The sequence below is a fragment of the Capra hircus genome, chromosome 10 (genome assembly GCF_001704415.2).
Source record: "Capra hircus breed San Clemente chromosome 10, ASM170441v1, whole genome shotgun sequence".
NCBI lineage: Eukaryota > Metazoa > Chordata > Mammalia > Artiodactyla > Bovidae > Capra > Capra hircus.
The window spans coordinates 5806207-5878295 of NC_030817.1; positions in this window are offsets into that span (position 1 = coordinate 5806207).

Here is a 72089-nt window from a genome sequence, read left to right on the forward strand (position 1 = left end):
TAACTTTTTGACTAATATAAATGCTACAGCTAAATATCACTCATAACATAATCACACATCCAACCATAGAGCAAGTTGTCCCTCAGACTGATATGAAGAGCAAATTATAGCAAATACAGTGAGAAACGCAACAATTTGGCATAGACTTTCCCTGAATAAGTTACAAGGTTTTATAGCCTGTCATCACCAGAGATTACTTTGGGAAAGTGCCCCACAGTTTTAAGATTGTGGTCTGTTTTTATTCTTTAAACCATATCTGTCTTTTTGCGATTCAGTTTCCAACCATCCATTGAATACAACTGATGTTTGCTTCAGTGACTGCATCGTGCATGATTATCATCTTGTTTCTATGAGTGAGGCATGTTTAAGAGGAATATTTAAGATGATACAAATAAGAGTCTTGTAAGAAAGGTGCTGTCATTGCCCCCACTTTAGAGATGGGAAAATTGAGGCTCAGGGCTTAAATGACTGGGAAATAGTCACATGCTTCCAAGGGGTTGGAGGTATTCAAGTCTCAATATCTCTGATTCTAGTGTTTCACTATTTTATCATACTGGCCAATCTCTTCCTGAGCATCAAGTTGTGGACAGATGCTTCAGTGGTTTTGAATTCCACTAGAAGAGCAGGTTTGCCCCATTTGTAGCTGTTAATGTGGTGAAAAAAAAAATACACAAATTAAGGCATCCTAATGTTGTCCAAAAGAAGAGTAGGGATGGAGATTGTGTGGGAGGAGGGCAGCGAGGGGCAAGCAAAAAAGAAAAGAGAGAAAAAGAATGAAAATGAAAATGTAAATTATGCATAAACTTTAATTTCTGACAAATGTATTTAGTAAATACACCTGAGATAGAAGAGAGAGACTTGTGTTTGCTTCTGCTTACTATAACAGAAAAGCTATTAAACAAACAACATGTTATTTTGAGCTTTGACCTTAAATCTCTTTTCTTGTCTTCCTTATGCATATTTTACACATACGGCTTCATTAGGCACTCAAGGAAGTGCTTTTTTAAAAAGCAAATATAAATGCATTTCTCCGCCATGGGAAATTGTTGCTTAGTGGTAACTCTATCTTGTTTGCCTTACAATATGCATTTTTGAAAATGCTGTGTAACTGAAGGTTCACATTAAGGCTGTTTTTCTCCTCTTAAAAATGTGCTTGGGTTCCTTCTACCTTCCCAAGATATTGTGGGGGGTCCACTTGTAGGTTTTGGTTGCCTGTGCTAGTCAGTTCTCTCGAGAGGAGCCAGACAGAGCAGCCTATGGATGGCATCCACACTAAAGTAAATGGTCCTGGGATTTCCCTGGAAGTCTAGTGATTAAGAGTTTGATTCCCTGTTGGTTCAGTGGTTAGAATCCACCTGTCAATGCTGGAGACATGGGCTCAGTCTCTAGGTTGGCAAGATTCCCTGGAGAAGGAAATGGCAACCAACTCTAGTATTCTTGCCTGGAGAATCCGACGAACAGAGGAGCCTAGTGGGCTACATCCATGGGATTGTAAAAGAGTCAGACGCTAGTATACTGTATTGGTGTTTTTCTTTCTGGCTTACTTCACACTGTATAATAGGCTCCAGTTTCATCCACCTCATTAGAACTGGTTCAAATGCATTCTTTTTAATGGCTGAGTAATACTCCATTGTGTATATGTACCACAGCTTTCTTATCCATTCATCTGCTGATGGACATCTAGGCTACTTCCATGTCCTGGCTATTATAAACAGTGCTGCGATGAACATTGGGATACATGTGAGGTTCGATGCATCATACTGGATGCTTGGGGCTGGTGCACTGGGATGACCCAGAGGGATGGTACGGGGAGGGAGGAGGGAGGAGGGTTCAGGATGGGGAACATGTGTATACCTGTGGTGGATTCATGTTGATGTATGGCAAAATCAATACAATATTGTAAAGTAATTAACCTCTAATTAAAATAAATAGATTTATATTAAAAAAAGAAAAAAGTGTATATATTAAAAAAAAAGAGTCCGATGCGATTGAGCAGCTAAATAACAACAACAGTAACTCCCAATGCAGGGAGCACAGGTTCAAACTCTGGTCGAGGAACTAAGATCTCGTATGACCTATGGCATGGTAAGAATAAATGATAAATGATATTTTAAAAATATAATACACAGTCCTTTTCAGTACAGCCTCTGGCTACGAGGCACGCCTGCTTCCCCTGAATCGTGGCTTATTCGGACCCAGAGATATGCTTGGTGCTTTCTTACCCTCCCTAAATGCTGCATCTCTCCCATGGTGCATCTGGGCACTAGCCACCTGCAGTGCTATTTACCAGACCGACCTGAGCCTCCTTCCGGAAAGCTGCTCCTTTGACACCTCTCGCCATCATGGTCATGGGACCATGACAAATGTGAGACTGCTCTAAAGGCTTCCAGTCGCCACATAAGAGGAGGCAGGGCATTACACTTGAGCTTCGCATAGCTTCCCAAACCTATCTGGGAGCTTCCACTGGCCCCTCTCCTCTTCTGTGCTAAAGGTGTTCTGCACAGAGGAGGCTAGGAGAACTCACCTCTCACCTCTTGCCATGTCGCGTCCTCTTTTGAACATGAGTCTCCTCACCCTATCGTCCACCACTAGAAGACTCCTCTAGTTCCTACGGTAAATTCCCCCATGCAGTGTCAGCCTTCTTTCCATTTTCCCTCACCTCTCTGTGGGGCAATCACATGAAAATCTTCAGGAAATGAAATATGATTACCAAAAAGATGTTGACATGCAATGTATCATAGTATCCATTATCTTTTGTTGTTTTTCTTTTTTTCTTTTTTCTTTTTTTAATCAGATTCCAGCTTTCCTTTACATCACGTTTTAGGTTCCCATAATTTCACAGTGAAGGAGGCTGAAGAATTTTCATATTAGGAGACATTCAAGAACAGATTGAGGGCACTGCATAAACACAGGCTTCCCCAAACAATCATGTCATGTTCTACCAACACAGACACAGAAGCCATGTAATGCTCTAACAAATTCCTCTAGTATTGTTTGCCTCTCATATTGCTTATCCCCATCTCAGTTTCACTTCAACAATCTTGCTGAGGCCCTTTCGAATGTAGAGATAAATTCAGTACAGCTGGTGGCTGGACTAGAGGGTCAACTGGCAAGAGATACCAAGCAACTAGTTCTAAGAAGCTGCCACATGAGGCAGTCACCACTCTCTTGGAGGCTTCCAGCACCCAGTTCTGAACCTTTCTTCCAATCTGCTTTGGATTCTGCTTCCTGACTTGAGCTGAAATTTCCCACATTTGGAGCCCGTAATTACCTTGTCTCCTTTTTTAGCTCTAGTGCTTGATTTTCTTCTTAGCGTGGACCTTTGTCTTTCTCTTGACTGTTCTTTGGATTCGGCCTCTAACTGAGACTGTTCTGTTTGTCTTGGATAAGCCTGCTACCAGATCAGATTCGTGACCAGCACTTCCTCCCGGTGCTCAGCTCTCTTGGTTCCTGCTCCAGCTGCTTGCCTCTACCCTGTTACCCAAAGAGAAAGTTCTCTACTCTTTTCCTTTTGCATTTTCCCCTTTCAGTAATTTCTTCATATTTCTCTTCTCTCTTTCTGTATCATAAATCTCTGTAGACAGATATCAAAGTTGTGTGAACAAAAGATCATGAATTTTCATTTGCCTTGAATTTGCCATGAATTTTCATTCAGGCTTCCATTCATTTTCTACTCTTCCTTAAATTTTATTTTTGATGGGTAAAGAATATTATGTTTATTATAGCTCATGGTGTTAACTTGGAAAGAATGTTCAATGGAGGGTGAATTACTTTTATACTGCCCTATGTTTACTGTAATGTGAAATTTCCAAATGTAAAGAGAGTGTAAAACAAAAAGTATTGCATCAGGAGAAAATCTCTTTGAGAAAATTATACAGCTTGTGCTGTGATCCCCCTTCTGTCTTATGCAGGATAATTTGCTCCCATGATCTGCTCAAAGAAACCAGGTTCATTTCAGGGCAGGCAGACTCACCAAAAACCAAGCAGAAAACTTGACTGTCTGAACTATGCTGTTTTAAAACTGGTGACATGTACAGTGGCAGGTTCATGATTCCACCAAGAATGTTTCTGCCTCAAAGCCCATACATTTTCTTTTCACTATTAACAAATTACTGTGGCATTATTTTATGAAACAATGCAAAGTTGTTTTATTAATCCATTATATTTTATATCAGAGTCAATAAAAATTTTGATAAACTGCTCTTTACAGAAAGTTAATACATTGCCACATGAGTCTTTAAATATGATTCATCTGGGAGTGAAAGAATTAATAGTTACATCAAAACAGACATTCCTTAATAAGAAAACTATATAACATATAATGAATTACATATTATAAAAACTACCATAACTAGAACAAAAATAGGTAATACTGAGTCTAGGAATAATATGATAGTTAATGCTTCAGAGCACTGTTATCACTCAATATTCTAACATATGAGGAAGATATTGCTTTTAGAAAGGCATGGAAAATCTCTTAGATCATTTCAGAACATGTGTCCCTACAAATAAGAAGGAACCACAAAAGTGTTATTAGCAGATCTGTCTCTTCAAAAGAATGAGTCTGCAGTTATTAACTGAGAATCCTGAAAAGCAGAATCTTTCATAAGTAAAGCCATTTTAAACAGTCAATGATTTTAAATGGACCAATAAGTATAATTTTTGAAGTCTCATAAACAAAACTTGATTTAATTACTTTAAAGAAACATAATTTTCTCTTGCAAAGAAAGTCAGCAAAGATAGACATTCCATATAAGAAAATAATACTAGATGCTCACAGAATATAAACAAATCTTGAATCCTTTCTATTATTATGTTTGCAGCTTAAATTGAACTTCATCTTCACACACAGTTCTTTTTTCACTTTTCTTTTTTTTTCTTTTTTCTTGTTTTCAATGGGCTTATGTAAAGTTTTTTTTTTTTTTTCCTGAATCCCAGTTATCTACCTCACTCGACTAAAGTCATGTATATAGAACTATAAACTATTATTCAACTGGACAGCTATTAGTCTCTTCATTGTAAGATAGTAAATATTCACTCCCCTGTGGGTATGATCAAATGTAAAAAGCAAAACAGAAGGCTAACTCTGGTACTACTTTGAAACATCACAGTGCTGAACGTAATTTTTCTTGGTCTTTACCCTGAGTTGCAACTAAATGCATTTCAGTAGACATTGAAAAGCAGATCCACTTTTCCATCAGAAACAGGTCCAGCAATACAGCAAAGAAACTGGAGCCTATTATACAGAGTGAAGTAAGCCAGAAAGAAAAACACAAATACAGTATACTAACACATATATATGGAATTTAGAAGGATGGTAACGATAACCCTGTATGCGAGACAGCAAAAGAGACACAGATGTATTGAACAGTCTTTTGGACTCGGTGGGAGAGGGCGAGGGTGGGATGATTTGGGAGAATGGCATTGAAACATGTATATCATATAAGAAATGAATTGCCAGTCTAGGTTCGAAGTATGATACTGGATGCTTGGGGCTGGTGCACTGGGATGACACAGAGGGATGGTACAGGGAGGGAGGTGGGAGGGGGCTTCTGGATTGGGAACACGTGTATACCCGTGGCAGATTCTTGTTGATGTATGGCAAAACCAATACAATATTGTAAAGTAATTAGCCTCCAATTAAAAATAAATAAATTTAAATTAAAAAAAAAGAAAAAAGAGCAAAACACATTGGAAAAGAAAGATATAGGTTTATGACTTACTTTAATATTTCAAAGTAATTTATAGTCTTCTTTTTTATTTACATATTTTCTTAATAATCCTGAGAATCATACTTAATTGTATCATTTTGCTTAGGGGATAATATAACACTATAGAGAAATATTAAATGTGTAAACTAGTCATGTACAGATATGAGAGCTGGACCGTAAAGAAGGCTGAGCACTGAAGAATTGATGCTTTCAAATTGTTGTGTTGGAGAAGACTCTTGAGGGTCCCTTGGACTGCAAGGAGATCAAACCAGCCAATCCTAAAGAAATCAACCTTGAATATTCACTGGAAGGACGGATGCTGAACCTGAAAGTCCGATGTTTGGCCACTTGATGTGAAGAACTGACTCGTTGGAAAAGACCCTGATGTTGGGAAAGATTGAAGGCAAAAATAGAAGAGGGCAGCAGAGGATGAGAGAGTTAGATTGCATCAGTGACTTCATGGACATGAATCTGAGCAAACTCCAGGAAATAATGAAGGACAATGAATTCTGGAACACTACAGTCCATGAGGCCACAAAGAGTAGGACACAACTTAGTGACTGAACAGCAACTATTGTTGCAAGTGATGGAGTCAGACAATAGGATCTGGATCTTAGTAATTCAAAGAAAGTATTTGTCCAATTATATTCACTTGTGGAACTTGCAGTGTACTAAATGGCCCATTAATAATTATATTTACATTTCAGCATGAGACAAATAAACATCACAAACATAATTCCTTTGGAATCTTTCTAGGCAGTGTATTATCAAACAGCCCCTGGTATTTCCCAACCACTAGTTCTTACCAGTTCTATGTATCCAAGCCACCTATTAGTCTAAGAGCCAAGAAATTTATTATAAGGCTCAAAGCTCAAAAATAATTATAGGAATTTTTGCATGTATAGGAATACAAAAATATCCACAATCAGAAAGGTAAAATCCATAATGTCAGGCATCCAATCTAAAATCACCAGACATGCACAGAAGCAAGACAGTAAAAGAAACTATCCAAAATTAAAAACAGAGAAATAATCAAATAAAAAATCAAAGCGAGTTTGTAAGACAACTTTAAGTTCAGTTCAGTTCAGTTCAGTTCAGTCACTCAGTCATTTCCTACTCTTTGCGACCCCATGAATTGCAGCACGCCAGGCCTCCCTGTCCATCACCAACTCCCGGAGTTCACTCAGACTCACGTCCATCAAGTCAGTGATGCCATCCAGCCATCTCATTCTCTGTCCTCCCCTTCTCCTCCTGCCCTCAATCCCTCCCAGCATCAGAGTCTTTTCCAATGAGTCAACTCTTCGCATGAGATGGCCAAAGTACTGGAGTTTCAGCTTTAGCATCATTCCTTCCAAAGAAATCCCACAGCTTATCTCCTTCAGAATGGACTGATTGGATCTCCTTGCAGTCCAAGGGATTCTCAAGAGTCTTCTCCAACACCACAGTTCAAAAGCATCAATTCTTCAGCGCTCCGCCTTCTTCACAGCCCAGCTCTCACATCCATACATGACCATAGCCTTGACTAGACGGACCTTAGTTGGCAAAGTAATGTCTCTGCTTTTAAGAATCCTAATAAACGTGGAATTAGAATTCTTGAAGGAGAGAACAAAAAAAATTTTTGAAAAAACAATGGTCAGTTTTTGCTAATTGAGGGACACTATAAACCCACAGAAGCAAGAAGTTCACTGAATCCAAAAGAAATCTATACCAAAGTACATCACAATTAAATTGCTCAAAGCCAATAATAATAAACAGAAAAGGTTAAAAGCATCCAGAAGAGGGGAAATAACACTCCTTTCAAAGAAAAAAAAAAAAAAAAAAGAAGAACTTACAGTGTTTTGTCATCATTTAAAAAAATGTGAGTGATAAAAAAGAGTAGATAACATCTTTTCAGTATAGAAAGAATATCCTGTCCACCTTGAATTTTATCTCCAGTGAAAATATCTTTCAAAAGAAAAGTCAACGTGAGACTTTTGAGACATACAAAAGCAGAAATAATTTATCACCACTAGATCTATACCACCAGACATGATGAACAAAGCCCTTTGAACGGAAGGAAAATAGCCAGTGAAACTGTGGTTTGACATATGACATATGGTTTTGCCACCTGACATGCTAAGTAAAGAAGATTTTCTACTGTTATTTAAATTTAACTAATATTGACCTTATAATTTAATATTAAGTCCAACAAATATAAGATAGATAATACATCATAACCAAGTAGGTTTTATCCCAAGAATGCCATCGTATTAACAAACTAAAAATGAAAATAATAAGGCGATCTCAATAAAAGTGGCTAAAACATTTGACAAATTGCAAAGCCTTCCAGATAAAATTCCAGCAATAGAATAAAACTTTCTCAGTCTCATGAATGGCATCTATAAAACAAAGAAACAAAAGCTCTGTAGATAACAATATACTTACTGGTGAAAACCTGAAACTTTTCTCTGTGATCAGGAACAAGGCAAAATCGTCCATTCTGAATATATCTCCAAAAATCATCCTAACTGCAACAAATGAAGTAAAACTATACTGATTTACAGATGACTTAACATTTTAAGTAGAAAATATACAATAGTAGGAATCTACTAAAAAACTACTGTAACAATTTGTCATTTGATAGATTTAAAGCAAGCACACAGAACCAACATACAAAAAGCAATAATAGCATCAAAGAATATAAAGAAATCAGTTTAGAATATCATTTTAACAGCATGAAACAGTATTAAATACTTAAGATAAATCTGAGAAAAATTATGAGCTGTCTGATTAAACTTATAGTATACTGTTAAGACAAATTAAAGAGACTGAATAACTGATGAGACACCCTGTATTCATGGAACAGAAGATTCAATGTATATGAAGCCGATTCTCTCATAATTTAAGTTTCAACACAGTCCCAACTGAAACCAGATATTTCTTTCATAGAAATTAAACTAAATTTTAAAATTTATATTGAAATAGAAAGAACCTCTATAACAGCTAAAAATAATGTGAAGAGTAACGTTGGAGGCAAAAATGATCTGACCTTGAGATTTATTCTAAAATTGTAGGAATTAAGACAGTGAGGTATCAGCATAAATACAGATGAAGAGATAATGGAGCAGAATAAATAGTCACACTTCCTAGGTTGGTCAGTCAAAAGTTAAAAGATTAACATTACCAAGTGTTGGTGAAAAATTTGTAGAAAGCTGAAGCTTTGGTACACTGATAACTGGAATGTAATCACTTTTGGACACTTGTGTTAAACTTGTTCTTCTATTTTGAGTAGATCATAATGAATGAATTACCCAGAGGTGATATACTATGAGAGATATATTTTTTAATTTGTTCAACCAGAAATTTATCTCCTAGAGGCAAAACAGAAGTTGCCTATATGGAGATCCCTCCAGTTGTTTCTTGGCCATAACAATCCCCAGAGCATGATCTAGATAACTATTATTCTTTTTGAGGGTACACTGTTCATTTTGTCAGTCATGACAATGCAGTTTTTATCTCTAGCTATGGGGCTCCAGCTATTTGTACACCAAAATTTAACATCATGTTTGCAGCAGGTTCACGGTTTCAGTTACTCCCAGCTAGGTGTTGGACAGAGAAGAGATGTCACCTCAGATCCATTTCAGGAGACACAGTATTTCTCTCAGGAGCAGCATTGGCTTGAAAAGTCCCCTAATAATCTTGTCTGGTGATACAGCAGGCAAAGAATCCACCTATAATGCAGAAGACCTGGGTTTGAACCCTGGGTCCAGAAGATCTCTTGGAGGAGAGAATGTCTACACACACTCAAATATTCTTGCCTGGAGAATCCCATAGACAGAGGAACCTGGCAGGCTGCAGAAGTCACAGAGTCGGCACAATGGAGTGACTAAGCACACACACACACACACACACACACACACACACACACACACACACACACACACACTCCTGTCTAATTTTCTTGAGAAGTACACTGCAGAATAAGATGCCTTCCCCTCACCTTCCTTCACTTGAGGTCACACCTGCATCATGTTCTGACTGCACTTCTCTCCTGTCCTGGCTTCATCCCAATTTCTGCTCACAAGTTGTTCCCCTAATGAATATCTGGTATGCTTAATCTTATTTGGCATCTGCTTCTCCTAGAATGTGGACGAATGCACTGACTAAAGGTTTATATACTTTGTGTTGAATACGAGCCCTCGGACACTGGTTAAATGTGTTTCAGAATTCATTATTCAACTTATGCATTCAGTAAACCAGTTCAGTCTGAAGCTGGAATCCAAGAAATGGGCTGCCACAATTTACATTTTGCCTCTTTTCCCTTTATTCTGTGGGCAATAGTGAAACATTGAGAGCTTTTTATGGTTTTGTTTTTTATTGCATTTTAGCAGAATAGCAATGTTATAGAAGGGATATACATGAAAAGAAAAGAACATAAGACCATGGTGCTTTTCTAGAGAGAACACACAGCTGCTGTCAGTATAGGGAGTAGGAGGTATTTATAGCTTTAAGAGATGTTGTAAAGATAGTCAACAGGACTTGGCAACTAGGTTTCTATGCAGAATGAGATTTTATGTCAATTTTTTTTGTGAAAGTATGTTAAACATAGAGTACATCCATCCATTTCTTATGTTCTTAAATTGAGTATATTGAACAAATTTTGCAATTTCCTTGGTTGGAAATGCAAACTATTTAAATGATAATTTAAGGAGCTCTCATCTTTTAAATTATTTTGCCAAAAAAGGTCCGTCTAGTCAAAGCTATGGTTTTTCCAGTAGTCATGCCTGAATGTGAGAGTTGGACTCTAAAGGAAACTGAACGCCAAAGAATTGATGCTTTTGAACTGTAGTGTTGGAGAAGACTCTTGAGAGTCTCTTGGACTGCAAGGAGATCCAATCAGTCTGTCCCAAAGGAAATCAACCCTGAATATTCAGGGTTGGAAGGACTGATGCTGAAGCTGAAGCTCCAGTACTCTGGCTACCTGTTGTGAAGAACTGGCTCATTTGAAAAGACCCTGATGCTGGGAAAGATTGAAGGCAGGAGAAGGGGACAACAGAGGATGAGATGGTTGAATGATATCATTAACTCAATGGACATGAGTTTGAGTAAACTCCGGGAGTTGGTGATGGACAGGGAGGCCTGGTGTGATGCAGTCCATGAGGTTGCAAAGAGTCAGACACAACTGAGCAACTGAACTGAATCTGATCTTTTAAAATTTTGTACCTTTGTATAATGTATTGAGGATTTTTTTTCTTTCTCTTATTTTCAGCTACTTCATATTCAAACTAGATAATTACAGACTACAAGCAAAATAAAGGACAAACAATAATAACAAGGAAAATGAAAATATGTCCATGCCAAAAAAAAAAAAGTGTTCATCAATGATCACAGCAGTATTGCCCATAATAAAAAGTGGAAGTGACTTCAATGTCCATCAACTATTAAAGAGACAAATGTGGTATTTCAATATAATTAAATACTTTTTAGAAATAAAAAAGGAACAAAGTAAGCATGAATGAATCTTAAAAATGTTCTGCTAACTCTTATCACATCTTTTATGATTTCATTTATGTGAAATGTCTAGAATAGACAAATATATAGACAGAAATTAGGGTAGTGATTGCAAAGAACTGGGGGGCAGGGAATGGTAGAATAGGATAGAAATGGGGAGAGAGTAACTGTTAATAGATGCAGTGTGGTTTTAGGAAATAATAATTTATTGTAGTGATGGTTACATCTATATGAATATACTAACACCATCAAATTGTATACTTTAAGTTGATGAATTATTTGATATTTAGATTCTATCTCCATAAACCTTAAAGAAAAATGTAGTCACTAGGATTGTGAAAACAAATCCCTCAAGATTAGAACTCTACAGTTAAAGAACTCTATGAATGTCCCCTTTACAGAGTATTGCATAAATCAATATATGTATATATAAAGCATGTTCATCAGCTTCACTTGTCCAATCTAATAGTGAGTAAAGATTTCACTTCATATCAGTACACCTCTCCTTGAAGTTGATCTCCCTGTTTTGAGATGAATCCATCCTATAGATTATTTTCTAATCAGTCATCCAGGAAGTTCAGCTCCCAATTCCTTTACTTTTAATGCTTATTATAAAACTCAGTCAAGGAGACAAACAAAACTCCTCACTTAACTTTTCTTAATGCCCTAAGTATTTTTAGTCTTCAATTGGAAAATACTCATTGCAACCATTCTTTCATGTTTATGGAGAACTAGATTGACTCATTATAAGACAACTTATTGTAGTAAATAATCTACCTAGCGACAAAATAATGTCTTTATCTGAGCTCAGTGTTGATCTAAGTAATAGAGGCAAAACCTAGGAGAATACGTTATTCTTCCAATCATCTGGTTATTCTGTGATCATTGAAACTTTTGTTTAAATACCAATTTTATTAAAAATCATAATATTCTTAATAAATAAATTAAATACATTTTATTCAGCGATCTTTAGGTGGTTTAAATTTTCATTGCACACGTTTAAATATAAGAACCAGGGAACTTTTCTGCATGGGGTTAAGTTTTAAAATAATTAATTTAGTTCACAGGGTTTGTTCTATAAAGTAATTTCACTAAAGACAGCATTGTAAAATCTCAACGTGAAGCTATAAAACATAATAAAGTTTAATTTGAAAAGTTAACAAAGTCCATGGAGACTCAACCAGATTTCATGACAATTTATTGCAGTTACTGTTAATAGTGCCAAGATGTTAGAAATATTGTTTCAAATAAACTTTCCTCAATTTTTGTTCTGCAATGTCTAGAAGCACAATAGGCTAGCTATCACAGAATGAAAGGTATAAATACTAAGGATGGTAGAAAGACCCAGAGGAAAATGTAAGACAAAGAGAAGGAGATTTATAGCATGCATATATTTTCCCTTCTTTTTTTAGCTTAATATATTGAGGCATCTTTGATATATAAAAACTATATACATTCATGCTATATATCTTGAAGTTTTGCTTTATGTATACATTGTGAAAAAGGCATCACAGTCAAGCTAAATATCTTACCCATTCCCGGGTGTCTCAGGAGTAAAGAATCTGCGTGCCAATGTTAGGAGACTCAGGAGACGCAAGTTTGATGCCTGAGTCGAGAAGATCCCTTGGAGGAGGAAGTGGCAACCCCGTCCAGTATTCTCTCCTGGGAAATCTCATGGACAGAAGAGCCTGGTGAGCTGCAATCCATGGGTCTCAAAGAGCTGGACACAACTGAGTGACTGAGCATACACACATACTTCTACATAGTCACCATTGTGTGTGTGTGTGTACTGAGGAGATTTAAGATATATTCTCTTAGCAAATTTCAAGTATACAATATACATTAACTATCATCACCATGTTGCACATTAGATCTCCAAAACTCATTTATCTTGTAGGACTGAAGCTTTGTAGCTCTTGACCACTATCTTCTCCTTTTCCTTCACCTACCCTCCACCCATGGCAACCACCATTCTATTCTTCGCTTCTACGGTTTGATTGGCCAAGATTCCACATATAAATGATATGCAGCATTTGCCTTTCTGTGTCTAGCTTATTTCTGTTAGCATAGTGTGCTCCAGATTCATCCATATTGTTAAAAATGGCAGGGTTTCCATCTTTTGTTGGAGAAGCCTCTTGAGAGTCCCTTGGACTGCAAGGAGATCCAACCAGTCCATTCTGAAGGAGATCAGCCCTGGGATTTCTTTGGAAGGAATGATGCTAAAGCTGAAACTCCAGTACTTTGGCCACCTCATGAGAAGAGTTGACTCATTGGAAAAGACTCTGATGCTGGGAGGGATTGGGGGCAGGAGGAGAAGCGGATGACAGAGGATGAGATGGCTGGATGGCATCACTGACTCGATGGACATGAGTCTGAATGAACTCCGGGAGTTGGTGATAGACAGGGAGGCCTGGCGTGCTGCGATTCCTGGGGTTGCAAAAAGTCCGACATGACTGAACAACTGAACTGAACTGAACTGAAAGGCTGAGTAATATCCTACTGCATAGATGTACCCTGTTTTCATCACTCACTCATCCACTGGCATTTGAGTTGTTTCTGTATCTTGGCCATTGTTGATAATGGTGCAACGAACACGTGGCTACAGATATCTCTTCAAGATTCAGATTTAATTTCCTTTGGTTATGTACCCAGAAGTGGAAATGCTGGGTCATATGAGAGTTCTGTTTTTAATTTTTTGCAGGACTGCCGTACTGTTTTCTGAAATGGCTCTACCAGTTTACATTCTCATCAACAGTGTACAAGAATTTCTTTATCTCCACGTCTTCACCAACACTTTTATCTTTTATCTTTTTTACAATAGCTATCCTAAAACGTGTAAGGTGATAACCTCATTGGATTTGGATGCTTTTGATAATCTTTGACATCAAAACAGCATTTGTCTTTCTGTGTCTAGCTTACTTAACACAGTGAGCTCCAGAGTCCTCCATATTGTCACAAATGGCAGGATTTCCTTCTTTTTAAAGGTTGCATAATATTCTAACCATTCGCTCAGTCATGTCTGACTCTTTGTGACCCCATGGACTGTAATTTTCCAGGCCAGAATACTGGAGTGGGTAGACTTCCCCTTCTCCAAGGGAACTTGCCAACTCAGGAATCGAACCCAGGTCTCTTGCATTGTAAATGATTCTTTACCAGCTGAGCCACAAAGGAAACCCATATTACAAATCAATAATAATCAAAACAGTATGATGCAGACATAAAAACAGACATATAGACCAAAGAGATAGAATAGAAAGCCCAGAAATAAATTCACATATTCACAGTTACTGCAAAACTGGATATAAACAGACAGAAGAATCAAGGTACCCTACCCTTATTTCACACCATATACAGAAATCAACACAAAATGAGCTACAGTCTTAAATATAAGACCTGAAACTGTAAAACTATAGTACACCATAGGGAAAAATCTTCTTGACATTAGTCTTCCAGTGATTTGGGGTCATAATACCAAAAACACAGACAGCAACAACAAAAACGGACAAATGGGATTACATCAAACCAAGTAGCTTCTGCACAGAAAAAGAAGCAATTGACAGTGTGCTGACAACTTATGAAATCAGAGAATATATTTGCAAACCATATATCTGATAGAGGGTCAATATCCAAAATATTGATATGTGAGGAAATTATGCAATTTAATAGAAAAAAGCAAAAACTAATGGAAAAATAGGCAAAGGACCTGAATAGACATTTCCCAAAAGAAGATATGTAAATAGTCAACAGATGAACTACAGAGAAGCAACAAATAGTGCTCAGCACCTACATGTATTTGACCAGTTCCTGGAATCTATCTTGCAGCTGTATTCACACAGGAAAGTAAAAACATATACACTGGATGTTCACAGCAATCACTGTTTGTAATGGTCAAAAGTTGGGATCATGCAGAATATTGACACAAGTCCAGATTCTGTTCATTTATGAATCTTGTATCAACAATTTCAATAATATATTGAGTCAAGGAACTGTTTTGGTGTGTGCCTACTTGAAAAGAGTCTCAAGAGATTGTTTACAAAGACACAGACAACACACCATGAGCTAACTCAGGCCCCTGCTGTGTCCTACACAAATTTGAGAGGCATTTGTCAAATGTCGAATGGATGCCAGGTGCTCTTACAGGAACCATCACTTAATCTTACTATGTCAATTACCTAAAAAGAGGTGTTTCTAAAACAGTCAAGTGGGTCTCAGGGAAGAACGAAAAAAAAAAAAAAAAAGGGGGGGCGGGTTTCAGTCCAGAAGACCAAATTTCCAGATAAACACAGGTTGCTCATGATGAATGCAGGAACAAGCCGGTGTAACTGACCATAAACCTGATTTCTTTCATTTCTCATTTGGTGCAGACCAACCATCAAACAGATCTCTCTCTACCTCCATAGTTTATACTTATCTGCTTATACTCTCCTTCTTTTAGCAATGTCCTCTATGCCCAGTTATACTTGTAACCATTCGATGAACCGGGCTTCTCCAATCCTTCCTTTCTAGTGAGGGTTTAGCAAGTGTTAAGGGCACTAATTTTGGCTATTGTTGTAATAAATAAATAATTTGTTGTTTAGTCACTAAGTCATGTACGAATCTTCTGAGACCCCATGGACGCAGGAGCCTGCTAGGTTTCTCTGTCCATAGAATTTCCCAGGCAAGAAATATAGAGGGGTATACATAAAATTGTTTGAATAAGCAAAAAATATATGGAAAAAACTTTAAAAGATATCACCTGTATTTTCCTGTGAATGATGAGGCTATTTCCGTATCAATAAATAGATATCTATATCCTCTCTCTTGATGAGTTTCATAATAGTCTATTGTATAGACGTAAGGATGCACGGAAATTGATTTAACTGTAGTGATATTATTAGATGCTAAAAAAGCAACGCTGTAATAAAAATCCTGATACACATGTCGGAGCACACACTTTGCTTTTACTGCTTTCTTACATCAAATGCTTAGATATGTATTATTGACTCACTGGTCCATAGTATTTCTGTAGCAAATGCCTACAGATAAAAATGCAACCCATTTTTACATGCCTCAGCCAGATACATTATTTTCCTTAAAAACAGGCTCAGAGATAGTGGGTAGCACAGCTATTTTTAAATCTTGGAAAATTATAGTGAAATATATTATTTTATCATTTGAATAGTTCCTGTTGTTTTTCTATTTTCTAAACTTTGATTTTTTTGTTTGTTTAAATTATGTACACATATCTATCCTTGGTGGGTTGCTAGAACTTTTTGAAAAATTCTCTGGTGATGGAGTGTATTTGTTCGTTGTCACATTTTAAATATTGTTTATGTTATTGGCCTATTCAGTTTAAAAATCATTTTTTATGTGTGATTTTTATCCGCCATTTTATAATAGTGAGCTTTTGTATTTCTGTTATCATAAATAAACTTGTCACTGATTTATCTTTCAAAAAATATACTCATCTCAATTTGTAAACTGTTCACTTTCTACTAGTACCTAATCCCCTTAGATTTGCATGAGTGGGTGTGTATAGGGGTCTGTGTGTCTTCTGTGTGTCAGAGACAGACAGAGGATAAATAAAGCATAGGTTATTTATCCTAATCTTCCCATTAATAATAAAAGCACTCAATTATATCAGTATTCTGCCTTATATACTTAGAATAAATACCACAAGCTCTTAGGTATATTATTGTCATTATTATAACAGCTTTGCTTCCCTCTTTGGCAAAACTTTTAAGTGTGCTTGTTTTTAATTTCCAGGTATTTGGGAAATTTTGTTGATTTCTTTGGATAAGGATAATTGGAATGTGGTTAATGTCAGTAATTTAAAATTATCTTCTCTTGTAGTCAAAGAGTGTATTCTCTAAAACATCTGCTTCAAGGACTCTGATATTTTCCTTAAGTCACATTGCTCAAATTTTGAAATATTCCATAAGCATTTGAAAGCAAACTATAGACTTTGTATAAAGAAAATAGAGTTCCATATACAAATATATTGACTTAACCCATGTAATGAATTGTAATGTATAATATCTGTCAAAGATAAATTAATATATTAGTGTCAGTTTATATAATTGACTTTTAGCCTTTATTATGAAGTTCATTTTATTCTTTCTAATTACTTTGCCTTGTGACCATATTAAAAACACTTATCCTTATGAATTACCAGAATACTGGAGTGGGTAGCCTTTCCAGTCTCAGGGGATCTTCCCAACCCAGGGATCAAACCCAGGTCTCCCGCATTGCAGGCAGATTCTTTACCATCAGAGCCACAAGAGAAGCCCAAGAATACTGGAGTGGGTATTCCTTCTCCAGCAGATCTTCCTGCCCAGGAACTGAACTGTGGTGTCCTGCATTGCAGGCAGATTCTTTACCAACTGTGATGTCAGGGAAGCCCATTATGAATTACATCCCTGAATAATTAAAAAATGCTTACTTGTGTTAATGTTTTTGCCTCAAAACTTCTCTCAGGATATCAATAGTGTAAATTATACTGAATAGTAAATTTAACACTAACTCTGGAAGCAAACTCTGCTATTTACTTAAATTAGACATCGAGGATAAGTTAACATATAAGTGGGCATCAGTTTCTTTAGCTGTAATTGGGGATGATAACAGTACAGTCTTTATAATGTGTCTCTGAGGGTTTAGAACTCTGTAAGTATGAGTTATAGTATAAATTTCTATTTCCATTTTCCTGAATATGCCTTCTTACTTTTACATTTTTTCACACCTCACTTTAAGTCTATTTCATGTAATCAACATCTACTAGTTTTTTGTTTTGTTTTGTTTTGTTTGTTTTGTTTTTTAAGAGAATCAGCTTTCATGACGGGGTCAACTGCTTTAGCAGATCCCTTCTGAGTTACTCGCTGGGCCAATCTGTTTTATGTACTGGGATTTGGAAAGCCTGGAATCCAGTCGTTCAGATCTTACTCCTTATCACCTTTGGGAAAATCATTTAACCTCTTTGAATCTCAGTATTCTTATCTGTAAAATAGGAATAAAACCTGCTACAAAAATTTTGGTGGTGCTCAAGTGAGATGATAATGTACAGAAAATTCCTTCAGAAGCTAAATGGTATTACACCACTGTAAATTTCTATTGTCACTGCAGATTCACAAGCCTCTCAGAATCTCTTGCAAGATACTTAATCTTTTGAAGATAGCTTCAAAATTCAGAATATTTTGGATTTTAGAAAAGCGATTCAGTACATATGCAAATTGTTAGATTCAGTGAGATCTGAATAAACAAATCATAATACAACACAATAGTATTTCTACTACAAGATAGACAAATATTCCCACTCAGAGGGATAAACAAAAACCGTGTATAACTTAATGACCATTTAGACAGATTTTATTCTCAACTGGGAAACAAATTTTTTTCATCTCAATAGCTTTTTTGATTTTACCATCAGCAATGAGATATTGTTGACCTGTATTTCCATGATTTCAGAATTAAATCCCATTTGTTTTGGGAAGAAGTTTATGAAGATTCCCTAGTGGCTCAGATTGTAAAGAATCTGCCTGCATTTCAGGAGATCTGGGTTCGATCCCTGGTTTGGGAAGATCCCCTGGAGAAGGGAATGGCTACACACTCCAGTATTCTTGCCTTGAGAATTCCATGGACTGTGTAGCGCGTGGGGTCATAAAGAGCTGGACATGACTGAGTAACTAACACTTTCACTCCACACAGATTCCACTTTTTAAAAACATATATTAAGTGACTTGATGTGTGTGTTGTGTAAAGCAATGGAAGGGAACTGAAACAAACAAACAAAAAAAAGATGATTGGACTTTATCCAAATTTAAAACTTTTGTATATCAAAGGACACTATTAAAAGAATGAAAAAAAATAGAGTGGAGAAACATTGGCAAATCATTTACTGATAAGGATCTAAGAAATGTGTGTGTGTGTGTGCGCTTTCACTTCTCTTGACCACGCAGTTTATTTTAATAAAGGACAATTTCCACACAGTGTCCATGGACAAATAAAGATACTGACTTTGTTACTGTTTTCTGCCCAGTATGGTGTGTACTCATTAAGCACACGTTTGGGAAGAAGATTTTGAACCTAATACTCTTCTAAATTTTGAATCTTAGTAAGTTTGAGTATCCTGAGTTGTGTATTATCTCCTAATTCTAATACTTGATTTCTGGCTTTCTGACATTTCTAACTGTTAAACTTAACTTTAAAATGTAATTTCTAAGATATCTGCTATTAAGAATTCTTTCTTTTGATTGGCTTAGCTCTCAACAGTTTCTCTTTCTTCACTGGATATATAACTTTCAGAAAGCATGCAGAACTCCCAGGATTACTCTGTTTGTCCATTATTTTAAGTGGTTTATAAAACTCCCTCCATGTTAAAACTCCCTTCACCTTGCTTAGTGTCCAGGGTAGATTTGGTGTAGGTAAGCAGTACAAACTCAGAGAGTAAAGAATCTGCCTGCAATGCGGGAGACCTGGGTAAAATCCCTGGGTCAGGAAGATCCCCTGGAGAAGGAAATGGCAACCCACTCCAGAATTCTTGCTTGGGAAATCCCACGGACAGAGGAGCCTGGTGAGCTACAATCCATGGGGTCACAAGGAGTGGAACAGGACTGAGCACCTTTCACCATCACTTTCAAGCAGTACAAACAAGTATCCAAACATGTGAGGGCTAAAGAGTCTCGTGGTTGGAGCTGAGATCATGAGTCGGTGCTCAGGCTGATATGATAACAGAAGTGTGAATTGTTTACCTTTTCTCAGATGATACCTTCTTCAAAAAAGAGCCAGGTCAAACCCTGATCAAAATCTAGGTCAGTTCCCTGCCCCTCCCCACCCTGCCCCAGTTCTAGTTACATTGAAATCAATAAAAGCCTTAATGAGTCTAGCATTAGTGTTTCTATGTATTAGTTCAACTTTCAACATAGTTAGAATTTTCACATTAATGTAATTTCACATCCTCATAGTGATAATCTATGTGGAAAGTATGTTTTAGGATGTAGGCTAGCTCTATATTAGCCTAAAAAATGAAGGGGAAAAATATTACTTTTTGATATTATTTTAAAATTTTAAATTAAATTTGAACAATGAAAAATTTCAGAGTACATATTTGGAAAATTAAATGGTTAAGAGAATATGCTTCAGATTTTAAGGGCATGGAGTGAATTTTAGCTTTATGGATTAATTTTCAGACTACTTTATGGTATGTGACTTTGAGCATGTTTTGTATCCTCATTTTTATTACCATTCTTGTCATCAGCAATAATGCCACTTCAGCTATTGACAGAGTTTTTAAAATTTTATAAATAAAGAAAAAATGAAAATAGAAATTCTCATAAATTATTTTTAAGAGATTATTATTCCAGTATCAGAGAGATCAAGAAGCAGTTTGATGAAAGATATGCTGCTATCTAAGGCAGGTGCTTCTGAAACTCTTGATGTCGTCAATGTTGCAAGTTTACTCAAGAAATCATCACTTTTATATTCTTGCCTCCTTTTTCAAAGATAAGGTGTCCGTATGTGTGTGTATTTATCTCTGGGCTTTCTATTTTGTTCCATTGATCTGTATTTCTGTCTTTGTGCCGGTACCATACTGTCTTGATGACTGTGGCTTTGTAGTAGAGCCTGAAGTCAGGCAAGTTGATTCCTCCAGTTCCATTCTTCTTTCTCAAGATTGCTTTGGCAATTCGAGGTTTTTTGTATTTCCATACAAATCTTGAAATTATTTGTTCTAGTTCTGTGAAAAATACCGCTGGTAGCTTGATGGGGATTGCATTGAATCTGTAGATTGCTTTGGGTAGTATACTCATGTTCACTATATTGCTTCTTCAGATCCATGAACATGGTATATTTCTCCATCTATTAGTGTCCTCTTTGATTTCTTTCATCAGTGTTTTATAGTTTTCATTATATAGGTCTTTAGTTTCTTTAGGTAGATATATTCCTAAGTATTTTATTCTTTTCGTTGCAATGGTGAATGGAATTGTTTCCTTAATTTCGTTTTCTACTTTCTCATTATTAGTGTATAGGAATGCAAGGGATTTCTGTGTGTTGATTTTATATCCTGCAACTTTACTATATTCAATGATTAGCTCTGGTAATTTTCTGGTGGAGTCTTTAGGGTTTTCTATGTAGAGGATCATGTCATCTGCAAACAGTGAGAGTTTTACTTCTTCTTTTCCAATTTGGATTCCTTTTATTTCTTTTTCTGCTCTGATTGCTGTGGCCAAAAGTTCCAGAACTATGTTAAATAGTAGTGGTGAAAGTGGGCACCCTTGCCTTGTTCCTGACTTTAGGGGAAATGCTTTCAATTTTTCACCATTGAGGATAATGTTTGCTGTGGGTTTGTCATATATAGCTTTTATTATGTTAAGTAAAGACAATCTCTTTAACAAGTGGTGCTGGGAAAACTGGTCAACCACTTGTAAAAGAATGAAACTAGATCACTTTCTAACACCCACACAAAAATAAACTCAAAATGGATTAAAGATCTAAACATAAGACCAGAAACTATAAAACTTCTAGAGGAGAACATAGGCAAAACACTCTGCGACATAAATCACAGCAGGATCCTCTATGATGCACCTCCAAGAATGCTGGAAATAAAAGCAAAAATAAACAAATGGGATCTAATTAAAATTAAAAGCTTCTTTACAACAAAGGAAAATGTAAGCAAGGTGAAAAGACAGCCTTCTGAATGGGAGAATATAATAGAAAATGAAGCAACTGACAAACAACTAATCTCAAAAATATACAAGCAACTTATGCAGCTCAATTCCAAAAAAAAAAATAAATGATCCAATCAGAAAATGGGGCAAAGAACTAAATAGACATTTCTCCAAAGAAGACATATGGATGGCTAACAAACACATGGAAAGATGCTCAACATCACTCATTATTAGAGAAATTAAAATCAAGACCACAATGAGGTACCACTTCACACCAGTCAGAATGGCTGCAATCCAAAAGTCTACAAGCAATAAATGCTGGAGAGGATGTGGAGAAAAGGGAACCCTCTTACACTGTTGGTGGGAATGCAAACTAGTACAGCCACTATGGAGAACAGTGTGGAGATTCCTTAAAAAATTACAAATAGAACTGCCTTATGACCCAGCAATCCCACTGCTGGGCATACACACCAAGGAAACCAGAATTGAAAGAGACACATGTACCCCAATGTTCATTGCAGCACTGTTTATAATAGCCAGGACATGGAAAAAACCTAGATGTCCATCAGCAGATGAATGGATAAGAAAGCTGTGGTACATATACACAATGGAGTATTACCCAGCCATTAAAAAGAATACATTTGAATCAGTTCTGATGAGATGGATGAAACTGGAGCCGATTATACAGAGTGAAGTAAGCCAGAAAGAAAAACACCAATACAGTATACTGACACATATATACGGAATTTAGAAAGATGGTAATGATGACCCTGTATGTGAGACAGCAAAAGAGACGCAGATGTGTAGAGCGGAATTTTGGACTCTGAGGGAGAGGGAGAGGGTGGGATGGTTTGGGAGAATGGCATTGAAACGTGTATACTATCATGTAAGAAACAACTCGCCAGTCTATGTTCGATGCAGGATACAGGATGCTTGGGGCTGGTGCACGGGGATGATCCAGAGAGATGATATGGGGTAGGAGGGGAGTTTCATGTTTGGGAACTCATGTACCCTCGTGGTGGATTCATGTCAATGTATGGCAAAACCAATACAGTATTGCAAAGTAAAATAAAGTAAAAATAAAAATTAAAAAAAAAAGAAATCATCACTTTTAGATAATACTATCACAAGATTATTAAATGACTAATGAGCACCCGTATTGATTTGGTATCATTTGATTTTCTAGGACTCAGAACCTTATATCACCTTAACTTTTGGGTTGGCCTAAAAGTTCATTTGAGCTTTTCTGAAAGGTGTTACAAAAAATACCCCAAATAATTTTTTGGCCAACCTATTCTCTACTGGAGAGATGAGGAGAAGACACAGAGGGTAAGAAATGGAAACGTGTCAAGAAGATCCCACATTCTGAGCAGCAGTCCTTACCACACATGGATTAGAAGACCGCATACTACCACATTAGAAAAAGATCTTCAAGAATGTGCTCTTAAGAGAAGAGCACAGCTCTTCATCAGCTTACGTTTCATTACTGAAACCTGCATGAAAGGACATGAAAAGCTGTGGAAAAGCTGTGTGCTTAACTGGTCAAGCCATCATAGAACAAGTCAATGGTAGTATCTCCAGAGTGTCTCAAGTCCTAGGATTCAAAAGCTCCTAAGCATAAGAAATTTTACTAATCTTCAGTAAAATCTCAATTCAAAGTTTCAACTTCTGTCTTAACTCCTCTCCAGTTCCTTAAAGGACTGCACGCAAGATCAGCCGCTCAGTCGTATGAACTCTTTGTGGAGCTATAGGCTGTAGCCTGCCAGGCCTCTCTGTCCATGGGATTCTTCAAGCAAGAATACTGGAGTAGGTTGTCATTTCATACTCTAGGAGATCTTCCCAAACCGGGGATTGAAGCTGGGTCTCCTGCATTGGCAGGTGGATCCTTTACCACTGAGCCACCTTGGAAGATGTCTTAAAGGAACACAATAATTCAGAGACAAGCCAGTTACTCTGCACGTTATTTGAACAGTGTCAGTTCTTGACATCTTATGATATTCATGTGGATTTTATGTCATCCATCTCCTTAAAATATCTATATAAAAACAATAAATTGTCAAACGAGCACACAGATGAATCCTGAGGCATTCGTTTTGGACACAGACCTGTCGCCACACCCTTCCAAAACACATTTTCACCCACGTGCACACACTAGGTATTCATCAGCCTCATTTCTTGAAATGTTCTTGATAGTATTCATTCTACTTTAAACCACCTGTCAAAACAACCCTTTAATTAGGTTAAGCTGTCTGGCTTTGTGAAAAGGTTTACTGTACTCAGTTGTCCCAGCTATAAAATTAATAGTTTGACCAACTTCTAAGAAGACGGATTTTGCACTCGTGAAAGTCAAATTAAATCCACCTTTGCCAAACAGGGGGAGAAATTGGTGTGTCTGAAACTTTGAAAGCAGCACTTCATTTATTATAATCTTTCGAGTGCCAAAGTACAAGTTAGGTGGACCTGCAGCTGCAAGCAAACCCAAGTTATAGCACACTTTGCTCTTATGACCCTTAGAAGGCAAGATGCCTAAAAGATAATGAACAGAGAGAATGGCTGTGCCACATCAGCACTGCCGAATATCCAGCCAAATTTGTAATAAGCAAGCAATCCTTCAGGAAGTTAATATCCCACTGACTCAAATATTACCTAGGCTAGTAACTGTACATCATTTCTAGACCACAATTCTGATCCTATTTTTTAGGAACAAGGCTCATTTTATCATAAAAATTCAGGAGGATAAAATTGGCTTTAAGAATACTTAATAATTCCATTCAAGTCTTGTAAAACTGCTTTTGGACTCACATTCTTCCAGCTGAAGTAGCAAAGGAAGTAATACTCAAGACTGTTTAATCCTGAAGAGACAGTGATGTGGACTCTTGGTTTGGGATTTTGTTTTTCCCTCAACACATTACATAAATGAGTCATTATTGACCTGGAGATAAAAATGATTCATGATTCAGATTATCATTAAAGGTGTGTAAAGTCTTAAGGTCCCTAAGGTGAGAACTCAGAGTGGACAGTATAATTAACGAAGATAAAGTGTTCTGATACTTTTCCCAGAGTCAAAGGGAATCTGGAAAAGTTGAAAAAGCCATATGGTTTACTTTAAAACATAAGAGGGTAAGAATTAATTTAAGACAAAGATTTATTGGTGATTTCTTTCCTTAATTCTGTATTTTCATTCAGTATGTATAGCTTATTGAAACTTGTTTGATAATTATGGTCAACTATAATTATTAGTTTTTGGAGTTTTTGAGGAGTACAGAAACCTGATTTCCTGTTTCTTCCTTTAGTAATATTAGATTTAGGGTCATAGGGCAGTCCCTTGGCTCTGAGAAGAGCTTTATCACCTTTCAAGACTACCTGCAACTATGATTTGAGTGGCATTGGCGAGCACACACTCCCATGTGGAAACAGCTAGGGGGAAGCTGCTTTGTGAGGACCTGATGACTAAAGGGGTGGCGGGGGTGGGGTTGGGAGGGAGGTCCCAGAGGGAGAGAATATATGTGTGTGTGTGTGTGTGTGTGTGTGTATATATATATATATATATATATATATATATATATATATAGCTGATTTACACTATTATACAATGGAAATTAGCACAACTATGGAAAGCAATTATATTCCAATTTAAAAAAATAGTCCAGGGGCTCAGGGAAGAGATGTTTTAAGGTTTCTTCATATTCTCTCACAATAATCCTCAATCAAGATGAAAACAATATTTTTTAATGTTTTGTTTCCTATCTTGGAATAAAGTTCAAGTGTAACACTTTTTTCCCCCTTAAAAGTCAATCTAAAGCCCTGTTACATAGAAGAATAAAAATAAAATAATTCATACTGAAAGATTTCATTTCAATTTGTAAATGCTCAGACTGACTATACTAGGAGACATTAAGTCATCAATTATTTTACTAATTATAGTAAACATTGGACTTCCCTGGTAGCTCAGAAGGTAAAGAGTCTGCCTGCAATGCAGGAAACCTGGGTTCAATTCCTGGGTCAGGAAGATCCCCTGGAGAAAGGAGATTGCTACCCATTCCAGTATTCTTGCCTAGAGAATCCCATGGACTCAGGAGCCTGGGGGGCTACAGTCCATGGGGTCACAAAGAGTCAGACATGACTGAGCGACTAACACTTTCACTTTTCCCTTTAGAGTAAAAAGGGGGAAGATCATCAGCAGCAACTTTGTATAATTTTTACATAAAATAAAAGCAGAGATACATTTGGACATTAGAACAAAACTCAGCATGAGGAGAAGTAAATAATAAAGTAGGTTACCTGTGAGTGATGTAGAGGTAAATGACTTTCAGTTCAGTTCAGTCGCTCAGTCGTGTCTGACTCTTTGTGACCCCATGAATCACAGCATGCCAGGCCTCCCTGTCCATCACCAACTCTCGGAGTTCACTCAGACTCTCGTCCATCGAGTCCGTGATGCCATCCAGCCATCTCATCCTCAGTCGTCCCCTTCTCCTCTTGCCCCCAATCCCTCCCAGCATCAGAGTCTTTTCCAATGAGTCAACTCGTCACATGAGGTGGCCAAAGTACTGGAGTTTCAGCTTTAGCATCATTCCTTCCAAAGAAATCCCAGGGCTGATCTCCTTCAGAATGGACTGGTTGGATCTCCTTGCAGTCCAAGGGACTCTCAAGAGACTTCTCCAACACCACAGTTCAAAAGCATCAATTCTTCCATGCTCAACCTTCTTCACAGTCCAACCCTCACATCCATACATGACCACTGGACAAACCATAGCCTTGATTAGACGGACCTTAGTTGGCAAAGTAATGTCTCTGCTTTTGAATATACTATCAAGGTTGGTCATAACTTTTCTTCCAAGGAGTAAGCGTCTTTTAATTTCATGGCTGCAGTCACCATCTGCAGTGATTTTGGAGCCCCCTAAAATAAAATCTGACACTTTTTCCACTGTTTCCCCATCTATTTCCCATTCATGGGGTCGCAAAGAGTCGGACATGACTGAGCAACTGAACTGAACTGAACTGATAGAAGATGCTTTAAAACTCTCTTTTGGGAGCAAACTATTTTTACCAGCCACCAAGTGAAACAACTCCTAAATGGGAGAGGCCATTTATGGATGTCTGATCAAAGAATCCTCAGATATCAAGTAGTGCTGATGGAAAATCTAGGTCTGACTATATCCCCTTGTGAGGTTTTTAACCCTGCCACTCTCCTGCCCACCCCCAAGGGCTCTCTCCCCTTTCACTCTTGCCTAGAAACTTTGGACCACTGGACAAAATCCCAAGAGGGATTGTCAGAAGATCCTCTGACTAATCCTGAGGAAATCTGGTACACTGATGGAAGCAGCTCTGTCTTTGATGGAAAAAGAAGAGCCAGGTATGCAGCAGTCTCCAATTTTGAGACCACGAGGCTAAAAATTTGTCACCAGGTACTTCAGTCCAATTAGTTGAGCTCATAGCTCTGATTTGAGCTTCAGAGCTGGGAAAAGGAGAAAGAGTAGCCGTTTACACTGACTCCAAGCATGCCTTTCTGGTGCTACATGCACATGCTGCTATTTGGAAAGAAAGAGGCCACTTGACCACCCGAGGGTCCCCAATCAAATATGGTGATCAAATCCTTAGGCTCCTGGAGGCAGTCCATCTACCCAGTGAGGTTTCAGTCTCCCACTGTAAAGGACACCAAAAAGGGCGCACAGAAGTGGCATGAGGGAAGCAAGCAGCTGGTCAGGTAGCTAAGAGAGTGGCCTTACAGAGCATGCTGCACTCCATGGGGTCACAAAGCGTCAGACATGACTGAGCGGCTGAACAACAACAACCTGTGAGTGATACAGAGGTAAGCGACTTTAATCAGTGCAGGTATACAGCACCAACAAGTACCACAGACTGTTGAAATGGATAAAATGAGAAGTCAAAATGTTGGGAGACAGTTTAGACCTCTTTTATAGGAGTAGTTTGAAAATAATTCTTAAGATTTCCCTATCAAAATATTTTTATAATGTTTTCTGTGTGTCTGGCTTAGTTCTATGCTTTTTAAATGTATTAACTCATTTAACCATCCTGTGAATTTCCTTAATAGATGGGAATCATTATTTTGCAGGAAACTAAGACACAGAGGGGTTAGGTAACTTACCCAGGATTCCATACCTAGTAAACAACAGAGCCAAGATGTGAAACCAGGTATATATTTTTCATTTTTTTTTAATTTCATTGACATATAGTCGATTTATAATTTTGGGTTAGTTTCAGGTGTATACCCTGGAGGAGGAAATGGCAACCCACTCCAGTATTCTTGCCTGGAGAATTCCATAGACAGAGGAGCCTGGTGGGGTGCAGTCCATGAGGTCACAAAGAGGCAGACATGACTGACTGACTAACACTTCAGGTGCACTGCACATTAGCTCAGTTTATATATATATATATATATATAAACTTGATTGCCACGTGAATACAATTTCGGATAGGACAGAATCAGAGAATCACAAAATGTATCTCCTATTTTAAGATTGTACCATATGTTGAAGCATATAATTTTTTCTATTATGTAAAAAAGGGCTTGGAGGCCATATTGATTAATGTAAGACAGGAGACATTGAGACAAAGAATATCAATAAAAACTCTATAGAGGCATAGTGATCCAAACCTTTAGGAACATCATGAATACATGTTTTCAGTATAGAAAACACAAAAATAAAAATTGATTCAATATGGTTGTTCAAAACTTGATTTTTCATTTTGCTTTGTTGTTCAATTGCTCAGTCATGTCTGACTTTGCGACCCCATGGACTGCAGCACACCAGGCTTCCCTGTCCTTCACCATCTCCCAGAGCTTGCTCAAACTCATGTCCATTGAGTCAGTGATGCCATCCAACCATCTCATCTCTGTCGTCCCCTTCTCCTGCCTTCAATCTTTCCCAGCACCAAGATTTTTTACAATGTCAGCTCTTTTCATCAGGTGGCCAAAATATTAGAGCTTCAGCTTCAGCATTGTGCTATAGAAATACTCAAAACTAAAAAGTCAAGAATATGAATTAACTTTGGATAAACTTTATTAATAAAATGTAATGTTTCCACTACTTTCATCTCATTTCTCCACTACTTTTAATATTTTCACCTGGCTGTGGAAAAGAGTCTCCCATATCCCCTGTTAAAAATTTGCATGCAAAATCTGCAAATTGAGATCCAGGCTTAAATTCCATGAGAAGTGTGGCCACATAAATATTCAAAATGATGTACAATTTATATAACATTTTTATTTCTTGGTTATTTGGTTTGTCAAAAAATTTGTTTGAGTTTATATATAAATTGGGGTTTTAATTTACAGTTTAGGTAAAAACAGGTTTTGGCTACATGAAGGCTATTTAACATCTCTGCTGAATACAAACGATACATATTTGCAGCACACTCCTGATCATTGCGAGGTATCTAAACTTCCTGGCCCCAGTCACCAACTGTAGTTTAGCCACCTCCCCCAAGTGTTGTGATAACTAAAAATAACTCCCATAAATTTACAAAATGCACCCTGGAGGGTGGTAACTCCCCCACTGAGATCCATTGATTTAAGGTTTTGCATGCAGAGGTAGCTAAAGCAATTTCACAGCTTGAATAGTACAATTATGTAAGCCAATAAATTCCTCTTTTTGGCAATATACATTAGACTGATGATGCATTATTTTAAAAAACAAAACTCATTTAAAAAAAATAAAGCATAAATGGGTTTGCATTTTTCTTCTGAGTTCTTTTCCACAATTATCATTCTACAAGAGTGTGAGGACAGTATGAGCTATGTATGGGCAATGTAGATTTTTTTCTTTCAATCTTACTACAAATGTATAGATGTCAATGATTATGTTATATAGTATCTAACCTAGGAGTAATAGTTGAAGAGGCCATATGTATCAAGCAACCAGATACTATATTAATAAAATACTCTCAAGAAACTTATGCTCTAGTATGCAACCAATACAAGTGTCTGATAAGAAATTTTTAAAGTCAAAAGATTTAAGAAACTCTGTTAGTAGATTTGGAAATAAGCATGCTAAGTCAAAGGTGGGTCAGTCCTTGGGAAGCACTATCTCTAATTCATATTGGCTATATAGGTGCAGTGTTCCTGGAAAAAGAAGGGCATGATTTTATTCATATTTTAAGAAAATGTCATAAACAACTCTCTAGTAAACTGAATATTTTAACCCCAGGAATGAAAGTGATTTTAAGTTATGATTTTTTATTAGAAGTATTTTGCAATATTTTGGAAGGTAGGACTTATTATAACAGATACCGATAGATAGGTATACATGTATGCATATTCATCATGTACACAAACTTTTGTATTTTTATGTACACAAATATACATATTAAAAAGAGAAAGAATAAGAACACATGAATCAATTCTGGTTACTTCAATGTCCCAAAACAGCTTATCAAATTATGTTAATAGTTAGCATTTTATAACTATTCTTTGTGCTGTGAACTATTCTTTGTGCTGTGAACTATTCTGAGCACTTACATATATTAATTAATATGGTACTAATCATAACTTTATCAGACAGACATTATTATACCAACATCACCATTTCATAGCTGAAAGTGAAGTGAAAGTTGCTCAGTCCGGTCCGACTCTTTGCAAACCCACGGACTATACAGCCAATCAAATTCTCCAGGCCAGAATACTGGAGTGGGTAGCCTTTCCCTTCTCCAGGGGATCTTCCCGAAGCAGGAATCAAACCAGGGTTTCCTGCACTGCAGGTGGGTTCTTTACCAACTGAGCTATCAGGGAAGCCCACTTTAAAAGCCCATATCTACAAGTGGTTGACCAGTTTTCCCAGCACCACTTGTTAAAGAGATTGTCTTTACTCCATTGTATATTCTTGCCTCCTTTGTCAAAGATAAGGTGTCCATATGTGTGTGGATTTATCTCTGGGCTTTCTATTTTGTTCCATTGATCTATATGTCTGTCTTTGTGCCAGTACCATACTGTCTTGATGACTGTGGCTTTGTAGTAGAGCCTGAAGTCAGGCAAGTTGATTCCTCCAGTTCCATTCTTCTTTCTCAAGATTGCTTTGGCTATTCGAGGTTTTTTGTGTTTCCATACAAATCTTGAAATTATTTGTTCTAGTTCTGTGAAAAATGTGGCTGGTAGCTTGACAGGGATTGCATTAAATTTGTAAATTGCTTTGGGTAGTATACTCATTTTCACTATATTGATTCTTCCGATCCATGAACATGGTATATTTCTCCATCTATTAGTGTCCTCTTTGATTTCTTTCATCAGTGTTTTATAGTTTTCTATATATAGGTCTTTAGTTTCTTTAGGTAGATATATTCCTAAGTATTTTATTCTTTTCGTTGCAATGGTGAATGGAATTGTTTCCTTAATTTCTTTTTCTACTTTCTCATTATTCGTGTATAGGAATGCAAGAATGAAACTAGATCACTTTCTAACACCGTACACAAAAATAAACTCAAAATGGATTAAAGATCTAAATGTAAGATCAGAAACTATAAAACTCCTAGAGGAGAACATAGGCAAAACACTCTCAGACATAAATCACAGCAGGATCCTCTATGATCCACCTCCCAGAATTCTGGAAATAAAAGCAAAAATAAACAAATGGGATCTAATTAAAATTAAAAGCTTCTGTACAACAAAGGAAAATATAAGCAAGGTGAAAAGACAGCCTTCTGAATGGGAGAAAATAATAGCAAATGAAACAACTGACAAACAACTAATCTCAAAAATATACAAGCAACTTCTGCAGCTCAATTCCAGAAAAATAAACGACCCAATCAAAAAATGGGCCAAAGAACTAAATAGACATTTCTCCAAAGAAGACATACGGATGGCTAACAAACACATGAAAAGATGCTCAACATCACTCATTATTAGAGAAATGCAAATCAAAACCACAATGAGGTACCACTTCACACCAGTCAGAATGGCTGCGATCCAAAAATCTGCAAGCAATAAATGCTGGAGAGGGTGTGGAGAAAAGGGAACCCTCCTACACTGTTGGTGGGAATGCAAACTAGTACAGCCACTATGGAGAACAGTGTGGAGATTCCTTAAAAAATTGCAAATAGAACTACCTTATGACCCAGCAATCCCACTTCTGGGCATACACACCGAGGAAACCAGAATTGAAAGAGACACATGTACCCCAATGTTCATCGCAGCACTGTTTATAATAGCCAGGACATGGAAACAACCTAGATGTCCATCAGCAGATGAATGGATAAGAAAGCTGTGGTACATATACACAATGGAGTATTACTCAGCCGTTAAAAAGAATTCATTTGAATCAGTTCTGATGAGATGGATTAAACTGGAGCCAATTATACAGAGTGAAGTAAGCCAGAAAGAAAAACACCAATACAGTATACTAACACATATATATGGAATTTAGGAAGATGGCAATGACGACCCTGTATGCAAGACAGGAAAAAAGACACAGATGTGTATAACAGACTTTTGGACTCAGAGGGAGAGGGAGAGGGTGGGACGATTTGGGAGAATGGGAATTCTAACATGTATACTGTCATGTAAGAATTGAATCGCCAGTCCATGTCTGACGTAGGGTGCAGCTTGCTTGGGGCAGGTGCATGGGGATGACCCAGAGAGATGTTGTGGGGAGGGAGGTGGGAGGGGGGTTCATGTTTGGGAACGCATGTAAGAAAAAAAATAAATAAATAAATAAGCATAAAATAAACGTAAAAAAAAAAAAAGCCCATATCTAGAGAAATTTTAATTAAGTTTCAGATGAATTAAGAGGCAATATTTCAATCCAATCATTTTGGTCCCAGAGTGTTTCTTAATCATGATATCCTATGGCTTCTTTCTACTATTCAATAAAACATCAAAATATGGAAGCTGTACACATGTGACAAATAACTCATAAAGTATGTAATATATGTTCAACTTGAAGACAAGTTACTTCCCCGATGGTGCTAGTGATAAAGAATCTACCTGCCAATGCAGGAGACACAAGAGACATGGGTTCGATACCTGGGTTAGGAAGGTCTCCTGGAGTGGGAGTGGCAACCCACTCCAGTCTTCTTGCCTGGAGAATCCCAGTGACAGAAGAGCCTAGCAGACTCATAGGGTCACAGAGAGTCAGACACTACTGAAGCCACTTAGCATGCATTCCCTTATAGGCCATAATATACTAATGTGCATTTTGATTTTCTAGAACACAAATCCCAAACTTCTTGGACTACTAAATCCCTTTTTCTTTCTGTTTTTTAATTGAAGCGTTGTTGATTAACAATTTTGCATTAGTTTCAGGTATACAGCAAAGTGATTCACACGCACACACACACACATTCTTTTTCAGATTCTTTTCTATTATAGGTTACTACAAGATATCAAATATATGTCCTTGTACTTTACATTAAGTCCTTGTTGGCTATCTACTTTGTATATTAGTAGTGTGTATCTATTAATCCCAATTCCTAATTTATGCCTTCACCTTTATTCTTTAGAAACCATATGTTTGTTTTCTGAGTCTGTGAGTCTATTTTTGTTCTGTATATACATTTAGTTGCATTTTTTAAAAATTCTACATTTAAGCAATATGTAATATTTGTCTTTCTCTTCCTTCATGTAGTATGATAATATCTAGGTCCACCCATTTGCTACAAATGACGTTATTTCAGTCTTTTTTATGATTGAGCAATATTCCACTGTATATATATACTGCATCTTCTTTATCCTTTCATCTGCTGATGGACATTTAGGTTACTTCCATGTATTGGCTATTGTAAATAGTGTTGCTATGAATATTGGGGTGCACGTATCTTTTCTAATTAGAATTTTTGCCTTTTCCAGATATATGTCCATGAGTGGGATTGCTGGATCAAAAGGTAACTCTATTTTTAGTTTTTAAGGAACCACCATATTGTTCTTAGTAGGGGCTGCACCAATCACTAAATCATTTTATCATAAACCATTTTGTAAAAAATAGTGTTGCATGAAACATGTTTTTAAAATGCTGCATGATACTGCTTTTAAATAATATATAATATTCAAGAGCTAATAATTCCATATTTCACTCAAAATTTCATCAATATTTTAAGTTATATTTTCAAATGTTTTATACCAATTTTTGAAAAATATTAATTTACTGAATTTAGAACCTCAGAATGTTGCTAATATATACTTTTAATTAAAAAGGTCTTCTAAATATGAAATTTTAAGATTTACTAAATCTTTTTGAATATAAAAATAAAGGCATACCCCATGATTCCAGCATTTTCTTAATGACCCATGTGAAAAGTGGCATTTGTCTTTTTAAAGTATTTGATAAGTCATTTAGGATAACTTTAATGGGGAATAAATGAATGGATAAACTGAGCCTGTTTTTCTTAAGAAGTATCAGCTTTGACCTTATAATACACTCATATAAAGTTAATACGTCCAAAAATCAGAAGTACCCTGAAATCTAGGAAAATCATAAAATTTAATGATCTAGAATATATTTTGATGGATTTAGTTGTGGCAAAGGGAAAGACCCATCAGTCCAGAAAAAGGATGCTGTATTCTCCATTATAATACATTTCTCATGTAAACTCCAAATATTTGTATGTCTTCCATATAAACTCTAAAAATGTTTAAAATTTCTCAACTTTACTTCTCTTTACAAACCTTAAGCCTTAACTGTCAAAAGATAGCTAGCTTTTCTTCATAAGAAATTTTGAATTACTTATGTTTAAGCTCAATTGGAAATTTCAAATAACTTTCATTAAAAGGAACATACGTTATCTCTTCCACAAAAATCTACTAAACCATTTTGATGGTTCTAAACTGGGATGGAAATATAGAGGTAGAGAATTTTTAGGCAAAGTCCAAATCCATGGAGTTTTCCATTTTGCTGATTATGTTATTGACAAATAATTAAGAAATGCTGATTTGAACTACATTCAGATATGCCTATGTGATGATGCTCTTGACTCAAATCCTCACAAGTATACATGGTGAGCAGATGGTTTTCTGCTATTAAGAAGTGATGCTTTTCAATTTCCTACTAAGATATCTTATTTCTCATTCCTTACCATGTAGATTTCCATCTCTGCAACAGAGAAAATGATGCAAAATAAAAAAGTTTCATTAAGGGTAAACCGCAGGAAATGACTGAATATCACACATGCAAAAATAAATTATTAGGTTCATTAATTTCTTTGGGGATATCTATAAATGCCTCTTTTTTCACATTGATTTTACCTTCTGTAGTGAAAAAGAAATCAAGCATTTTGAGCTGAGTTTTACAAATAACACCTAGAGTTTGGATGTGCAGGAGCTAACTTACCTTTTCCATAGGTCAATGCTGTGTGTTAATATGTTGAATGTGACATGTAGGGTTTGAGGATGACAAAGAGCAAGAAAACCAGGTGGGCTGCTGAAAGGACTCAGTGTAAAAATCACTCCACCCTTGCCAACTAAAAATTGGCACTCACTATCTGCCTCTGCAAGGATAAGTCATTCAGCAGTGTGGCCACTGACCTTCAACATACTCTGAAAGGAGCTCAGGATGGAAGCCAGAACTAGTGGCAGAATAGGCTGTTAGATTGTTATTTTCAGGAGGTTTTATGAGCCCAAATTCTTGCATCTTCAGATATTTAAAAAATCACCAAAGTCATTAACAGTGACATCTGCTCCTCACAACTAGCTGTAAGCCTTGACCAAGATGTGTGCATGGACCCCCTTCAATAAAATCACATATAATACTAACTTTCCCCATGACCTTCTCTTTGGAGCCAGTGCCTCAAGGCTATCTGAGATGCTGACTCCTGGCTTGCAGTCCTCAATTGGCCCCAAATGAAACTTCATTCAGAAACCACCGCCACCACCATTCCCCCCACCAATTTTTTAACACCCTCTTTAAGCTGATTCTGGCAGAAAGGGAATCTGACATCAGCACTGGGAACAAACAGGCAAAAATTTCTTTCTATCACCTCTTTTTAAATCTTGGCTGAAACTCTGGGCAAATTCATCTTTTTTTCCTATGTCTCTTTTATACATGTGTATTTAATAAAGATTAATTAGTTCTCTCCTTCCAATGTGTTATAACCTGTTACTCTGTCATTTCTGTATCTAACTGTGACATTACTGACTAACATGTACCTTTCTCTCTGACAATGGGTTTCTTTCCCACTCGTCTTTTCCTGAATACATGATACATTATCAAAATGTCAGTCATTCATGAATTGCTTTCAAAATTTTGCCATAGCCACCTACATTTTTTTTTTACTTTGCATTTTAAACTCACTGTTTTGTGTTTAAACAAAGTATTTTTCCAAGCTTCATATTTCACATACTAGTTTTTGTGTGCAGACCCTAACCCGTGATCCAGGGAGTAATTAGTATGTTCCGTCTTCTGTTCACTGCACCCTTGTTTTGGTGAGCCAAGTTAATTCCATTGTTGTTGCTGTTCAGTTGCTAAGTCGTGTCCAACTCTTTGTGATTCCATAAATTAATTTAATTATTTCCACAAATTAATTTGAATAATTCCACAAATTAATCCAATATGATTAAATCAAGGGAAATTTGTTGAACTGATTGTAGAAGCTATCTTTTTGATTGGGTTGCTAAACTAGTTATCTTTAAGCCAGCTTTGTTAATACCATATCAATATCATTCCCAGTCAAAGCCTTCATAAGAAGAAAACCCGGAAGTATACAGAGACAGCCGCAAGTCAGAAAATGTTTCCCGATGACTTCCTCTCAGCACCTGGGTCCAGTTTCACCTTAACCTCAAAGATCTGATCTTGAACATTTTGACCACTTCAATCAATGCATTCTTGCTTCTCTGGCTTAAATAAAGTTGAAATGAGTATGTTCCTTGCCACAAAAAGAGGTCAATCATATATCAGCACTGTGTTCCCCAGGGGCATTCTCTGTGACGACAGTCTGAATCAGATCAGTCTGGGTTCTTTAAAACATGTGGATCTTTGTGTGCCCCCAGAAATCAGAATTTCTGGAAAATAAGCTCAGGAATAGACATGATTTGTCATTCTGATGTCTATTACTCACTGATCCGGAACTTGTTTGCTCCTTTCCATTCTCTTGACCCACTAAGCTCTCCAAAGCTACTTCCATGCCTCTTTCAAATTAATAACATGGTTATCTCAACTCCATCTTTCCAGTATTTTGAAAAGTAACTTGACCTTGAGTATGTCTACTCCTGCATTATCATACCCTTTTATTGAATCAGAGTTCAGGTCGGGGTCTGGATTGGCCTAGAAATTCCCCTCAGAAATCTTCCTTAAGTAAAAGACATTCATGTTTTGAAACTTTGTAAAAACTGAAATTTAAAGGGGATTTAGAGCAGTTATTTATATCTGATACAGATTCTACAATGCCTCCAAAGATGTACACTTAAGAATTCATAGGACTTCTTGTGAACAAAGGCAGAGAAATTCTAACATTGTTCAAAGACACCTCAAGTTGAAACAGAAAGATGCAACAGGCAAATAAAAGAACAAATGTGATTTGAATCCATCACGGGCTGTTTCGATGGGCAGGGAAAGCGGGAGAAAAGTGAGTTTGGGGAGCTGTTCTGGGAAAGTGGATGTAATGAAAACAGAAATGGTTAGGCAACCTGCAGTCAGGATTCAAACTTATGTTGGACTGTAATTCAGCAGTCACATCCCTGGTACTCGGTTGCTTTTCCCCAGCTGTGTGTTCTCACCATCGCCGTTTCCTTCTGATTGCGCTTTGGTGGTCTGCTGGTTGGAGGTCCTTTTTGTTTCCATTCAGAACACCTTTGACTTGCTCTCCACTGCCTTGGTTGGCCTATTCACCCTAATTATGACTATCTGATGAAAGCGGAGGTGACACTTCCAAACCACTAGCCCAAGCAGCCTCATTAGGCAGGAAACCATGCCATTTGCCTAATTTAAATAAAAAGGTGCCTTTTGCAAGAGCAAACCCAAGCAGTCAGCCACAGAAATTTCTTTCATCGGATATATTTACTTCTCTTTGGTAGTCAATGTGATCTTTTAAGGCCCTTGTTATCACAGTTAAATGGTCTTCTAGTTTTTCAAATGGAAGTCAGATTTAGAAGGTGTTGGAGTTTTGCAGACCTGCTAAATTCCTAAGCTTACACATTTCAAGAGTTAACCATAAAGTAGCTAATATATATATATATATATACACACATATATATATATATATATATACACATTCCTTTTGAAAGTATTAAATAACTACAGAGGATGCATTGTTATTTAAAAACTTCTTCGCAAGCACAGCAGGCAAAGCACCTCATGAATTTAATTCTATGCGTCATTTTCAAAAGGACAGGTTAATAATTGAATGGTGCTGTCAAGAAAGACAGAATAGAGAACAGTCATGAAGGTGTTTGGGAAATGAACATTTACACTTGACACTGGTGTCAAATGCTGAGACTGGATGTGCTTAAAAGTGGACACTGTGAACAGTTCAGATCCATGGAGTGAATTTCGGACTCTTCTCTCATCTCCTTCTTCAGATATTGGAGGGGATGAGGGGATATCAGTTGCTTCTCCATCCTGGATTGGACCTTGGCAATAAGGGCCAGATCATTTTTAATGTGGTGGTGAGGTCAAGGTTTCCAACTAGGTCATCTGAATCTTAGAGTCACTAAAATAGCGATTTCTCCCCTCTTCACAGCAGGTTCTTCCAAGATGGAGAAACTATAAACAGCCGTGGTGTAATGCTCCAAGTCACATATTTACTAAGTTTCTGCAGGGATAAATCCTGATTGACTCTATGAATATACTGAACCTCAAATGAAGACCACATTTTTTTTTTTATACTCATTTGATAATTTACAGTACTAGGATTGTGACATAGCAACAGCCTTCTTTTCTTTTAATAACAAAGTGGCCAAAGTGGTTATATGATCATGCTAAAATGATCTCATCAGCTCTAGTTAGGATCACATGAACAGACTGTTAACTTGCCAGCCGCTGGCTGCTAGCACAGTAATTCTGTAATGACGGGCCCTGGCAGGGTAATTTCACATGCACGTCCATATTAGGGGCCTTGTCAGTTGCGTGACCTTGCTCTTTCTTCCTATTTCCAATTGAATTCCTGATTTGGAGAGGGGTGAATTTTGTTCCCCTGCTGTTTCCCACAGTGATGCATATATAGTTAAACTTTCTTCTTAAATTTTTTTGCAGCTCTTGTACTTTCTTGGTTTTATCTCTCCCATTTCCTGTCATTTTCAACTGGGTCATTGGTCTTCTTTAGTCTTTATATATACACCAATCTTATAATATCCGATAACATTAAAAGGAAACTGGGGATCAGAAAGAGGTCATTTCCTTTATAAAAATTAAAAAGAAGGATATTTAGTTGACTATTTACCATGAGGCTGAAAAACTGAAGAATGGCAAGTCTATGCTAAAGTTTTCCTGGGAAAATGTGATCCATGCTGTTCCATTTCTAGAAAGAAAAAAAAGCAGATAGTGCAGTGGAGTCCAGTTATCCTGGTGGATTTTGTCCAGCTGTGGACAGAGAGGAAGGAAAGCAATAAGAGGAAGCATCTGCTGATTTCTAAAGCAAAACCTTTAGACCTGGGTGTTGGTTTCCAGAGTTTCAATTATGGAGTTTGAAAGATTATCACAATCTTGGCTCTTTCACCAGAACTTACACAGTTATCTCAACAACTGTTCCCAAAATAAACGTCTGAAGGTGAAATTGGGAACCGAAGTTTGTCTAGCTGCAATGTAACAGTGATCAATTGCAAGCTTGTCAGACTCAATGGTGACCAAAGCTACCATGACCAGTAAGGAGACAGCAACAACACACCTTTCCTGATATGATGCTCCGTGACGGGAATAATGCCTCTGTGCCCCTCTTGCCAAAAATACAATCCCAGATTAGATTGTAAGGAAATATCAGACAACACCCGAAGGAGGGACAGCCTGTAAAGCAACTGTCCAGCCTTCTTCGAAAACATAAGGTCATGAAAAAGAACAATTTCAACTTGCAGGAGACTACAGAATCATAATCTTGAATTACAATGTGGGATTCTGAATTGAATCCTGGACCTGAAAACTCACACTAGGTACACAATTGGTGAAATTTGTGATTACTTCACTAATTGATTATTGACATTAAAATAAGAAATTAAGATGATTCTTATGCTTGTAGTTATGCAAAGATGTCCTCATCTTGGAAAGCTGGAGGGTGACTGGGAATCTTCATACTGCTTTTGCCTCTCTTTTATCTTTTGAAATTATTTTAAAATTAAAGTTAAAATTGTGTTGTTTATTAAAAAAGTAATAATAATGGTCACAAATGACCCCATGGAATCAGATTCCCCAGCAAAATAAGAAAACAACTTGTGTAGTTTAATCAGTTCTCCTAGTAAACAAACTCAATGAATTAAATACAATCTGACAAGTGTACTTGGAACACTTTCTACACAAGGCAAAAGAAGACACTCAGGTTTGGGGAGATATAGTTCTGCCTTTTAGAAATGAATAAATTGTATCAAAACTTAAAGTTTTTAAAAGGAAAGGATGGAAAATAAATTTGAAAATCCACAACATTAAAACTCTGTTCCATAAATTTTTTTTTTGCATTATGTCAGAAATCACTTCAGAGTTCTACAGTTGTTATGAATAAAGTTTTCAGTGTATTGTAGGCATGGGAACGGACAAATTAAAATAAACATACACTTATTAGAATGTGGGATATGAGATATTCTCATATAACATTCTAAATGACTAATCATACAATTCTCACAGCACAGAATCTGATCATTAGCTAACTTATGCGCTGGTATAATGTGTGAAAGAACTTCTGTATTTTCAACTATGACAGACCTAAAATGATTTTTCCATTATTTTTTACGTAACTGAGCTTAGTATATTTCAAGATGAAACATTCAATCCATCAGAACACTCTTTTTGGATGTACCATTTGAGTAATGTTTCTTACACTAAGAAAACCTTCACCAGGATTGTGCTTATAGCAAACTCCTATTTTTTCAAGAATCAACCTCAGTAACATATCTTCAAGCTTTTCCTCATCCCCCTGGCCAAAATGAGTGTACCTTCTCCCTTGGCTACATTGTTGCTTCTGTATTCATTGGTAAACCCTAGGGATCATCACGTTTAACTGTAGTTTTCTACTCAGGGTACTTCTGTGCTAGACATTGACTCTACAACAATACCTAGTCCACTGCACCATCTCAATAAATATGTAAATAAAATAATTTCACTTGTAAATTCATGATCAAGACTGACAGTTCAGAATCACTGAATGATTCATATGAAATGATAAAAATTCGACTGTCACCTAAACTGACTTAATGGCAAATTGTTTATTCAGATGAACCCCATGGACTGTAGCCCACCAGACTCCTCTGTCCATGAAATCCTCCAGGCAAGAATCCTGGATTGGGTAGCCATTCCCTTCTCCAGGGGATCTTCTCAACCCAGGATCAAAGCTGCATCTCTTGCATTGCAGGCAGATTCTTGACTGTCTGAGCCACCATAAAGTAAAAGTGAAGTCGCTCAGTCACGTCCAACTTTTTATGACTCCATGGACTGTAGCCAACCAGGCTTCTCCATCCATGAGGTTTTCTAGGCAAGAATACTGGAGTGGGTTCCATTGCCTTCTCCAGTGGATCTTCTCAACCCAGGGGCCAAACCTGCATTTCCTGAATTGCAGGCAGATTCTTTACCGTCTGAGCTACCAGGGAAGCCCTTATTCAGATACAGATGGGCTTTAATATAGCAATTATGACATTGAAGCTTTGGGGTCCTGAATACCACAGGAAAATTATTCTTAATTGCCATCATCTAAAAGAAGGCTGATTTGTGTAAAGCATAAAACCCCAAGTCTGATCCATAAACAATGAGAGTTTTCCCCACAGAGGTTTAAGGTTTGCTTGTCCTTATTCTTCCAACAGTCTTGGAGGCAACACCAAGAACATCAGAATACGGGCATCAGCAGGGTCACTTGACATTCCAACTAGGTCAGTGTGGGAAGGCTCTGTTCTCTAAGCTGCCCAGAGCATGCCTCTTCTATGCGTGCTCCTGTTGTCTGTCTTGGAGACCAGTGCCCATAAAATGGAAGATTAATGAGATCGTCTTCAGCCCTGCTTTAGGCGATCACATTTATCCCTCATCATTCTCTTTCCCCAGCCCTGACATTTAGCCTCTCCTTACACTGCTGTCTGATATTACAAATTGTGCTGGGCAATTTCCCCCAGCCAAAGCAGGAGATTTAGAAGCACCGGGGAGTTCTGGAAATCCATCCTGCCCGTCATGAAATGCTTCCTGTTCTAGCTTAACAGCCCAAGGGGGAGAAGAAATGAGTCTACCTTAGGGTGGTGGGGCCACTAAAAATAACAGAATCATAAGAGCAGTAGAAGGAAAAAAAAAAAAAAGTTTGGTTTTCTTTGTAAAAATTCCTATGTTGACACCCTATAGCTAATCAAAGTGGGGAAATTTCTTAAACATTACTTAATCTACCTACCTTAATATGACATGATTTGTTTCAGCAGGATTATTTCCTGAAAAAAAAAAAAAAAAAGACTTTAGCTGATAAACGATACCCTTAACCTTGATGGTAAAGAAGATTTTGTTAGACAAAAAAAGTCTAGGATGTGTGTGGGAGTGAAATGCCTTCCACCAGCACAGTGCATTCTTTATGTATGGGAACCTTCAGGCTCCTGTGTCCTCTCCAAATGCTGGAGGACTTGGCTGAAGACGAAAGATGGGTTGTGCACCTATGGAAACTGCCTATGATCTGGAAGGCTCCACTCAAATTTAATCCCCCTAGTGTGTGTGTGCTCAGTCGTGTCTCACTCTTTGCGACCCCATGGACTGTAGCCCACCAGGCTCCTCTGTCCATGAGATTCTCCAGGCAAGAATACTGGAGTGGGTTGTCATGCCCTTCTCCAGGGGATTTTCTTTATGCAGAGATCTAACCCACCTCTCCTGTGCCTCCTACATTGGTATGTGGATTCTTTACCACTGTGCCAGTATGGAAAGCCTATTTTATTCCCCTACTCCTACCTGTATATTTGAGATCTAAAGTAGGGAGTGACTTAGAAGAATCATAAAAGTTTTATTTTAACAGAAAATGTTATTTTAAATTCTGGTTTGCAGTGAACTTGTCCCACTCCTTCCTTTAAGCAAATGTAGAAGAATTGGGAAGAGGGGGTAGGAGATGGTTCAGAGTCATGCCCACCGCCAACCCCCACTCTAGTTTGACTGAAGTCAAGCACAAGCATGGGTATCCTGACGTACGGAATCTCTCTAGAACCTCCAAATGGAATGTCCAGTAGAAACAAGCTCAGAACTGCTTACACTACCACTCACTCACTATAGCTGCCCTCTCGTGGCAGCAACCTTAAGTGACAGACGTACACGTCTCCAAAATGTTTGTCTTCAGGCCTGAGCCTTGCAAAAGTGGGGAAGTTGGCCAAATTCATAGCTTCCCCTTGAGATAGAGAAAATTAAGGCTCAAAGATATTAACTTCTTCAAAGAAGCACGTTTACAAAGTAACATCCCCTAGGAATCCCATCCCCCTGAGCTGGACCTTCCAAAAATTTAAGAGCACTTTCTGGGTTCTTTGACGCCCTTTTCCTCACCTGATATTTAGAGCCCTTACACTATCAGCCCTGGGCGTTCTTTGGAAGGAATGATGCTGAGGCTGAAACTCCAGTACTTTGGCCACCTCATGCGAAGAGTTGACTCATTGGAAAAGGCTCTGATGCTGGGAGGGATCGGGGGCAGGAGGAGAAGGGGACGACAGAGGATGAGATGGCTGGATGGCATCACCGACTTGATGGACAAGAGCTTGGGTGAACTCTGGGAGTTGGTGATGGACAGGGAGGCCTGGCGTGCTGCAATTCATGGGGTCACAAAGAGTCAGACATGACTAAGTGGCTGAACTGAACTGAACTGATGCTTTCAGAAAAGGGTTTAAAAACATTCCCACTGAGGCAGAAATGGCTTAACAGGTTTGTCTTGTGTGGGTTAGCATCTCCTTGATCGATCAGGAATACAGCCAGTTATAGCTGAAAGAATGCTCACTGAGCTTCAGGTGAAGGAGGATCAGGGAAAAGGGTCACCAAATTCCCTAAAATTTCTCACTTGAAATCTCACTACATACAGATGCCTCTTCTATGTATTTGTTAGGAAGCATCTCACGGAAGAGAATTCCAAGCAGGCTAGCCAGGCAGGGCTTGTTTATCTTTGTTCCATCAACCCCACGTCCCGGTCTTCAGTAACAGAAAATTACAATCGTCAGTCACGACCACGGGGTGGCTGGTATAGATGATCTCCATCGCCTCTCTCTTTCTCTCTTTCTGTGCATTGCTTAGTTTTTCTACTCTCACAGGAATAGTTTTGGCTGAATTGTGCATAGGCATCACCTTGTTTAGTGAATCTGTGTGCTTCACAAATAGAAGTGGTGCCACCCGCTGGGATCTGGAATTGGAAGACGGGAAAGTTAACCTCTCTCTTCTGACACTTCACGACTATTGAGAAAGTCACTGGACAAACACTGTCACCTGGGCCACATTTGGGTCAGGCTTCTCCTGCAGTGATTTTGGAGCCCAAAAACATAAAGTCTGACACTGTTTCCCCCTCTACTTCCCATGAAGTGATGGGACCAGATGCCATGATCTTCGTTTTCTGAATGTTGAGCTCTAAGCCAACTTTTTCACTCCCCTCTTTCACTTTTGTCAAGAGGCTTTTTAGCTCCTCTTCACTTTCTTCCATAAGGGTGGTGTCATCTGCATATCTGAGGTTATTGATATTTCTCCCGGCAATCTTGATTCCAGCTTGTGTTTCTTCCAGTCCAGTGTTTCTCATGATGTACTCTGCATAGAAGTTAAATAAGCAGGGTGACGATATACAGCCTTGAGGTACTCCTTTTCCTGTTTGGAACCAGTCTGTTGTTCCATGTTCAGTTCTAACTGTTGCTTCCTGACCTGCATACAGGTTTCTCAAGAGGCAGGTTAGGTGGTCTGGTATTCCCATCTCTTTCAGAATTTTCCACAGTTTATTGTGATCCACACAGTCAAAGACTTTGGCATAGTCAATAAAGCAGAAATAGATGTTTTTCTGGAACTCTCTTGCTTTTTCCATGATCCAGCAGATGTTGGCAATTCGATCTCTGGTTCCTCCGCCTTTTCTAAAGCCAGGTTGAATATCTGGAAGTTCACGGTTCACATACTGCTGAAGCCTGGCTTGGAGAATTTTGAGCATTACTTTACTAGCCTGTGAGATGAGTGCAATTGTGCGGTAGTTTGAGCATTCTTTCACATTGTCTTTCTTTGGGATTGGAATGAAAACTGACCTTTTCCAGTCCTGTGGCCACTGCTGAGTTTTCCAAATTTGCTGTCATATTAGGTGCAGCACTTTCACAGCATCATCTTTCAGGATTTGAAATAGCTCAACTGGAATCCCATCACCTCCACTAGCTTTGTTCATAGTGATGCTTTCTGTATAACTAAAATAACTTTGCCTACACCTGAAACTAACATAACATTGTAAATCAACTATACTCCAATATGAAATAAAATAAAAATAAGATGTTTTAAGGTGCAAACAAAAGGAACTGCCTTTCTTGACACCTGATCATCATCAATGTCATCATCAGTTGATATCTGATATCAATATCAGATCATCCTGGCCTGCCTTCAGCAAGACTCCTGTGAAGTCAGTTACCCAGAATCTCCTCTTCCTCCCAAGGCTTCCTCTTACTGATACTCTATCCACTGTCCCCTGCAATCCTGCTCCTTGGTTATAATTCCAACTTGTCCATGCTGTATTAGGAATTGAACCTGCTTTTATAGAGGTCTCTTTTGCTATCACAATAGTTTTGTTTTGTTTTAAGTAAAATGTAACTTCATTGCTTTAACTTCTGTTTTGCTCTGATTTTCCTTAACACACTTAATCTCTTTGTGCGTCTGTGCCTTTACTTGTAAAAGAGGAATAACACCTTCTATAAAAATCTTAGGTAAGGCTCAAGTGAGATAATATAGTATATAATTTTAGAAGCTAAAGCCTAACACCATTGTTAGCCACTAGTACTTTCTCTTTCAAGCTCCTTTGAAATCTCTTCAAAATTCAGAATATTTTGAATTTTAAAAAAATGAATTCAGTTTGAAATTCGCTAAGAAAATCCATCTTAAGTATTCTTAACACACACACATACTGTAACTATGTGAGGTGATGGATGTGTTCATTAGGTTGATTGTGGTAGTCATTTCACAGTGTATATGTATATTAAATCATGACTTTGTACACCTTAAAAGAATAAATTTTATTAGCATCATGGGGGAAAAAGTAACAGTATATATGCCAATTATTAGATTCAGTGGAGCCTGAGATAGCATTCTATTATTAAACACATTAATATTTTTGAAGAAAAATAACAAATATTCCCACTTAGTGGGATAAATAAAAACTATCTCTAGTTGCATGATGGTTTAGGAGAGGTTTTACTCAGAAACAAATTAGGAAAACTTTCCATTTCAATAGCTTTTCAGGTTTTGGAATCTGTGATGAGAAATTGTCAACCTGTGTTCCCAGGACATCAGTACTATAAGCCTTTCCTTCTTGGAAAGTCCGTACAGATTTCTATTTTTAAAGAACATTTATTATAAATACCTGAATGTATGAGGCATTGTGTAAGACCTTCCTGTTGAATTAAGTAATGAACAAAAAGGATGAACCGGACTCCATCAAAATTAAAAACTTCTGGGCATCAAAGGACATCATAGAGAATGAGAAGGTGACCCAGATCATGAGAGGAAATAATTGCAAATCATGCATCTGATAAGGACCTAGCATCAGTGTCCTCATAAACAATGAGACTTCCAAGAGTTAGGGACCTCTGGAAAATCTGCCCCAACATTGGTTGGGGCAATAAACAAGTACTGAGTTACCACAAGTCGATTACAGTTAAAAACAATCAAAGTTAGAAGGAAAAAAGAAATGCTAACTAGAAACATTGTTTATAATCTGTGGTTTGGGAACGCCTCGTGCCCCTCTCCTCCGTTATTTAGGTCCCGAGCACAGCGGGTTTTCTGGCAACGAGGGAAGCATCAGTGGAGTTGACAGGCAGCCCTGCTTATGTTTGCAGCGGTCTCAGCTAAGCGTCACTCCCCACCCTGTTCTTTCTGGCTTTTCTATCACATATATAAGCTTTTCCAAATCGCCTTTGAAGGAAGCAGTTTGACATGCTAAATTAAACGGAGCTCCAGAGACATTTGTTTTAGGCAGCAAAACAAACTCAACTAGACAAAAAAAATGCCGAGCCCATCAGATCTGAAACCATATTTCTCCTTGTCTGCATGTTAAACGGCAATAATGTAAATGAATGTGAATCGCTTGGCGAACTGTGAGAAAATAAGCTGCAAATTACGAAGCTGGCAAGTGAATGCTGAAATTGGTGGAATGTGATGATAACGCAGTGGGTGGGGACCTGCGCCTTCATTAGAGATTCTCATTTCCCTCTCATTTCATCGCCAGTTATAAAGTCCAGTGAAATGGATCTTGGTAATTGCACTGTCGATTGCTGTATCGGTTTAGGAGAAATGAATAAAGTTACTTCTTTTTCCCCCCTTTCTCCCTCTCTACTTCCTCTCCCACTCTTTTGTTATATCCATGGGATTTTCAGACAGCTTTTCCAAACTATCAGGAGGATCAAACTCTATAGTAGCTTTGACATTTCCATGGCCTGTGGGCAACAGTGCAATTTTCTCTTTTCAAAATGAGGCGTGATAGCATCACCAAATGACAAATCAGAGCTGAAGACTTGGTACCCTGGATATCACAACTCTTCCTACACCAAGAAAAGAAAACTAAGAAAATCTCAACTTGTCTAAGTAAAGGCTCTATAAGGACAAGAGGGAGATGCAGAGTTTATTGGGTCTTGCTGGTGACAGGAAGTAGACAGTGAAATCTTTCACATCAAAGGTGACCATTTAACTTCATTCAAAGCTCTTTGCAAGTTAAATTTACTATAACTTTATGACCACTCTCCCTGGAGAAGGAAATGGCAACCCACTCCTGTATCCTTGCCTGGAGAATACCATGGACGGAGGAGCCTGGTAGGCTACAGTCCATGGGGTCGCAGAGAGTCAGACACAACTGAGCAACTTCACTTTCATTTTCACTTTCACTATGACCACTGTTAAGTAGATTTTGTGGGACTTGTCCAGTAGTCATCTTTTCAAAGAAAGCCAAGAGAAACAACTGTGCCAGGTGTTTGTTGATATCTGTTTCTTGTCATGCTCAGAAAACATGTTGAGAGCTGACTAGTTCATAGAAACCACTTTTGTCATGAGAATGGCCATATTTCAGCATGGCTGGCACAGTCCTGTTAAGGTCTGTTGGAGGCAAAACTGGAAGATGAGCAAGGTGAAGATGAAGTGCCTAGACTGTGTCTAGGGATGATATTAGTAGATTTCCAAATTAATGTAGGGAAGCCTAATAGAGCTGATAGACTTCCTGCCCAAGGCATCACGTTCCTCGTGATCAGATTCCACTCTATGCGTGGGATTCAATTCCTTTCCAAGGGAGGTAAAGCAGAAGCTCAGGACAAGTGCACATTAACTGCCATGGCTCCAGGGAGTTGCACAAGGGAATCTGACCCTTGCTGATTGCTGTGATATCAGGTTTAGGACTAGCACAGCTCAGTAGGGAGTGCTGCTGCTGCTAAGTCGCTTCAGTCGTGTCCGACTCTGCACGACCCCATAGACGGCAGCCCACCAGGCTCCACCGTCCCTGGGATTCTCCAGGCAAGAACACTGGAGTGGGTTGCCATTTCCTTCTCCAATGCATGAAAGTGGAAAGTGAAAGTGAAGTCGCTCAGTCATGCCTGACTCTTCGAGACCCCATGGACTGCAGCCCACCAGGCTCCTCCGTCCATGGGAATTTCCAGGCAGGAGTACTAGAGTGAGGGCCATTGCCTTCTCCAGGTAGGGAGTGAGTCTCACCTATATTGGTTTGCCCTGAATTGCATGACTGCACTTTCTGTCACTTTGTTTCTCTGTGTAGTAGGCTGCAGATTATAAAAAAATAAGTCACAAGGAACACCTAACTCATACAGAATCAGGCAAACACTATTTTTCTCAAATGCCAAGAAGACAGAATTCTATCGTGTGACAGCTCTGTGCTGTCAGCTTGAATGAGTCACAGGTGCCCAGACATTTGGTCAAACATTGTTCTGAGTGTCTCTGTAGGATGTTGTGCTGTTTAGCCGCTCAGTTGAGTCCTACTCTTGGTGACCCCATGGACTGCAGCCCGCCAGGCTCCTCCATCCACGGTATTCTCCAGGCAAGAGTACTGGAGTGGGTTGCCATTTCCGTCTCCAGTAAGATGTTTAAGTGAAGTAAATTGCCCTCCTTTAATGTGAGTGGACTTTATCCAATCAGTTGAATATCTGAATAGAACAAAAAAGCTGAATTACAGGGAACGCCTTCTGCCCGTCTATTTGAGCAGGAACATTGGCCCTTTGTTACCTTCAGACCTGAACTGAAGCATCAGCTCTTCTTGGGTCTTGAGTTTGCCCTACATTTGGACGAATCTGCACTATCACCTCTCTGGGGTCTCCAGATGTTTGACTGTAGATCTTGGGACTTCTCACCTGTTTAAGTCAATTCTCTTTCTATAATACATATAGTTCATTATGACACAGGGTTTCACGCCCAGGAACCCCCAGGGTCCTGTTCAGTTTCATTATGACGGTAGTGGTGAAGAACCCACCTACCAATGCAAGGAATATAAGGGACATGGGTGTGAGTCTTGGGTGAAAGATCCCCTGGAGAAGGGTACTTGACAGGCCATTCCACTATTCTTGCCTGGAGAATCCCATGGACAGAGGAGCCTTGTGGGCTACAGTCCTTGGGGTTACATAGAGGGGGACATGACTGAAGTGACTTAGCAGCTAAAAAAAAAGAAAGTGGAATTTAAATATTGAGATATGTACATTTTGGCTCTGATGTTCCAACTTCCTGACTTGAGTTTCTCACAGCAAGGTGGAAAACACCTAGAGAATTTTTATATGCTATGTGTTAGGAATTATGCCAAGACCTTGACAAGCTTAGCAACAGACTTGCAAATATTAAGTCATTGAGCAACTAGTTTGGCCGTAGTCATTCATTCAGTGGCTAAAATAGCATCCATATCGGGTCCACCTGATGCTGGCCTGACACTAGGAGAAAATGGGTGACAGCGTGGCCAGGATGTAACCTCTGATCAGGATGAGGAGATGAGCAGCGGTCGGCACCCGTTAGTCGCCCAAACTATTGATCGCTCTGCTCATCACCTCACCTTTTTTTTTCTTCTTTGCAGATACCTGGATGACAGCCCTGTGCACTCCATTTTCACTTTAAACTCATGGACAGAGCATGAAATTCCAGCCAAGAGAGATTTCAGGACTCTCCTTTTTGGCTCATTGTTGGGGCAATACCTCAACCAAAGTTTAAAAGAAATGGAAATACTACATATACACTTTTTAAAGTAATTTGTAACATATTGGAGACTCAGATATATAATTATCTATACCCATAGCTTTATTTTGGGGGTTGGATGAGAAAGGAACAGGGAAAAGTTGGAGTGAAATTAGTCAAGCTATTTTACACGAAAGTTATTTCTCTATTGTATGAAATAGGTGATTTGTTGAATTTATAAAATAAGGACTTGGGACATGATGTTTCTAATTTTGTCCAGGATTAACATCATGTGTTTTTATAGTTCTATTTCAAAAAGAGAAATTCCACAAATATCCAATACATCCTTTTTCTAAAATTCCTTCCTCTATTCCTTCATTTGTAATCTGACTTTTGTCCCTTTAACAGTTGAGATTTACAAAATTCTTCTTGGCAAATTCAAAAGACTTTACATAGTGCCACTCTTCCTAAGCACTGTATAGTATTTGGCACTGTAGGTCACCTGAGAATTTATATAGAGATATGTCTTTATGCAACAGTATAATCCTGCAGTGAAAAATCACAGCATTTTATCAGAATTTCAAATAATCAAATTTCATGGCATAGAAAAAGATCCTTTTAGTTGTATAATAATAGAAAAAATAAAAAATAGGAAATCATTGGAGACCATTGTCAAAGTAGTTCTATGAAGTATTTAGAATAAAGGCAACCTTCTGCAAAAACGAACTGAAAAATGAGAGAAAACTGAAGAAGCGAGGACATCAGGTATAGTTCATACTTTTCAGAAGTAAATCTCTTTGCTCGTCATCTTAAAAGTTGTGCATGTATGCATGCTAAGTCACTTCAGTCATGTCCGACTCTTTGTGATCCCAAGGACTGTAGCCCGCAAGGCTCCTCTGTCCAAGGGATTCTACAGGCAAGATATTGGAGTAGATTTGTCATACCCTTCTCCAGGGGATCTTCCCACCCGAGGATCACACCCACGTCCCTTCTATTCCTTGCCTTGGCAGGCTGGTTCTTTATCACTACCACCATCATGAAACTGAACTGGACCCTGGGGGTTCCTGAGAGTGAAACCCTTTCTGTGTTCCCCATTTCTTATTTGTAGGGAATAGATTTCAGTCTCCAGGACCTTCCCTGAGTTCCAAAACGCAGGTTCAAGCAGGTGTAAATCAGGTAAGGGAGAGGATGCAGAAACAAGGGTGGAGCAGACAAGAAGCAATATTGCAGCTTTGGGAAGGGATCTGGGTTCCGCCTCAAGGGACACACGTAACAGTATCTTTGAGCTCTTCTGCAGAACTAAAAACCCCAGCAAATGGAAGATGTTGACTACTGGATGAAGCATCCTTTAGAGATCAAGAGGCCACCTGAGGCCAGATTAAAGGGATGTGGCCCCTGAAACACACACTGATCCTTATCATCAATCCCACCCTTGAACCATGGCTATAAAACTCCTCACCAAATCCCTGCAGACTGAGGCACACAGTTTTTGAGGGGCATGAGCCCACTGCGTCTCCCACTGACTGGCAAAGCATTAAAGCGATTCATTTCTACTTCACCCAGAAGTCTGTCTCCGAGATTCAATTCAGCACCAATGTCCAGAGGCCCAGTTTCAGCATCAATAGCAATTTAAGGCTTACATTCCTAATGGTCATTGGCAGAATGTGTAATAGCCACCAAATTCTCTCACTTGATAGAGTGTTTAACGAGTTTATCCAAATTGACACAGAGATTTGTGGCAGATCAGGATTTGGGTGTCCAGATCTTATTCTTTACCCAAACTGTCTGTATCATTTTCTATTGCTTCTTAATGTTTTATGTACGTATTTACTTGTTTTATTATTTATTTATTTATTCACTTTTTCTCATACTCTTGGCTAAACTTATATCTCATCAGACGATATGATTAAGAAGAAACGGGCTTTGACTCACAGGGCCTGAGTGTGAGCCTGGCCTCATCCATACCAACCCTCAGTTTCTCCATCTGTAATGCACAGCTAATTTCACATTCATCTCACTAACTTTGGGGCGTTCTGTCTTGTTTCTGGTCTCTTTTTTCAGTGCGTGCATGCACACAAAGCTCGTTTCAGTGCTTCGGGAGGATTCCGCAGACGCTGGTACAATTGTCATTTCAGTGCTTGCATCGTTCTGCACAGTGCAACGCAGCATCACCCAGAGCGAGGGCTTTGACGGTCAAATCAAGCGTCCTCCCTTTCTCGATGTGGAAATGCAGGCAGGCCTTATTATCACAGACTTATGAACATGTAAGCCTTATTAACACATGGACCAAATGAGTATATTAAGGTTTTCAAGAGTCACCATGCTCACAATTGGGAAGCTCTCACCCACGCCTACAAGGACTTCATGGAAAGTCTGTTTTTCCCCTCCAGTCTCAGCAGTCAGGAGTTAGAGCTGATTAGTCACCACTCCCCTCCTAAATCTCTGCAAATAACTGTTTACTTGGTAAAAACAAACCTTCCTAGGTGCAAGGAGCATGTTGCCCTTTTATGAATAAGCATTTTGTACACGAAAGTAACAGATGCCAAATGCATTGAGGTGACAGGACCCAAGGAAACTAAACTGAGGAAGGTACAAAAAGGGCTGAGGGGTGAGTTTTGCTATTGAGAATTTAGAAGGACTCTGACTATTTTAGCCTCCTTCTCTATCACACTTCTCCTGGCCAAAATATTTTTCATCACAATATAATGCTGAAAATGTCACAGTTGTGGCTAGAATGTCATGGCGCATGGTACTGGCACAAACCCACGTGATAATTCACGTCTGCATAGCATACCCTGTATGGATAAAATAACTTTTCCAAGGGCCACAGTAGTACCACATGGACCTCTCAGAAAAGAGTGTTTTTGAAATATGTGAAGAATCAAATGAAAAATCAGAAGTTTCCCTCATTCAATCTTATAGAAATAATAACTTATCTTTACTAAGACTTCATTCTAAGCACCTGGCAGTAAAACTAGACATTTTAATCCTGATCAACAATTCCATAACCTGGGTGTTATTATTTCTACTGAGTCAAGGAGAGGTTAAGCAATCCGCCAGCTTCAGTGAATTGTAGAGGCAGGTTTGGTTCCCGAGTACAAATTTTAGTCTCCTGAGTCTAAATCCTAGTCTCCTGCATCTGGGTTCTGTCACCTATTGGCATGCTCTGTGTTACAGTAAATTGTAAAATCCAGGAGATCCTTTCGCAACTGATAGCTTTCATCATTGTCCTCTGAAAAGAATATCACTATCAAGATCATAGTCCGTCAGAAAATATCTGTTTTGATGTAAAGACCAGCACCACACTGAATGATTAGCAATCAGATAAAGACAACCTATCTATTAAAAATGAGTCCAGATTCCCTTTTGCTTCCTTAATTCCTTGCCTTCCAGACAGTGTGTTCCAGATTCTCAAAGTTATCCCCAAAGAGCGAAAGGAATAAAAGAGCTAAATCAAGGGAAAAGATATTGTTTGAGCACGTAAACTTAACAAAACAAAACAGAAAAAGGTAGAAAGCTTTCAAATTCATTTTCTGGACCTGAGACCTTGAAATTCTTTCCCCATCAGCCCATCAGCACCACATTTAATAAGACCAAATTAGTGTCACCCCGCCGGAAGAGCTCGTTACCGCTCCTCCTCTTGATATGATAGGAGGATGCTTGCTTCCCCAATGCCAGCTGTTTCCAAAGCCTGGGGCCTGCTTCACCTCTAGGAACATTAGCTTTAACCTTTCAATCTCATTGATTTAATCATATAACCATGTAATTAAATTCCAATAGTCAAGTTTCAAGGGCAGGGAGGCAAGGACTGGGCAGGCCCACTTAGCCAAAGCAGATGGCAGGCACTGCTCCTGGGACAGCGGGCTCAGATTGCATGTTGCCAGCATTTGTGTTGAGTCCCTATTAAACACATGCAACAAAAACTTGGAGTCCACCCGCTTAAAGAATGAAAGCCTCTTCACCTGCTTCCCTGAGATAAGGTGCAATGTATTTTTAATGTGCACTTTTCTCTCTCCTTGGCAGTCAAGATGGTTTCCCCATGATAGCCAAACCATAAGGTGAGCAAAGCTAATGGGTCTGATTTGTAGACAACATATGGACCCCTAGGTTCAAATTAATGTATTCATTCTTCTGTTGCCTGAGGCTTTTCAAATGTTGAGGAAGAGCTTTCAGGATTGAGTTTAAAGATGCTTCTTCAATTTGTATATCTGCTGTTAATAGCCAGGTGTTATTTCAACATCTGGTTGAAGTCTGTTTTATGATTTTACCAACAGGACATCAGCAACATCTCCAACCCCGTTACAATGATAACGTGCTGATGAGGCCATAGTAAACCAGGGTTTCCGTATACTGCAGGTACATCTGTATCTTAGTACAAACTGTTGAAAGAGTGTGATAATATGAAATGAAATTCTAAACTATTCATATCTTTGCCCAACTTTCTCAATGATTCAAGTGTACAAGCAAAAAGGTGCTGCCTTTATAGTAAAAAAATTAATCTGAATATCCTTCATTGAACCACTGACTAAATAAATGTTGGCATATCAATAAGATGGAATATTATGTTCACAAAACAAATTTTATGAATATAGATTTCCAAGTAGGAGTCAAATCAGTTTAAATGGATTATCCCAACTTAATTTCTTTAAGGAATATGCACACAGATATGAAAATGATGACATTAGTTGGCTTTGCTGATGAGACATGGGTAATTTTTATTTTGTACTTTGTGTACCCTTTAGATTTACAGCAACAAATATATACTGCAATTAGATGCAGAGAGAAAGTGATTTACAAATGACTCCCATGAAATTTTCATAGCTGCCTCAAATCTATGCTATTATTCATAGAAAGATCGCAAAGCAAAAAGCTGCTCTCTTCATGGCAGCCATTCCATCAGAAACTCCTCAGGATAATATCTGGCACAAACATAAATGTCAAGGGGCATTTTTGTTTTGTTTTATTTTGCTGATTTTAATTTAATTAGCCTTTTTGGAGAAGAAAATGGCAACCCACTCCACTATTCTTGCCTGGAGAATTCCATGGACAAAGGAGCCTGGTGGGCTATAGTCCATGTGGTCACAAAGAGTCAGACACGAATGAGCAACTAACACACACACACACACACACACACACACACATACACAATTTTAATGTCCTTTGCATTAAGTGAAATCATTCTGGCTTTCATCAAATGGCTTTGAAAAACCAGACTATAAATGACACTCAATCAATTAATATCAAATAAACATTAATGTGAGAGGACAGATACAATTTTGAATCTTACTCGCAGTATCACAAAAGCCAATAAAAGGCACAGTTTCTTTGTTCTTTAACTTAGAAGAAAAATAGGCATTAATTTTCTATTTTCTTCATTCATTTTTTTCTTTATTTTCTTTCTTTATTTTTTTATAAAGCCTGCTACTCAGATCAATCTCCGTGTTTTTCTAAAGGCAGCACACAGAGGATTCAAGGACATGGACTTATTCTCAAAACATCCATGCAACACAGGCCAGGGATGGATCTTAGGAGATCACGGAGGTTAAGTGACTCAACCAAGATTACTGTGTGGCTGAACTCTTCATACAGCCTGGGTGTCCATACTCCAGGGGCAGGCCCTCTCCAAGGTGACTTTGAAAAGGGGGAACACAGAATGCTTGGATTGGAGTTCCTTTCATGGGCTTCTAGGAAAAGGCAACGAGTTTGGGTAACACCGTGGGGAATACTGATAGGACCCCAGCAGAAGAATTTTTAGCTTTGTTAGAGCTTTTCCTGAAATTGCCAAAGGATACAGTTAAATTGAGATTCTAGAGATCACTGGTAAGGAAGTTTGGTTCAAATGACTTAATGGGACATCTTCAGTGACTGGACATAGAATCTCTGGATATTCTTCACACGGGCATGACTAGCCAAATGGCACTCCACTGATGCCACCAGAAGATTTGTCAACTAGTATGACCAAGTTGGTAGCGTTCCAAGTTCCATCTATTCCCTAGAAAAACTGCTCTATGGGTAGTGTTTCCATTTTTTTTTTTTTTTTGGCAACTTTGTTTAAATCCTTCCACTTGTATATGTGACTCAGAAAATACCTCCAGCCTATCTGTGCAAGGACTCAAGTGGATCACTAATTGAAAGTGTTTATTTTTAAAACTGTATTTTGAGTTTAGATGCATCCCTGTAAATGTCTGGAACTCAAAGGCTGTTTTGTCTCTTCTAGGTAATGACAGTTATGGCAGCCATTGCGTATCAGTTGACTTAGATTAAAATCTTTACTCTCTCCTAATTGCTGTCATGTCATTAAAAGCAATGTCCATTCATAGCACGGAATATGATACACCTTGAAAAAGTGAAAGTGTTAGTTGCTTAGTCATGGCTGACTCTTTGCGACCTCATGTACTATAGTCCACCAGGCTCCTCTGTCCATGGAATTCTCCTGGCAAAAATACTGGAGTGGGGAGCCATTCCCTTCTCCAGGGGATCTTCAGGACCCAGGGGTTGAACCCAGGTCTCCTGCATTGCAGGCAGATTTTTTACCATCTGAGCCACTAGGGAAGCCCCATGATATGCCTTACACAGACTAAATCTAAAGGCTATAAGTTCCACAACTTCAGAGGTAGTAACTTTAGAGTGAATAATATTTTTAATCTCTTTCCTTTGTTAAAAAGAGTTGGGGAGATTTGTGAAGAAAATATTCAAAATAATAAAAATATCAAATTCATTGATAATTTCTATATTTTTAAAAAACACTAAATGCATTTTTATATTTACTAGTTGCATTGGGCACATAATTTCATATTGCTTTTTGCCTCATTTTTTATTGAAGTATAGTTGACATACATTATTAAGTTAGTTTCATGTGTACAACATAGTGCAATTTGACATAACCAACAAAAAAGCCAAATGTTCAAATCTTACCATTGGCTCAGTAAAAGATGAAGACTATATTTAAGTTGCAGACTAAAAACAGTGATTTATTCTTCAATTTTATGCTTTATAGTATTTTATTAGATTTATAATATAAAAATAAAAATGACTATTTAATCAGATGAAGAGCATCACAAGAAGAAAATTCTCAGGAAATATTTTTTGTAGTAATAAACAAAAACAAAAACCTGCTTTTGGGTAGAAAATGAACTTTGCTTCTAAAAGAAAATGTGCAGCAGAAACGAAGCAGGCCAGAACTCTTTCTGGAACAATCAGAAAAAAAGCTTCTCCCTAATACAAATATCACTGTGTTTGAGAGCATTCAATAGTCTTACATAATGCTTCTCCAAATAATACATTATTACAAATCGTTGAAACATCTTCTCAGCTAATAAGACTATTAAAATAGAATTCTAATTAACTTCAGGTAATACATTTATGAAGGAAACTCCAGCAACATCAAATATGGAAAACATTTGAAATAAAAAATGATTTTTGTCCTCACGTCTAAAGAATTTTATACATTCTTTGTTCATTGCTTTCCTTATAAAAAGCTGCTTTAATGAGAGCTAGCTAGTCTAGATTGTGCTTTTGGTGTTGGTTTAAATCCCATATTTAACACAGAAATCTTCTTTTTTCAGATGTCATATATGTATGGTCCCAGCCCTAGTGAGAAAATATATATAAGTTGATAAGTGATGGAAGACAATAATATAATTTGAAATTTTTTATTAATATTATTTAGGAGAAACAAGAAAGCATTGATTAATTTTAGACTTTAAGTCAAATATGCATGCTGAGATTTTCAGAAAACCATTAAAAGGAATAGAAAAAGAACAAATATCTTCAAAATCAGTTCAGGAAAAAAAAAAAAAAAACTTCCTCATAAGAGATACAGTTTAAGAATAAGGACCTGGAAAGAATAAAAATGAGAGGAAGAAAATGACATGAACATATTAGTCAAAAGAAACCTGGTAAAATTTTGCTAATAATAAAAATAGAATTTAAGAAAATAAAACAAAATGTCCTTGTGAGAAATTAAATGGGTCATACCTAATCATGAAAGCAGTATCTCATCAACAAACATACAACTATTCTAAAATCTACTCACTGAATAACATAGTCAAAATTAGGACACAGTGAACGATCTTTTAAAACATTATCCAAATAATTGATTTAACAGGCATGCATAACAAAAGTGTAAGAAATAAAATGAAGTAATATTTACTCAATATAATGAATCCTGTAGACAGCATTAGGAAAAGAACACTTGTTGCAAGCAATTGACCAAATTACTAAGTCATAAAACACAACAAATACCAAAGAACTGATAGTTTATATATTCAGGTCACATTCTCCAACTTAAATAAAAATAAATTAGGAATAAGTAATTAAAGATATATCTCTCAAACAAAAACAATTGAGACTTTCCAAACAATTTATGGGTCAAAGAAGAAATCACAATCAAATTAGAAAAATTGAAGATCTGAATATTAATTTAAAATTACATACTAAAAATTGAGACGGGCAGCTAGATTGGTACTTAGAAGGAAATATATAGCCTTATATTAAGAATAACCTTTAGGAATTACTGCAGATAATATAGAAAGTTAATGTTTACTATTCGGCAGTAGAAGGGCCAATAAGGAAAAAAGAATCCTGAACAGACAATGAATAAAGTAAAAGAAACTCAAACGCAACAGGAATCAGGGAAATGCAAATGAAAACCAAAAGGAGACACCATTTCCATTCCTAAGATAGACAAACATTTAAATGTTTTAAAGTAGGAATATCAAGGATGTGGAAATGAGAACTCACATATTTCTGGTGGTAATTAAAATTTGTATAAACACTTTGGAGAGCAATTTGGTAGTATCTACTAAAGTTAAAAATGAAAATTGAATGTTCAATCTAGCAATTCAGATCCTAGATATATATGCCTAAGGAATTCTCATACACGATACAAGATATTTAAAAAATGTTCACTGAAAGAGGTTTTATGGTACTGAAAAATGTAAAATAACTAGAATGCTTATCAATATGCTAAAGTAAAATTTAAATTCTTATGTACGTGTTAAATGCTTTTACACAGTAAAATAGTATTCTATACTGAAAATGAGTGAATTAAAACAACATGGTTACATTTCACAAACATGATACTGGGCACAAAAAAGCAATACTAAAATGATTCACAAATTATAAAATGATTTATGTATAAATTTAAAACATAAAACAACACTACATACTGTTTATACACAGGGACATAGTAAATATTTGAAAAAGGAAACAGGCTTTGTGTTAAGTGGGCACAAGGGCTTTGACTATCTTTGTAATTTTTTAACGATAAAAGATCTGAAGTTTAAAATACTATTTAGATCAAAATTTGTTGATAAGCACATGAAAGTCTTTGTAAGCACTCCCTTTACTTTCCTGTGTGGTGAAATAACAATAATTGCCTAATAAAAAATAAAGAAATAATAAAATAAAGCAACAAATTTTATGGTGAGCTAGTACAGAACTATTATATTCTTCTCAGACTACGAGAAAATATTCTAATTGTATAAGGTATGTATTTTAAATTAATGGTATGTATTGCCTCTGCCCAAAACATAATTGAAATTATTGACACAGTTTAAAGATAAGTGAAGAATTCAAAGTTGACACACAAAAATAAGGATATCTTTTATTAAACTTCATAATGAGGTAAAGTGTAGACAATGTGAGAAATTTCACTGTGAGGCAATTCGTCTTCAAATCTTGTCTAAAACTAGTCTTGATAAAAACAGTGTTCTGTTCTTCAGGCTGAGCTTTTCGCTTGTGAAGATCAACCTGACACCCTTCTTGCACGTTATTCAAACACTTAATCCAGTCTATTCTGTGCCACTGATAACAAATGTGGTTAAGGAGTTCATCTGACAAAACATTTTGCACAAGTGTGAATTAAGCTCTGCCTCAAGACACACATATCTGTCTTGCTTCCTGATTATCCTCTTGTTTTCAAATTATTAAAGCACATAAACCAAAAGACCAATGGTTGCAAATAGGAGTTATAGCATCTGTGACAGATTTTCGTCATCTGCTTCAGGCTAGTTCTTCAAATGAGCTATTAAATCATTGAAATTTGGGTCAAGTGATTTTTGCTCAAGTAAATTGTTAGCCAAAATAAGTACATTGGGGCTTTCTGGAGGAAACTGTAGAAGATTAGTTATTAGAGCACTTCTAGATTTCTGCATCCTGTCTAAAATGTACTTTTGCATTTATGATTCTTCAGTCAGACTTCAGGGCTATCTTCAGTCACAGAGAGCAAATGGACATGTTGACACGGATGGTAGCAACTCTCCCCCAGAGAGACAGAATTTCTGTCCACCTCAGTGATCGAGCAACGTCTCTGGGCAACATACACTACACGGATGCTATGAGTTCAAAGGAACTAGTAAGCTATAAACAGAAAGACAAACTCTGTGCCTGCTTGCTGCTGCTGCTGCTAAGTCACCGCAGTTGTGTCCGACTCTGTGTGACCCCATAGACGGCAGCCCACCAGGCTCCTCTGTCCCTGGGATTCTCCAGGCAAGAACACTGGAGTGAGTGGCCATTGTCTTCTCCATTGTGCCTGCTTACACGTGGCTTAAAATCTACTGACTCAAAAAATTTTAATCATTTTTTAAGAATATAGATCTTATTTGCATATTAAACATTGGTAAAGCAAGTATACCTTCTGTGCACTGAGCATAGACATGGAGGGATGGGAAGACCAAGAGTCATTTAACACCCATAATATATAAATATACAGCAGTCTCCTGAAGTACTACATATTCTTGACACAGTAAATGTACATAAGGCATATGAGGTATTCAAAATGTAAGAGGTTGTGATCAATCAAGGGCTTCCCTGGTGGCTCAGTGTTAAAGAGTCTGCCTGTCAATGTAGAAAATGTGGGTCTGGTCCCTGGATCAGGAAGATCCTCTGGAAAAGGAAATGGCAACCCACTCTAGAATTTTTGCCTGGGGAAACTCACGGACAGAGGAGCTGGGTGGGCTATAGTCCATGGGGACGCAAAGAGTCGGACACAACTTAGTGACTGAACAACAACAAACAACAGATCCATCAAACATTAGTATCACTCCTCCCAAATCCATGTAAATGCAAATAACATCCATAGCTGCTCATCCAGAAACTGGCATCTACAGCCATGTGCACATGCCCCTTAGCATCCAAGATAGAGTATACTGCCTTGGACAACTTCGGTATCTTAGGGACCTTGCCTTAAATCTCAGTTCTGATCCTCGTAACCATGCCATTGGCAGGGAAGGCTGAAGGCTAATCTATTCAAGAGGGAGAAACTACAGATATATTCAACTGGAGATTAAATACTAGGGTCCATCTAGCACACTTGCCCTTTATTCTAAGAAGAACATTAACTGAACTCAGTCCTTCCCTTTGTTTCCAATTGAATACGTCAGCTGATTTGAGCATCTGAATTTTGTTTGCATGTCTCTTTGTTCAAAGACCTCTGGGAAGGTTAAGACAACTCCCCACATGACATTCAACCACAGACAAAAAAGTATCATCTATTGGTCACTAATTTAGATCATATATCTTATTATGAAGGACAGCACCTTCAATCTCTAAGTGAATCTTCTCCCAAGTGGTGCTGCAACTGAATCTTCATTGGTTCATTCAGTTCAGTTCAGTTCAGTCACTCAGTCATGTCCAAATCTTTGCAATCCCGTGGACTGCAGCACACCAGGCCTCCCTGTCCATCACCAACTCCTGGAGCCTACTCAAATTCATGTCTATTGAGTCGGTGATGCCATCCAACCATCTCATCCTCTCGTCCCCTTTTCCTCCCTCCTTCAATCTTTCCGAGCATCAGGGTATTTTCAAATGAGTCAGTTCTTTGCATCATGTGGCCAAAGTATTGGAGTTTCAGCTTCAGCGTCAGTCCTTCCAATGAATATTCAGGACTGATTTCCTTTAGAATGGACTGGTTGGATCTCCTTGCAGTCCAAGGGACTCTCAAGAGTCTTCCGGAACGCCAGAGTTCATTGGTTCATTACACTCTCTTAAATGGTGGGTTGCTTCAGGCAGCTGGTTGCACACGATACACAAGTGAATCCTATTGACCTGAGCCCACTTTTAAAACTTCTTCGTGTCTTATAACCGAATCCACTGTTCAGAAACAATGTTGCATGAATTACCATGATGGGGTACTGTTGAGTAAAATCAGAGGCCTGGTAACAAGAAATGCAAATCCATAGGCAAAATAATTGTCTGTCCCACAATGAATAGTTACAGCTTCCATAATGGAAAGAATCCCATGTCATTATCTGTCATCAGATAAATTACTGGCACCCCCAGGGCATGGTTCAATGTATTAGCATTTATCACTGGGGTTAGCAGCTTGGGTATTCAGTACTGGCCATATCAAATTAGTCCTGTTATTTAATCTGTGCTTAAATTACATCCTTGCTGTCATGAACTCTTTATTCAAGATACCATTCAGCAAGCAAGGGATGGTGCCTAATTAAAAAAAAAAAATTACTTAACATTCCTACCTTGGGCAATTGTATTCATGCAGTCATTGAGCGATTCCTCATCTAGGAATGTCCTCTAAGGAGAAATCACCTGGGATAGGAATATCCCACCTAAGCTCTGCCAGTTCTGGAAGCTCCTTTTACATATCTCTCCCCTACATGCTAAGTCACTTCAGTCATGTCCAACTCTTTATAAATCCATGGACCGTAGCCCACCAGACTCCTCCATCCATGGCATTCCCCAGGCAAGAATACTGGAGTGGGTTTTAGGCCCTCCTCAAGGGGATCTTCCCACCCAGGGTTTGAGCCCACATCTCTTATGGTCCCCTGCATTAGCAGTTGGGTTCTTTACCACTAGTGCCACCTGGGAAGCTCTATGCCTCTCGTCCCTCCTCCTCCTTATTATCATTTCTCCAAACTGCACCCTTACTCTGTCAACTTTTGTTTCCAAGAAGAGTAAGCAAGCAGATGTGCCACTCAAATATCTGTGCACTTGAAAGATTTCTCTTCCCTATAGCTATTCTGGGAAGCATGTATGATTAAAGTGGCAATGCAGCAAAATAAAGTCCATTGAGAGGGCAAAAAATTGCTCAAGTGACAAATTTGAGCATTCAGCCAATCTTATATATTCCATTTGCAATTGCTGTAAGTGGTTTGTCATCGGAGCTCACATTTATTGAGTTGATAGAAAAACACAATCATCGTGGTTTCATGACCACGTGGGAGTCCAGTGGTCAAGGGTTTGGGCTTTTCCAGCATCTTTCAGCATGGAAGGATCTTTTCTTCAAAAGAAGATTAATAATTTCAGGAAGAAGACATGATTTTGTCTTAAAATCCCAAAGATCTACATTATTAATCCCCTCTCGGATTTGTAAAATTTTCCAAAACGCATGACCATCTGCACACACACACTTTAGGCACTACTGAGTTTGCTGAATCATTCTGTCCAGTGGCAGACAGAACAGTTGGTACCACAGCCTGGATGAGGTGGAGAGTCTCCTCTTGTCCTGCAGCAAACCGAAGTCCCACAGCCATAGTGATTACTCAGGAAACGTTTGGAGGAAGCGCATTTAAAAATGACGCCTGTTGCTTTCAGACATCCAAGATGGCAGAATCCAAGACGGTGGCCACCCAAACGGGGTCTGTTTCTTTCAAAGGGATGTCAAGGCATGCCCCACCAAGCTCTCAGGATTTTGAAAAAGATGGCAGGTCCTGAATTTTCCTGGGGAGGGGGGATTTATCCTACTTTCTGCCACTGCTGTTGTTTAATTGCTCAGTTATTTCCCACGCAGTGCGACCCCATGGACTGTAGCCCACCAGGCTCCTTTGTCCACGGGATTTTCCAGGCAAGAAGACCGGCGGGGGTTGCTATTTCCTTTTACAAGCTCTCACGTGCTGTGGAGCAGCAAAGCCCTTGAACCACAACCATTCAGCTTGTGCTGTGGAGCCAGGGGAACCGCAACTACTGAAGACCGCGCACTGTAGAGCCTGTCTCCACAAGAAGAGAAGGCGAGTCTGTGAGAAGCCCATGAGTAACTGGAGATTACTCCCTGCTCCTCACAAACAGAGAAAAGTCCATGCAAAAAAGACCCAGCACAGCAGAAATAAATACATACGTTTAACAGAGAGAGAAAAAAGAAGAAGCTAAAATGAGTCATGTGATAAACCACTCCAAAGTTCTTATCCCCCAATTCTCTGGTTCTACAGCTAGGCTGAGGAATTTCTTGCATCTTGACTTCATTTGGTGTGAACCACCACTGAGTCCATGTTTCAGTCAACCAATCCACCACTTATATAAGCCCTCTTGACTTCTTGGGCCAGCATATTGGATGCAGATTCTGGTACGTGCAGCCATACTGGCTACTTTGACCTAATATATTTATATTTTTTCCCATCTGATGCACCTCCTTTCAAATCTATTTGCCACACACATTCCTCAGGTCTCTGATGATAATGAAAAATAACCAACTATTGCCATTTTTTAATGTTTTCAGATATTCCCCCTGGCTCACACTTTGTATTTGACCTCTACTCACACACTGGGAACCAATTCAAACCTTAAGTCTGGAGGCAGTGAGGTGGTAATGACAAGCTATGAGGAGAAATGACATTCCTGACACATTAGCTACTTCAGGTGAGTCAGCTCTCTAATAAAGGAAAAATCAATCTAATAGAATAGGGATGAGGAGGCCTCTACTGGCAAAGATGTTTCAGCAGAGTTAGACATTCAGTGAGGTTAAGATAATCTAAAGCCATCTAATATTCCCATTCAAATTCTTTGAGTTCTCAACCTTTCTCATCTAATGCTGTAAATTTCAGAGAAAGCCTGGTAAGGCTGTGATTCAGCACTCGCTACGATTTAGTAATAAACAAGGTCACAAACAGTGTGCTTGTTTTTGCCAACTGCAGCCCTTCAGCTACGAGATATAAAAATTATAGGAAGAAGTCATGGACACTTCCTGGACTCCTGACTTACCTTGAGCAAAGTATTTAAAACTGAATTTGTTGTTTTCTTTCTTTACAATCTTCAGGCCAGAGAGCCAGCCTACCTTTCAATTATTATATTTATATTTCCGTCATAAAATTCTATTGAAGAAATCACAAAACCTAGGCTTTCATAGGTACTTCATTCCAGGTGACCTCTGGTAATGATTACAAGCTAAGAATCAGCAGTGTTTTATTGTGCACTGACAAGATTGTCTCCTTTCATATTTTGCTTGTTTGCTTTTTGTTTTGTTTTTGTTTTGCATGCACATGTGTTCAGTGGTGTCCTACTCTTTGTGACCCTATGGACTGTAGCCCACCAGTCTTCTCTGTCCATGGGATTCTCCAGGCAAGAATACCAGAGTGGGTTGTCATTTCCTCCTCCAGGCGAACCCACGTCTCTTGCACCTCCTGCATTGGCAAGGGAGTTCTTTACCCCTGCACCACCAAGGAAGCCCTACTCAGCCAGATTAGGCAATTCCAAATTTACATCCTCATATAAAGTAAATCTGCAATCAGTTTTGGAATTAAGTACTTCATCTGATGAGATAAAATGCAAGAAAATGATAGCTTAAGGTGGTTGGATTCTTGCTGTCTGACATTTAGCTTTGGGACCAGGGACCAGGCTTGATCACTCAAGAGCTTTTGTGTAGCAGAGTTTTATTAAACCATGTAAAGGGACAGAGAAAGCTTCTGACATAGACATCAGAAGGGGGACAGAGAATGCCCCCCTCACTAGTCTTAGGAAAGGGAGCTATATATTTTTTCAATTGGCTATTACAATAAATCAAAAGAATGCCTCAAGGTTGTAAAGATCTTACTAGACTCATTCCCACAATTTACATTTTAAGATGACAGGATTAGAATTAACAAGAGAAAGATCTTACCAGATCCACTCCCATAATATAAATTTTAAGATGACAGGATTAGTCAGAAGGTTCTCAAGAAGGAAAAACATGTCTTCCAGTAGGATACGTTGTTGTCATTGGTACCGAGTTTAAGGGAAAACAAATTCGTGAGCAAGATTAGTTGTTTTCTTGTGCAATCATTAGCTCTGGGCTTAAAGGAACAAAAAAGTTTGTCCTTTCCATCTCCGTGAGAATCCCAGACCCCTGTTTCCTCTTTGAGAGCCCCAGACCGTTTTCTCCTCCTTGGGGACCCTGGACTTCTTATCAACCTGCCAAGGAATTGATGCTCTCAAAATGAAAATGATTCCAGGTATTTTAAGCAAGAGAGGAGCTAATACAAATATGAAGTGTGTATAAAATCAGTGAAAGAGCCTGGGGGGGGGGGGGGTAAGGAAGGAAATCCACGACCATTTCTTACACTATTATTTACATTGGTGCAAAAGTAATTGCGGTTTTGGACCCTGAATTTCAAATCATTATAACTAGACTCAAATATATCTTTATTAATAAAATAGGAACCACTGCAATCAACTCATTTTTGACAATGAGAAATAAGTTTGTTTATTCCTACAGCATAAAAATCCATGCCTCAGGATTTGACGGACTCTCAGAAAGCTTTTTCTGCATCAGGCTGGTTGTGAAAACTTTTTCCCTGCAAAAAGTTGTCAAGATACTTGAAGAACTGGTAGTTGGTTGGCAAGAGGTCTAGTGAACATGGAGGATGAGGCAAAACTTTGTAGCTCAATTTGTTCAACTTTTGAAGTAATGGTTGTGCAACTTAAGGTTGGGCACTGTCTCAGAGAAGAACTGGGCTCTTTCTGTTGACTCATGTCGGCTGCAGGCATTGCAGTTGTTACTGGAGCTCATCAATTTGTTGAGCACACTTCTCAGATGTAATGATTTCACCAGGATTGTGAAGAAAGCTGAGCTCCAAAGAATTGATGCTTTTGAAATGTGGTGTTGGAGAAGACTCTTGAGAGTCCCTTGGACTGCGAGGAGATCCAACCAGACCATTCTGAAGATCAGCCCTGGGATTTCTTTGGAAGGAATGATGCTAAAGCTGAAACTCCAGTACTTTGGCCACCTCCTGCGAAGAGTTGACTCATTGGAAAAGACTCTGATGCTGGGAGGGATTGGGGGCAGGAGGAGAAGGGGACGACAGAGGATGAGATGGCTGGATGGCATCAGGGACTCGATGGACGTGAGTCTGAGTGAACTCCGGGAGTTGGTGATGGACAGGGAGGCCTGGCATGCTGCGATTCATGGGGTCACAAAGAGTTGGACACAACTGAGCGACTGAACTGACTGACTGACTGACTGAGAAAGCTGTAGTGGATCAGATGGACAGCAGACCACCAAACAGTGACCATGACCCTCTTTTGGTGTAAGTTTGAATTTGGGAAGTGCTTTGGAGCTTCTTCTTGGCCCAACCACTGGATCGATCACCAGTAGTTTTCATGTAGTGATGATTATTGTCACTTTTCATCATAAGTCACAATCTGATCAAGAAATGGTTTGTTGTTGTTGCATTGAGTAAGAGGAAGATAACACTTCAAAATGATCATTTGTTTGATTTGCAGTCAGCTCATGAGACACTATCATGAGCTGGGAATCCTTGATAGCTCAGTTGGTAAAGAAGCCACCTGCAATGCAGGAGACCTTGGTTCGATTCCTGGGTTAGGCAGATCCACTGGAGAAGGGATAGGCTGCCCACTCCAGTATTCTTTGGCTTCCCTTGTGGCTCAGCTGGTAAAGAATGTGCCTGTAGTGTGGGAGACATGGTTTTGATCCCTGGGTTGGGAAGATCCCCTGGAGAAGGGAATAGCTACCCACTCCAGCATTCTGGCCTGGAGAATTCCATGGACCATATAGTCCATGGGGTCACAAAGAGTCTAACATGACTGAGCAATTTTCATTTTGCTTCACTCCATGAGAAATGTAACAAGCTTTTCCACCGTTCTAGGTGCTTCAAATGTCTAACGACCATAGAATGGTCGATGTTGAGTTCTCAAGCGACTTCTCGTGTAGTTGTAAGAGGATCAGCTTTGATCATTGCTCTTGCTTGGCTTCCCTGGTGGTTCAGACGCTAAAGAGTCTACCTGCAATGCAGGAAATGTGGGTTTGATTCCTGGGTAAGAAAGATCCCCTGGAGAAGGAAATGGCACCCCACTCCAGTATTCTTGCTTGAAGAATCCCACGGCCAGAGGAGCTTGGCTGGCTGCATTCCATGGGGTAGAAAACATCAACTACCAATGGGTGGCCACTACTCTTCTCAACTTCAAGGTTCTTGTCTCCTTTGCAGAACTTCTTGAGCCACCAATACACTGTACATTTGTTATCAGTTCCTGGGCCAAATGCATCGTTGATGTTGTGAGTTGTCTCCACTGCTTTACTATCCATTTTGAACTCAAATAAGAAAATTTTGCTTGAATTTGCTTTTTGTCTAACGTTACCATAGTTTAAAATACATATATAAACTAAACAGCATGTAGTAAGTCATTGGGCTTCCCTGGTAGCTCAGCTCGTAAAGAATCTGCCTGCAATGCAGGAGACCCTAGTTTGATTCCTGAGTTGGGAAGATCCCCTGGAGAAGGGATAAGCTACCCACTCCAGGGGCTTCCTTGGTGTCTCAGATGGTAAAAATTCTGCCTAGAATGCAGGAGACCTGGGTTTGATCCCTGGGTTGGAAAGTTCCCCTGGAGGAGGGCATGCAACCCACTCCAGTATTCTTGCCTGGAGAGTCCCTATGGACAGAGAGGCCTGGTGGGCTACAATCCATGGGGTCACAAAGGGTCAGACATGACTGAGTGACTAAGCACACACACACACACACACACACACACACACACACACACACACAGAGTAAGTCATTAGCAAAAAGCATAAAGTAAAAAATTCACATTAAAATGGTGTATAACACAACCACATTTATTTAAGAATGTATTCCAAAATCAAATGGCAAATTTCAATAATGCAAAACTGCAATTACTTTTTCACCAATCTAATATATCCAAGAACACTGTAGCCTTTATCCTGAGAGCAGGCCCTCCTGCTACTGCTTCTTGACCTCAGTGAAGTCTGTGACCAGACACTGGAATACTGAGTATGCAATCATGCCTGACCTCTACCTAAGCCCAAACACCCAAAGGCGGACTTCACTGTGACTTCACTTCAGCCTTTGAAGGGGTATAATAAATTGAGAATGATGAATACCGCACCAACTGACCATATTTAGGACTTGTCTAAAGGAGCTGACTCTCAGAACTTGCCATACCAACAATAATCACTGTATTCCCTTCTTTTATCCTTTGAGGCTCTTATGTATTTTAAAACCCTTCTCTACTTTTACTTTTTACTTTAGTGGGTTTTAGCAGCAATAAATTATACACTAAATACATTGTGGGAGGGAATGAGAATATTGCCACCCACGTGATAGAGAATTGCACTAGACATCGAATGAGCTTTATGTGTATTTAAACTCATTTAGCCCTTGCACCAAATCTACTAGGAATGTTGGCTACAGTTTAAATAACTTGCCCAAAGTCACATGATTAGTAAGAAGCCAGGTCAGGATTTCCACACCTCATCTGTGCTATAGAAAAGCCTAAGGTGATCTCTATACTTTAGAAATATTCACACTAATTATCTCATGCTCTTTGTGAGAAAGACGAGGAGGCAGCTTGTCATGAAGTATTTGCCAGGTCATTTTGGTTGTTTGCTATGTTCTAATCAAGGGGCTTCAATTTCTTTGCAAAGCTAGACTCTAATAGAAAAGACTGAACCTGATCACTGAGAATCCAGAACATGTATAAAGATGTAGTAATATTCACAAGACACATTATTTAAAAGTGGGAAACTTATGGCAGCCAGTGCTTCTGGGCTTCCCAGGTGGTACTAGTGATAAAGAACTCGCCTGCCAATGCAGGTGTCCTAAGGTGGCAGGATCAATCCCTGAGTTGGGAAGATCTCCTGGAAGAGGGCATGAAAACCCCCTCCAGTATCCTTGCCTGGAGAAATCCCATGGACAGAGGACCCTGGTGGCCTATGGTCCATAGGGTTGCAAAGAGTCAGACACGACTGAGGCAACTTAGCACAAGACAGCACAATGGTTCTGTAATGGCAAAGACTTTAATGAGACAACTTAGTCTTTATTATCATTATTAATGAATTAAGCTTCTTCCTATTTGCTTCTAGAGAGAAACCTGTCAGTGGCTTTCCTAAGGATTAAATAAAACAAAATTTCAAGGTATATAACACTTGCTACACATACACTTTTGTGACTAAATTTTACTTCCCAGGGGAATCTGGGTCATGATCTTCATTAAAAGCTGGTAATTGCATGACTACAAGTTCCCAGAAGGATGGTTGGGTCATTAATCCTTGGAGTGCCTTGCTATCCTGACAAAAGATATAGTTTTGGAAATAAAGAGTACTGGTTGGTCATTTTTATATTTCCTCGGTTTTATCTGTGGAATGGTCCACCACCTTACAGTGGGCTTCAGTTATCTCATCTTTAAAATGGGTGATGCCCTTGATGATAGCAACAGTCTGTAAGTATGATTCTCGATATCCACTCTAATTCTAGCAATAATCAGGAGAAAACTCAAAAGCTCTCCAACAGGAGTGGAGGCAAACCATTCACTGCTACCATTCTTTGGGCCCCTTAAAAAGTAGGTAGCTGAAAGTAAATCATAAGTTTCAGAATTATTGGTGGGGCCCCGTCTTCTGTTTGTGTTACAGAAAGCAAATGTGGTACCTTGAATACCTGAGGGCCTTTAATATTCATCTTTCCACCCATGAGGGTAAACTGCTACCAAGATGAGCTCCTTATTTTAAAAGCATAAACCACTTCAGATAGAAAATTCAATTCGCTTTAACTCCTGTCAAGATTTTGTCAACCTAATGAGAAGGTATGTTCATAAACAACTTGCCATCTGCTAAACTGAATTTGTCAAGGAGTACTGAGGCTGGAAGAAGCAAATAGGACAATGGTGAATGAAAGGGGCCATTTTCCCAGTTTCCAGAGTTTGATTGAGAAAATCAGGGGATCCTGCAGGGATAGTTAAAATAAGAGAACATTGTTATTCTACATAATTTAAAAGAAACATAAGAGAAAATTGTTTCAGAGTAGCAGCTGCCTACTATGGGAATTCTTTTGATTTCATTTGAGTTTTCATCTATTCACAGGAGACACTTCTCTTAACAATCATTTTGATTATCTTTTTCATAGATATTTTTAATTTCATATAGAATTGATAAACTTGGTTTCACATGGCTTCAAAGAATTGAATGCTGACTGTTTTTGTTTCTTATACTTTGTGTTTTAAAATTTTCACTCAGGGTACATTAGGGTGAGTTTCTTAGAAATTTGACAGTCATCAGAGAAGGGAAAATGCCAAATACTGATTAATCAAAACAGAGTTGCTATAAAAATAAATCAAAACTTGGGCCATGCATAGGTTCATGGACATCATTTAAATACATAGAATTAAGCAGTCATAAGTTATAACATGAAGTTAGTTATACTTTATGTTTTTCAACAAGTAAGGAACACCTTTAAGTTCAGCCTCACCCTTTCATAAAATGATAGTCGGACCTGCAGTGATATTTAAACCTTGAGCAGGAGGCTCAAGAAGGAGGCTTCCAGGGAAAGCTGCCAGATTAGCATGCAAAAGACTTATTCGTGAGGACTCTCGCAATCCACATCTGTGAAAGGGATGAATAAGAAGGAAGGTCAGGGTAGGGGGAGAAATGAAGCTGCTATGAAATCTTAAATGAAGCCTAAACTGAACCTGCAGTCCATTTGTAAGAAGACTTGACTGCTCTGAGCTGATCCAAGTTGCAGTGAAATGCCCAGACCAAGACAACAGTCACCAGGCAATGGTGATGATGACCTGGAGAAGAGGATAGAGGTGAATACTCTTTCTCGGCCTTTGTTTAGTCACTAAGTCGTGTCCAGCTCTGTTTGCCACCGTCTGGACTGTAGCCCACCAGACTCCTCTGTCCATGGGATTTCCTG